This window comes from Phoenix dactylifera, chromosome 12 (genome assembly GCF_051530095.1).
Source record: "Phoenix dactylifera cultivar Ajwa chromosome 12, Ajwa_hap1_PhDact_Kaust_v1.1, whole genome shotgun sequence".
NCBI classification, from domain to species: domain Eukaryota; kingdom Viridiplantae; phylum Streptophyta; class Magnoliopsida; order Arecales; family Arecaceae; genus Phoenix; species Phoenix dactylifera.
In genome coordinates this window covers 19,440,891-19,511,268 of record NC_143201.1, presented here as the reverse complement: position 1 = coordinate 19,511,268, position 70,378 = coordinate 19,440,891, and the positions used below count along the sequence as shown (strand labels likewise).

General features: G+C 39.8%; 7 protein-coding genes across 10 annotated transcripts; 2 read left to right on the top strand and 5 right to left on the bottom strand.

Annotated features, from left to right (window-relative positions):
* Positions 1–115: 115 nt before the first annotated feature.
* On the bottom strand, positions 116–5,800 carry LOC103700703 (Tetratricopeptide repeat (TPR)-like superfamily protein). The gene is made up of 4 exons (XM_017841277.5): positions 3,544–5,800; positions 1,923–1,984; positions 1,026–1,653; positions 116–898 (listed from the first exon to the last, which is right to left on the bottom strand). The coding sequence occupies exon 1, from the start codon at positions 5,692–5,694 to the stop codon at positions 3,739–3,741; it is 1,956 nt and encodes a 651-aa protein (XP_017696766.2). The 5' UTR covers positions 5,695–5,800; the 3' UTR covers positions 116–898; positions 1,026–1,653; positions 1,923–1,984; positions 3,544–3,738.
* A 6,337-nt stretch (positions 5,801–12,137) lies between these two features.
* Positions 12,138–17,494, top strand: LOC103700691 (putative oxidoreductase At4g09670). 2 transcript variants are annotated; one of them, XM_008782586.4, is made up of 3 exons: positions 12,138–12,687; positions 16,186–16,827; positions 17,005–17,494. In XM_008782586.4, exons 1-2 carry the CDS (start codon positions 12,220–12,222, stop codon positions 16,804–16,806), a joined length of 1,089 nt encoding a protein of 362 aa, XP_008780808.3. In that variant the 5' UTR covers positions 12,138–12,219; the 3' UTR covers positions 16,807–16,827; positions 17,005–17,494. The 2 variants fall into 2 exon arrangements, with proteins under 2 accessions (XP_008780808.3, XP_088564954.1); XM_088708828.2 differs by lacking the exon at positions 17,005–17,494 and having other exon boundaries at positions 12,167–12,687; positions 16,186–16,913.
* A 1,048-nt stretch (positions 17,495–18,542) lies between these two features.
* Positions 18,543–26,311, bottom strand: LOC103700899 (F-box/kelch-repeat protein SKIP6-like). 2 transcript variants are annotated; one of them, XR_015972116.2, is made up of 3 exons: positions 25,130–26,311; positions 22,999–23,108; positions 18,543–18,879 (listed from the first exon to the last, which is right to left on the bottom strand). XR_015972116.2 is itself a non-coding variant. In XM_008782799.6 (2 exons), exon 1 carries the CDS (start codon positions 26,219–26,221, stop codon positions 25,151–25,153), a length of 1,071 nt encoding a protein of 356 aa, XP_008781021.3. In that variant the 5' UTR covers positions 26,222–26,308; the 3' UTR covers positions 18,543–18,879; positions 25,130–25,150. The 2 variants fall into 2 exon arrangements, 1 of the variants encoding a protein (XP_008781021.3); XM_008782799.6 differs by lacking the exon at positions 22,999–23,108 and having other exon boundaries at positions 25,130–26,308.
* A 1,845-nt stretch (positions 26,312–28,156) lies between these two features.
* LOC120103699 (uncharacterized) lies at positions 28,157–29,995 on the bottom strand. 2 transcript variants are annotated; one of them, XM_039130012.2, is made up of 3 exons: positions 29,835–29,995; positions 28,967–29,236; positions 28,157–28,425 (listed from the first exon to the last, which is right to left on the bottom strand). In XM_039130012.2, the coding sequence occupies exons 1-3, from the start codon at positions 29,850–29,852 to the stop codon at positions 28,378–28,380; spliced, it is 336 nt and encodes a 111-aa protein (XP_038985940.1). In that variant the 5' UTR covers positions 29,853–29,995; the 3' UTR covers positions 28,157–28,377. The 2 variants fall into 2 exon arrangements, with proteins under 2 accessions (XP_038985940.1, XP_038985939.1); XM_039130011.2 differs by having other exon boundaries at positions 28,967–29,239; positions 29,835–29,987.
* A 5,387-nt stretch (positions 29,996–35,382) lies between these two features.
* On the top strand, positions 35,383–38,960 carry LOC120110474 (co-chaperone protein p23-1-like). The gene is made up of 6 exons (XM_039125537.2): positions 35,383–35,525; positions 37,028–37,214; positions 37,304–37,466; positions 37,588–37,622; positions 37,699–37,768; positions 38,641–38,960. Exons 1-6 carry the CDS (start codon positions 35,521–35,523, stop codon positions 38,727–38,729), a joined length of 549 nt encoding a protein of 182 aa, XP_038981465.2. The 5' UTR covers positions 35,383–35,520; the 3' UTR covers positions 38,730–38,960.
* Positions 38,961–40,209: 1,249 nt separating this feature from the next.
* On the bottom strand, positions 40,210–44,231 carry LOC103700636 (F-actin-capping protein subunit beta-like). Its single transcript, XM_008782545.4, has 8 exons — positions 43,843–44,231; positions 42,992–43,062; positions 42,686–42,799; positions 42,399–42,481; positions 42,229–42,302; positions 41,999–42,118; positions 40,815–40,910; positions 40,210–40,605 (listed from the first exon to the last, which is right to left on the bottom strand). The coding sequence occupies exons 1-8, from the start codon at positions 44,188–44,190 to the stop codon at positions 40,522–40,524; spliced, it is 990 nt and encodes a 329-aa protein (XP_008780767.3). The 5' UTR covers positions 44,191–44,231; the 3' UTR covers positions 40,210–40,521.
* Positions 44,232–48,573: 4,342 nt separating this feature from the next.
* Positions 48,574–57,774, bottom strand: LOC103700624 (putative serine/threonine-protein kinase PBL3). Its single transcript, XM_008782537.4, has 6 exons — positions 57,253–57,774; positions 51,377–51,744; positions 51,140–51,275; positions 50,453–50,589; positions 50,173–50,296; positions 48,574–49,297 (listed from the first exon to the last, which is right to left on the bottom strand). Exons 1-6 carry the CDS (start codon positions 57,317–57,319, stop codon positions 48,840–48,842), a joined length of 1,290 nt encoding a protein of 429 aa, XP_008780759.2. The 5' UTR covers positions 57,320–57,774; the 3' UTR covers positions 48,574–48,839.
* Positions 57,775–70,378: the final 12,604 nt, after the last annotated feature.

The following is a 70,378-nucleotide window of genomic DNA, read 5'->3' as shown; positions in this document are numbered from 1 at the left end:
GACTGTTTGTTGATGCAAATCAACTTGTACCTTCCCCACCAACAGAATGACCTATTGCTGTGCGAGTGACTTCCCATGTTCTGTCTCTCAAAAACGAAAGTTAGGGCAGCTAGTAAGTGGATATGATGAAATTCTTAATAACGTTTGGATGTTCAGCCTTTATCAGTAAGCTGTTCGCTGAAAAGTAATTTTGCTCATCTAACCAATCTCACAGTACTTCCTGGTGCCTGTCAGTTATAAGCATACAATCTAAAATGGAATTTAAATGAAAAATTGTGGTTAAGACCACAAAAATGATTGCATAGTTCAGTAGGATGTTTGGTTAAGAGGGTTTTAATGACATGTACTTTAATTGGCTGCACCAATTAACAGTATAGATTATTTTTCCTTTTGATTTAGATTTTGGCCTAACTTCACTAGAATCAATGGTATAGTGACTTTCTGGATATACCTTTCTCTGCCTTTGGGCTAAGATCAAGTGTAGCGACTTTCTGGATTGATCATGATTGCTATTCCAATATCGTGCTTCACGCCTGCATCCCATGTACTTGACATATATTCCTTGGTGCTGAATATTTTGGTTATTTTATTGACACCTTAGCATTAACATGCTCGCCATGAACTGGTACTTGCAAATTGATGCTTTTGTGGCCATCTGCCTGACCTTATCTTTTTCCTACTAACAATATGTTCCTAGTGAAATATAAGATTCTACTTTTGCTCCACATATGCTGTGCAGAGTCTGAGTCAATACAAGAAGATGCTTGCGCTTATTAGTCAGCCAAAGGCTAAAGGGTCGCCATAGATGAGGCTCGGTACTTGTCCTACCTTCATCATGAAAAAGGATCTGCCTCATGGTAATCTAAAGCCAACAAATATACTCTTCCCTGGTCAAGCCCTGAGTCATGCAAGAGAGTGGATAGTTTTAATGGTCGAACTAGTTCTTTTGCTGATGAAGAATCATAAGAAATTGATGAGACGAAACTTTCCAACTTCTGGAACATTAAAGGAATCAGAACCTGTACCTGGATCGGGTTCTTCATGAAAAACTTCCCCATGGGTGGAAGATTTCTTTTCCTCATGTTTCTCCTTGGGATAGGGCAATATCAGACAAACCAAAGAATAAGGTGGCCCATTCCGATGATTAATAGAGACAATCTCCCATTCTGTTGAAGAGAATAGGTATCCTGATAATAGTACATAATGACAACAACTTACCATTAAATCTCTGGTTGTGGCTTGAGGAACTTTTTCACAGACAAGTGGATCAAAATCTAACTAATGTTCTTCAGCATTTTCCTTAAGCAACTTCAGTTTGGTTTCCACCGAAGGAGCCCGAATCGGTTTTCTGGCATGAACAATTTGAAGACAAACTCAAATGGAAATGTGTGGATCACAATTTGATAACCGCTGCTTGACAGTTCATAGAACCTAGCTTTTTTTTCCACTCAATCTGGCATGAGTTTGATTGCAGCTCTGACAAATTCCTCCCCATATTTGGCTGTAAAAAGCATCTGAACCAGCTGCAGTTCTTGAAGCACCGAACGATGCTCCCGGAGCATTTATAGCAGTATAATATATCGCCCCATGGAAACCAGAAGTATAAATATCTCGGAAGGTCTGATCTTGAGCATCTCTAGTATAAATCCATCTCTGTATAAGAAAACAAGGTAACATTAACTGATGAGAACTATTTCCACATAACTCGATCGATTTACAAATTTATGATTATTGACATATGAATAGTTTGACTTTTAGCACGTTGGTTAGTTCAGTACATTGTTCATAGTCATATTCACTACTACCCAAAACTGACTATAAACTATGTGGACTGTTTTTGCCATCCATGCATTGCAGGTTGACAAAACAAGCATGCATCTGAATCACTCCTAAGTACCAACTGCAGATCTTTCTTTTGTTACCTATAATGATGGAGAACTGCATTGATACTTGAATAGCAAGCCTCTCACAACCATTGTCTTCCCTGTGCCCACACCAAAAATACATGCAAATCAAGGTAAAAAAAGTGAGAATGTATTAAGGCTCAAGCAATGCATGAAGTAACTAAATAAAGATTCCAGGAGAAAATGGTCAAAATTAGGTGACATATGCCTTTTACATATATATTGAGTCATTGACCAAGAAGTAAAGTGAGCGAGCAAGAAAGAGTTCGTGCCAAATCACCCTCCATTTAATGAGCTTATACAATGTCAAAGAAAACCATGCAAATTATGATCCGTAATAGGTGGTCAGCAGACTTGTTTGATGCGTTAGCCATGCTGCCTACTACTTTGGCTCTTCTCGATCTATTATCTACAAGAAGTTATAAAAATTTAAAACATCGAGAATTTGATTCAGTTCTACTAGCATGCTTCAATTAAATATGCTATTAATGTGCATCTCTTTTTCCATCCACCTTGTTACATCCTATTCTGCTAGACTAGAATAATATAATACTATAAAGATTATATGATTGTATTCCTTGCAAAAGATTTTAACCAGAGAACTATCTTAACAAGGTCATACATGAAAACTGCATTGTTACCCTCAATATGTTGAAGTAGAACGTATAACTGTTAATCAAATTACTTAGCTCAGATGCAAAATCCTCTAGATCTAAAGTAAAAACAATGAACATTAAACATGAGAGCCAAATGAACAACAAACATGTTGTGACAATTGAAAAGGAGGCTTTTCAGTAGAAGAATAACATGTACACTAGTATAGATTTTATTCTATGTTAGTATTATTAATATGTAAATATTGATTCATGTAATAAAATTTAGAACTAGCTTAAACAAGAAATGTCAAAAACATTTTCAGATTGATTCGAATTAGATGAGCCTATCCAAAAGGAAGAAATTACTTGAACTAGGTGTGGATGCTCAGAATTGTTTCTCTTAAGAAGATTAGATAGCAATCCAATCAAGAATAAGCCTATATGCAGTACTATTTTTAAGAAATAAAAATAAAAATCCATTTATGGAAGTAGTTTTTTCTTCTTTACCAGCGTATTTGGTCGCTGGTTTTTGGATATATACAAAATGCATGGAGGACAAGTGTAATAAATGCTATATTTGTAGTTGATTTTGTATACAACACTCAACTATTTTTTTTTCTTTTTATAGCAAGAGAATGAGAGGAAGGACCTGCCTGAAGTAAATTACCTAGATCCAAGTATTGGCAGAAGCTCTGCCTAAGATTCAAACCCAGAACCTCCTCCAAGAAGTGGAGGGGTGAGAATACTGGGGCATCACCCACATCAGTAAAACACTCCAGATGCATCAATATTTTGGTGCTGGAGGATTAGTGAGATTCCATCATGGGTGATACTCCATAAGTAGGAACAATCCATAGCTCAAGTATATTCATTCATTGAAAGTTATATGTCATGACTGCGTGATAATGCTTCATTTAATCTTTACAATGACCATGTTCTTAGATGTGAATGTGGTATCTGTATTTACTAGGCTTTACTTTGTGGTTGCTTTAAGTTCTCCAAGCATAAACAGTATCTTCACATATAAGAAACAGGGCACTTACAGCATTATTTTTCCCCACAAAAGCATGCTGGCACTTACAGCATTTTTGTCCCCCACAAAGCATGCTGCTGGGCAAACCAATTCTGAATGCAAGTTATTAAGCTTAGATTTCCCACCATTGTAAGTACTTTGGAGTTCGGAGCAAAATAGAAAGAAAATGCCTCTTTCCAGCAAAATGGATGACTCGGCTCCACTTCTATTCCAGTTCATATGTCAATAAATATTCAAAATCTGTCTGATAACCTGCTTCTTTTAAGTGCAGAGCCAAATTATCCAAGACTTCATAAATCTGTAAGCCTTCAGGATGACTCCTATCTTCAACAGTGAATATATGAAACTTCCTGTTCACCTGAACGATACTTCGTCCAGGTAATTTCCTGATCCCCTTCTGTTTCATCATCATACGTAGCTTTGCTGCACCTTCCCACCTCTGTTTTGCAGCAAAAATGTTGGCCATACCAACATATGATGCAGCTGCTTGAGGTTCTAATTCAAAAAGACGGCTCGCCACATACATCCCGATCTCTGTCTCGTGGTGAGTTATGCAAGCACCAAGGAGAGCACCCCATACACCAGCATCCGGTTCGATAGGCATTCTCTGGATGAATCTGAATGCCTCTTTTAGTTCCCCTCGACGGCCAAGGAGATCGGCCATGCAAGCATAATGTTCTAATCTGGGCTTTATGTGATATATTTTACTCATCATATCGAAATAGACCCACCCCTTTTCCAACAAGCCACCATGGGCACATGCTTGCAGTACAGCCAAAAATGTTACATGATTCGGCTTCAATCCTGATTTCACCATCTGAGAAAATAGATCTAAAGCTTCTGTAAAATGTCCATTCATGGCATAACCCATGATCATGGCGGTCCAAGAGACTATAGTTCTTTCGTGCATGATATCGAAAAGTCTTCGAGCCTCACCGAGGCTACCACATTTGGCATACATGTCGATTAATGCATTACAAACCAGGACGCTACCTTCAAACCCATTTGCAATTGCATACCTATTCATTGACCTGCCGAGCTCAAGAGCTCCCATTTGGCTACAAGCAGAGAGAACAGCAACCACAGTGACTGCATCAGGTCTCTCCCCAGCAGCTTCCATGGCATGAAACAGATCCATAGCCTCATCCGTATATCCATTTTCAGCATAGCCACTAATAAGGGCGGTCCAAGAAACAGGAGTCCTCTCAGACATGTTCCTGAAACAATATCGTGCAGCATCGACATCTCCACACTTTGAGTAAAATGCAATCAGAGTATTCATAAAAGAAACATCTGAATCAAATCCTGCTTTAATAGAAACTGAATGAATCAGCTTACCCTCTGATGTTGCTTCCGAATGCGCTAACACCGAAAGTAAGCTGACAGTGGTGCTCAAATCTGGTCGAACACCTTCTCGACTCATCCAACAAAAGAAACCAATAGCTTCCTTGGATCTTCCAACATATGCATAACCTGCGATCATGGAATTCCATGACACAACTGACCTCGTTTCGATGGAGATATTGGTAAAGACAGATTCAGCTGAGTCCAGATCCTCGCACTTGGCATAGGCAGCAATCCAGGTGTTGGCCACTGCAACATCAGCTCCGATTCCCATCCGAATCCCCAAACAATGAACAGCTTTCAGCATGCTCAGATTGCTCTCGCACCCGCACGACCGAGTCAAGCTTATGAAGGTGATTGAGTCAGGGCTGATCTCGGCCGACCTCATGCGGCGAAAGAGAACTAAAACCCTGTCAAGAGAATCAAGGTCAGAAAATCCCATGATCATGACATTCCAAGCGGCGGCGTCTCTCTCGGGCATACTTTCAAACAGAACATTCGCAGACCCCAGTTGCCGGCACTTGACGTACATGTCGACCACCGCCGTCCCCACGAAGACATCAGAGGAGAAGGGGGATTTGAGGACGTGGGCGTGGATGATTTGGGGGATGGGGGTACCGGGAAGGCGCGCGCAGGCTTTGAGAAGGAAGGGGAAGGTGAGGTGGTCGGGGTGGAGCCCGGATCGCTTCATCCGGCGGTATAGAAGGAGGGCTTCCCGGTGGAGGCCTTCGTTGGCGGATGCTCGGATGGCGGAGTTCCAGGCGGCCACGGTCGATGGACTTAAAAAACGGTCGAGAAACCGAGCATGGGAGGCCATGCCCACAGAATTAGCTCATTTTTGGCGTGATGGTAATAATATTGGCCTTCCTAAGTATATACCTCCTTGTAGAGATACTTTCATTTCATCTGTGTCACTCTATATCATGAGCTATGTTCCATATGATCTTCTAATAAACGACATCGATGTAAAAGTTCGTTCAGGGATGGAACGCAGGCGCATGAAGAAGTAAAAATAGCATGGTTGTCTTGCTCCAATGCCACATGGCATGGTCTTGTAAGTTATGGAGAGGATGTCTATATGGGCTCGTTTGGTTCGTGGGAAAAGGAAGAGGAAAGTGTGGTCAACGGGAAAGTAATGAGATGCCTCTTGTTTGGTTGGAGTTTTCAAAGGAGAGAGATGAAAAAGTTGGATTCCCATGGGAATATGATTCCCACATTTCGGGCTCGTTTGGTTCGCGGGAAGTATTTTCCCTCCTAGGAATATGATTCCTGGGAATCAGATTCCTAGGAAGAGGATACCTAGGAAAGTACTTTTGGCATGTTTGGTTAACCATGGGAAAGTGACAAATTTCCAAAGTGCTTATGTTTGGTTGACCATCCACTTTCCTAGGAAAGTTATGTATAATTCCTATTATGCCCTTAATAAAAATTAGGTCTTTAATGCCTCTTTAATGCTTCTTTAATGCTGAAGGGTCTTTTTGGGAAAAAATAAAAAAGGAGTGATTCCCACCTCATGGGAAAGTAACTTTCCCATGTTTCTCATGGGAAAGACTTTCCCATAAAGGGCTCGTTTGGTTCGCGGGAAGCATTTTCCTTCCTAGGAATATGATTCCTGGGAAACAAATTCCTAGGAAGAGGATGCCTAGGAAAGTATTTTTGGCATGTTTGGTTGACCATGGGAAAGTGACAAATTTCCAAGGTGCTTATGTTTGGTTGGCCATCCACTTTCCTAGGAAAGTTATATATAATTCCTATTATGCCCTTAATAAAAATTAGGTTTTTAATGCCTCTTTAATGCTTCTTTAATACTGAAGGGACTTTTTGGGAAAAAGTAAAAATGAAGTGATTCCCGCCTCATGGGAAAGTAACTTTCCCATGTTTCTCATGGGAAAGACTTTCCCATGAAATGTGGGAATCACATTCCCATGGGAATACAACTTTCCCTTCTCTCTCCTTTGAAAACTCCAACCAAACAAGAGGCATCTCATTACTTTTCCGTTGACCACACTTTCCCCCCTTCTTTTTCCGCGAACCAAACGAGCCCAAAATGTGGGAATCATATTCCCATGGGAATACAACTTTCCCATCTCTCTCCTTTGAAAACTCCAACCAAACAAGAGGCATTTCATTACTTTCCCGTTGACCACACTTTCCCCCCTCTTTTTCCTGCGAACCAAACGAGCCCTTCATGGAAAAGTCTTTTCCATAGGAAATATAGAAAAGTTACTTTCTCATGAGGCGGAAATCACTTCATTTTTATTTTTTTTTCAAAAAGGCCCTTCAACATTAAAGAGGCATTAAAGACCTAATTTTTATAAATGTTATAATAGAAATTACACATAACTTTTTCAGAAAAATGGATAATCAACCAAACATAAGCACTTTAGAAATCTGTCACTTTTCCATGTTTAACCAAACATGCCAAAAGTACATTCACAGGCATTCTCTTCTTCACAGAAATTATATTCATACGAGGAAAAATGCTTCCCGTGAACCAAACAAGCCCTATAAGATAAAAATAGTCTGTGCCCAGAGCAAATGTATCTTTATTGCTTCAACCATACAAGACCCTACATAGTTTTAAAGTTTAGTTAAGAACCCACATGACCATCAAGCACGATGCCACTTTGCCGGTCTAGAGGTGATGTTATTATGCAATCTGAATTAGAATCGAAATGGATTGGAATAGAATTGGAATGGTGTTTATGACCAAAATTGGAATCAAAATGAGATTTGAACATTAAAGATGATGGTAGGGATTTTGTTTTAGAAGATTGGAACATTTTCCTTCATAAAAATGGAATAGAAATACGACGCTCCCCAACTAAATGGTTGAATAGGAATTATTTTTTTTTTTTTTAATTCAGAGTCCAACTTTCTCCAACCAAATATATCTTTATGTGCTACTTTTGTCATTATTACTACCATAAATATGTACCAGCTAATTGATAAAAATTTAGTATGCGATGATTGTATGAAGTGGCTACACTACTTTAACCAAGATAAAAAAAATTCAGATTTCAAAGAGTACTTGCATTCCTAGCTATTGAATGTGACAGCTCTCCAATTTCCTCCCCCTCGGATGAATGTAGATCCTGTAAATGCTCCTGGGTGCCCTTATTAGGGGTTTGTTGAGGCTGGAAGCACTGTACTTTTATTAAAGAACAAATCAACCAGTCAATCGGTACGATCTTGGCAAGAACACGTGACAAGCATCCAGATCAAAGCAATAAGTCGAATGAAACCTGAAGAAAGAGAGCATGCCAAACATCCAACCGTCGTTAAAACCATGATAATTATAACAAACAGAAGACTACAGTACTCAAATTTCTGCTGCACATAGCAATGGACTTTAATGATGGTCAAATAGATACTTCTGCCATTAAAACCAAAACTTTAATGATGTAATATAACAATTTAACAAATTAAATAACTAGAAGCTTTAATAGCTTTTTTTTTTGATTATATGTTAAATAATAAACTTTAATGGTTGTTGAGCATATTAATACCGGTGTCATTATTATCCATTACATATTAAATATCAAATTTTAATGATCGTCGAGTATAGTAACACCAACATCATCAGTATTAGCATCCACATAGTATATAAAGAACTCTAGGCAAGCTAAATCTCCATTTTAGATATATACAAGTTTATAACAAGCGCGATCCATAGGGTACAGCTTTCTCTCCTTTATTCAACTATTCTTGAATTTTAATAATGGCCGAGCAGAAGCTCTCACCATGAGTACTGACATCATTGATACTGGCTTCCACATGATGACTAGAAAATTTTGCACAAGCTAAGCCTCCATGTAAAAACTTCTACCATTAATATCGGCATTATTGGTACCAGCCCTACATGATGCACAGGATATGATTTGTTTCTCCCTTTTCCAATAATTTTTAAAATGCAATGTAGCAATATAATAATTTATAATAAATATAAATAAAGGTTTCAAAAGTCAAATTATTGCTGCATATCAAGCAATCAACTTTAATGATGATCAAGCAAAACTTTCTGTGATTAATACCAATCCCCACATGGTGAACAAAGAACTCTACACAAGATTAACCTCTGCAGAGAAAAATTTTAATTTTTTAAAATAAAAGAAAAAATCTAACTCCTTCCTAATGGATTTCTTTTAAGTCCGAAGAATCCAAATAAAATTCTAACTTCTTGAACATATTTTTAAATTTTTTTTTATTTTTTTTTCTGATTTTTCTCTTACAATTTTTTTTCAATTTTTTCTAAATTTTAGAGAGGGCTCTAATTTTCTCTATCCTTTATATTTAATAGTTATAGAGATAGACATCGATCATAGAGCTTTTACTAGAAAGTACTTAAAATGGAAGTGTTCGCATTTCGTCCAGCTGCCGTGTTATTCAACTATAGCGGCTTTTGTTTGCTTCCACTTTTTGTTTGGAGTCACGCTCTTGTGAGGCATGCATGGATGGAAATGTTAACTTATATATGTTGAAATCTAGAAGATTCATAACTTTTAAAGAAAAGCTTAATTTCCATGATTAATGCTACCAGGTTATTTTATGTAAATGAAAAAGCCCTCGTAACCAACATTGGCATTCTAGCATTAATACATTTCCCATTTCATAACATCATGGCAATCAATTGACGATTTCAAAAACAATCAACCATACAGTTGGAGTCATTTCTTGCCCCCTCAAATTGCTTGATCGTGGGTAAAAATTTACTCCTTCCCATCAGATATGCAATCTCATCCAATAGGATGGGTTTTATCCAATCCATAGCAGATCCGAAACAAATGCAGGATAATGGTAACTCTTTATAAATTTTCTCTCTATCCTTTATCCTAGTTGCTTTACTTATAAGAAAGATTGTACGTGTGAAATATTATATATCATGATGCTTAGTTGTTTATTTTTTAGTTGATTGTTGTGAGGATCCGTGCGAGCGTGTGTTTAGTTCCACATCGGTTATTCGCTGGGTAGATATTGGGTACTTATACAGAATCAAGGAACCCAAATAATAACTTCCGGCTAGCCATTTTGGACGAGGTCTTGGGTTGTTACAAATGATATCAGAGCGGACCCGACCTATAACTTATGTGGACTAGGGGACACTACAGCATGGATCCATTGGGGCTGACCACAGGCCAATCGTGGTGTTTGTGATTAGATTTGAATAGATTTGAACCCTTAGCCTGACGAGGACGTCAGGGCTTGAACAGGGGAAGTATGTGAGGACCCGTGTGGGCGTGTGTTTAGTCCCACATCGGTTATTCGCTGGGTAGATCTTGGGTACTTATACAGGATTAAGGAACCTAAATAATAACTTCCAGCTAGCCATTTTGGATGAGGTCTTGGGTTGTTATAATTATTTTTCTTAAACAATTTTTGATTTTTAAAGAATAATATTTTTGTTTGTTATATTTTTATTAGTGCTTAAAATTTTAATTTATTATATTGTATATTTTTTATTCTTATTTATTTAATATTATAAAATATTAAAAATTATTTTAAATTTTTTATTTAATTTTTATAAAAAAAAATGCTCTTTTATCTAACATTTTAACTCAATCTATCTTACCCATCTCGGATTGCTTTTGATATTTGTACAGGACGAGTACTGATAATGACCTATCGAGCCATTATCCGACTCTTGCCATTTCTGTCCTTGTTGGCTTGTTGGGATGCAAGGCTTCGCACTCCGTTTGGGAGACTTGCGGCGGCTAAGGCTGCACATGGATCGAGTTGACCCATGACTCGATCTATTTTAAAGAACCGTAGGGCCGGGTTAGATTCTTCCATTTTTGGAGACAGATCTGGGTTTTCTAAATTCAGATCTGATCCAACCTGACCGAATCTGTTTGAAATTTGGATAATTTTGGATTTCCAAACCTATGAGTTGACCCGATGCGACCTGAACCCGCCAAACCATTTCGGCCTGCGGGCTGCAGAGGTGCAGCCCAACCGGCCAGCTAGTTACTTGTAACATGGAATGCAACGATACATGCTACTACACTTTTAAAATCATTATCAACGAGGCATGTGATGATTTCTATTGCTATGAGTTAAAATTTAGAAGAAGAAAATAGCTGACAACCTATAATTGAGAAGACGTTTTAACAATTGGAGCCCTTTTTTTTCAAAAGGAGTGCAATCTTTAGGAGGTAGCAGCATCACGATGCTACCCCGCTTATTTAAATTGAACTAGATTGGAATTTGCTTACTTTGATAAGGAAATGCATGGAAATCGACTACTAAAATTGTTAGAATCGTAAACCTAGCTAGTTGATATCTCCGCACTACCTTTGAATGGCATGGATCATAGCATTTCGTCTCTATTTCTCTATTTTTAAAAAATGATCTTAAAATTACAGTAAACTCCCTAGTTTTCTGTAGCCTCTATGGGGTTTCCTATCTCATATTATGGAAGCAATTTTTTTTTATTTTAATACAACCACTACCCCTATGACATCAATGATGCCTCCATCTTCTTGTGTCAATACTAATAATTCTAAATACTAACTAGGATAGATTTTTTTTCATGTACCATTTTTCGATGCGTATTTCTCAAAGGTGAAACTATAGTCTCCTGGTCATGGGTTTGGAAACTATTCAAGATCATCACACAAGTAGAAACACTAAACATATGAGGTCATATCACAAAAGAATGATAATTCACTCGTAGAAGGGATGGAGAGACCTAGCCGTGGATGATCATCACATCTAATGCTGAAATAATGGAGAAGAGAAAGGTTGCTAAAGTGTCGAGAAGAGTTAAGATGATGAGCAAGCCTAAGTTAAGATGGATGGGGGAAGAACACTCGATAAAATAAAGCATATTAAAGACGGCTTTGATTCCATCTTAGAAGAGAAAGGAGGCGCCTAAAGCTGGAAACAATGTAGGAAGGGAATGAGAGGACTACGCTACTGATTTCAGCAAACAAATATTTGCGGTGTAAGCAAAGTCATTAGAATATTGGCTCATGTCTTCATTCGGATCTGAACTGGACCTGACTCGAATCTGTTTTTTTTAGATTGGAACTGAGTTATATATGAATGCGACCCAATTCAAATGATTAAAAATTATAACTGTAGATCTGACCTAATCTGATGTTCTATGAGATAGAATGTGAATCCAATATTCAAACCTAAATAGGGAACTAAGTTGGGTCGCGATCGGTCATAACCCGGGCCGCTGCAGTGGAAAAGCTGAGAATCAGAATCTTCGAGATTAATCTATTGGCCCCGTGATTCTGTTCAAACAACGAGGTCAACGTTCCACCTCAGCTCCAACTTCAGAGCGAGAGTACTCAATACTCATCACTGCAGCACCAACGAAACAGCGCAGAGAGAGATGGCCGACAAAGCGAACCCTATCCGGTTCGGCATCTTGGGGTGCGCCGAGATCGCCCGCAAGGTGTCCCGGGCCATCGCCCTCTCCCCCAACGCCACCATCGTCGCCGTCGGCAGCCGCTCCCTCGACAAGGCCGTCCGGTTCATCGCCGCAAACGGCCTCCCGCCGGCCACCCGCGCCCACGGATCCTATGATGCGGTCCTCGACGACCGAGACGTCGACGCCGTCCACGTGCCGCTCCCCACCAGCCTCCACGTGCGCTGGGCGGTGGCCGCGGCGGAGCGCGGGAAGCACGTGCTCCTCGAGAAGCCGACGGCGCTCTGCGCCGCGGATCTGGACCGGATCCTGGACGCCTGCAAGTCCTGCGGGGTGCAGTTCATGGACACCACCATGTGGATGCACCACCCACGGACGGCCAGGATGAGGGAGCTCCTGTCGGATCCCGACCGCTTCGGCCAGCTTAGAACGGTGATTCGTGTTGTTCCTTTCTCTTCTTTTTTTTCCCCACTAAAAAGTGTTCTTTTTTAGATTTTTGAGTTTGAATTTGGAAGCTGATTGAGTGGATCATCCTCATTGACTTGTCTGTGGCGAATGTTTGATGTTTTTTCTTCAAAAATTAACTTCTTTTCCTTCTAGTCTCTGGCTTTGCAAATTAGGAGTTTAAGAAAAGGTATCTGGTTGAGCGATTGTGCATATGTGGATGCTAATTCGACCGAGTTTTGGTTCTTCTTTTCTTGAAGGATTTTGTCTGCATCTCTCTTTTTAGTTTGGAAATTAGGAATTTTATAGGGATTTATGAGGGGTAATGATCGCACGGATCATGCCCGGTTTCGGTTCCGGTTCCATCAAACCTGGAACCTTAACCGAACCGTATTCCTCAAGGTTCCGGTTCGGTTAAGAACCGTGAAACATGGTTCCAATTCCAGTCCGGTTCGGATCCGGTCCGGTTCTCCGGTTAGAACCGAACCATGGTCAAATCTAGTCAGGTCTAATCATACTAATTTGTTAATCCATGGCCTATGTTTTCTCGGGTTGCGTTTCCAAAAAAATGTTTTTTTTTCCTTGTCTTGGATTTGATTTTTGATAAAAAGCTTGTATTTTGGTGGACCTTTTATGGATGCTTCAGTGATTGAGAACATCCCTCCTTTCAGTGTTCTACCCTCTTTCATCCTAACTTCCCCTGTTCAGCGCATTTCATGGGTGTGTATTATCTCACCTACTTGGCTACTTGTCTTTTGTCTTATCAATTGAATATCTTACCTACTTGGCTTCAAATAAATGATTTTGACTTTTTTTTTTTATGAAAAGGTGGCAAATCTTTCATATGATGAGTTTGTTGCTTATGTATTGCTCAATATTGTTGTCTGAGTTTGTGCTTGAAATTTTCTGGTTTAACGTTCAAGAACACCTAAATAATATAAAGAGGTTAGATCGATGTTTTCAGTTAATACCGTGGGATAACATACAGATCCCAGTAAGCTCAATCTAAGTGTATGCTTGGTAATGTTGTTATTTTTGTGTTTTTATTTATTTACAAATTTAGCGAAATAGCACATGGGGATTGATGTTGAAGATAATATTTGCACAAACTTGTGCCATACCTTTCTTTTACTTTCACTCTTTTTAAAAGCAAAATATCTTTGCTGTTAACAGCTCTGAAGATTTTATAAGCAATCTGAAAAAACAAAAAGGTTTCATTCATGGTTCCCCATATTGGACATACCATACTGTATTGGTATATAACCAAGTCTTGGTACACTAAACTGTCCCCGTAGAGGACCAACACTATACTAGCATGGTGCTGGTATGGAATCTAGTATCGAGATGGTGAATCTTGGTTTCATTATATAAGACATTCATTCTAAATCATCGGGCGTAAGTTTTTTGAGCAGCTAAGTACAATCAGTGGTGTCCTAAAAGATGCTAAACTGTAGTTTCTTAGGTCTCAGTTCTTCGAGATGATAGGCTTAAGTTGACCTCCTAAATTGAACACTAGATTAGCAAATGGCTACATAAGCGATCTAGAGCAGATGTAGTGTCTGGACTAGATTCTTAGTTGGATCAAATCCTTATTGAAGTCTTTGGATGCTTGAATATCCACATTCTGCTTTTCAATAAACTCTCACTTAAATTATCTTTTCCATTTTCACTACCTCTTCTTTTGTTTCATGCTCTATGTATCCAAAGTGGTCTTTCAGCAAGTGCTCTTATAGTTCATCTTGGTCTCCTAGTCTTTCAAGATTTTTTCTATTTCAAAGACCTTTTCAAGATGAAAACTAAAAGCTTTTCCTTCTGTTCCCATATAATTGTATTTGTCAAAGGTTTTTCCCAATGACTTTGAACTCTATTTGAGAAGATTATGCGAGTTAATATTTCAGATCTGAGGGCAACTTTGCATGTATGTTTGAAGATCATGGACTGAAAAAGTGTTTTAATGGTGATATTTTAATAACCATTATCTACTTGTAAAGTATGCTGTACATTTTTTTGAGTTGACATATCTCCAACTTTTGATTGAATTCTTCTTTAAGTTAGTTGTAGTTTTCACTTTGTTCTTGTGAGTCTAGTTTTGGTGCAACACCTTCATAAAGAAGCAATGACTGGGTTGAGAATGGTTCAGCAATTAATTTCCTTTTGTGTTATTTCCATGTCATAGAGGGAAGCGGGAAGCCTTTACCGTGGACTCTGTGGGGTTGCTTTGAAATGAGATCTAAGCTTTGTGAATCATGCCAATGCACCTTGTGAAATTTTTTTGGGTTCTTTGGGGGTTCGGGTTGTGGGGGTCCTGTAGGAATATTGAAAAACTCAGACTTGGAAATAAGGAGTCATTATTTAGATTACTAGTCCACATAGAGGTCTTCTTCAGACTGTTCATGGGCTGGGCGGCCTAACTCGCTTGAGCCCGAAACCTTCTGGGCAGGCTTAGACCAAAAAATTAGGCCCACCAGACCAAGCCAAATCTAGAAAGTAAACAAGCCGGCTCAGGTTTGGGGATTAGAGCTTGACTCGGCCCGATGTTTTTCTCTTTTTTTTTGTGTTATTTATTTATATTTAATGTGTTTTTTTGACTTAGATGACAATTTTTGTTGATACACAAACTTAATAGGATAATAAACATATTGTAGGTTGTTGGCAATATTTAATTATTCTAATTTAATTTTTTAAAAAATATTTTAAAGTATTTTTGGTATTTTTTTGGAAAAATTAAAAATGGTCATGAAGCTAGAGATTCGGGCCAAAGCCGAAAGCCCAAGTAAGAGTTGGGCTTGGTCCTAGATGGTATGCTTGAAGGCTGGGCCAGGTCGGGCCGAGCCTGGGTCTAAGAATATTGTGTTGATCTTTTGGGCAAAGCCCGGCCCAGACCTGGCTTGGCCTGACCTATGAACATGTCTAGTCTTCATAAAGAAAGAGACAAATGTGTGCTCTTCCTCATGTCTATCTTTTTTGAGGAAATATGGAGGAAGTAAGACGCTTTCTACTACTTACTGAATCCTTCTGTCTATCATCCCTCCTTCACAAGGGCCTAAATTATAGCTCATTGTGCTCTCAATTTTCTTGTAAGTTAGGTCCCTTTTTAAGTTGCATTTGTCTCTTCAGCGGGTCTAAATGAGGTACCTACAGACGAATCATAACAGGATCAAGATATTGAGTGATACTTCTTCCTCTATTTGCAAATAAAGTTTAGGAGATTTTTTTGTCATCATATACTGCACTGTTGCACATGGTCTTTTGGCTATTCAGAGTGCATACCCTAATCAGCACACTGTATCTCGAGTTTTGCATTTTCCATTTCGATCCCATCCATTGCTATGCTGCCATAAACATTATCTTGGGATTTTATTGGCACCTTAATGATATAGGTTATGGTGTGTCACTTATTTGTTGCCCGTTCGTTCCCACATTAGAAATAATGAATGAGACCTCAGGTACATGTGAATATATTTAATTATTTTATGGTGCTGGCAGATTCACAGCATCTTCACCTTTCATGGAGACTCTGATTTCCTTCAGAATGACATCCGAGTGAAGCCTGACCTTGATGGCCTCGGGGTTCTTGGTGACACTGGGTGGTACTGCATCCGCTCAATCCTATGGGCTGCCGACTACGAACTTCCCAAGACTGCAATTGCGCACCATGGCCTGGCGAAGAATGAAGCTGGTGTAAACTTGTCATGTGGGTCTACTCTTCTATGGGATGATGGCAAAGTAGCAACCTTCTACTGCTCTTTCCTTGCTCATCTGACAATGGAACTCTCTGTTGCGGGAACAAGAGGAACCCTTCATTTAAGCGATTTTGTAATACCTTTTGAGGAGACTCATGCTAAATTCAGGTTTGCTACAGATTCAGGCTTTGCCGAGCTCCAGACTGGATGGAAACCGCTGCCTAGCGAGCATGATGTCTCAACTGAACTGCCACAGGAAGCCCTAATGATCCAGGAGTTCTCAAGCTTGGCAGGAAGCATAAGAGATTCCAGCTGCAAGCCAGATCAAAAATGGCCTGCTATCGCTAGAAAGACACAGCTGGTGCTTGATGCTGTAAAAGCATCGATAGAGAAGGGGTTTGAACCTGTTAACATTACCAGTTAATGGATGTTCTATGATCTCATGGTATTGCTAAATAAGTACTCAACCTCATTTGGAACGTCAAAACTTTCTTTTTGGTTTTAGCTGAATAAATGAGGATTTACTGTTTATGGCGATAGGCTGATTTTGCTTTAACTGAACATGTTTCATTTCTAAGACCTGTTCAATGGAGTTTACACAATTTTATCTGATTGGATGCAGTACTTTGGAAGACGGTATATGATTCAGCATGCTAGAAGGATAATATGATCAAATGAAAAGATTGTTTAGCCTGCATTAAGCTTTTCTATGGTTAAAAGCTGGTTATATGGCTTCATCAAAAGAGGGGGCGATGGAGGAACCTGCTGCTGGGTGTCTGTTTAGGTTGCAGGCCTTTTGGGGCAGTTTCTCCACTGGAAGGTCTATATTTTGTGTGTAAAAATAGAGGACGTCAGTGGTGTTCAGCAAACCAGAAGGGGCAAGGTCATGTTCTAGAGAACTGCATATTTACATGAGGGTTAAGGCCAACTCAAATACTGTTAAATCCTGTTTGACAGAAGTAGCTTGAACAGATATGAGCAGCTAATTAGCTATTGTTAAGCTCAAACCATTTTATTCACATTTCAGTAACATGTTGCTCGATATAAAAATTCCCATGAATTTAATACATGGTCGAAGGGAGGTTAAATGGATCGGTATTGGGTGTTATCAAGTTCAGGCTGCAATCGTGCCCGTTTGTCTTGGATATTAAGTAGCAAAACAAAAACTTAACCCATTTAATGAAAACACCCTGTAAAAATGCGAATCGTGCAATCATGTGATGTAGGCCCCTACATACATGGACGTGATCCAGTGATTACACCATAGTCTAATGTGAGAGTGCCTCTATGCCTTCCTTCCCTAACCCCACCCAGCCTGGTCTTTTTGAGTTGGGATTCCCGACCCAATCCACTCCCATCTTAAGCTAAACGTGGATTGGTCGAGTTAGTCAAGTTAGGTCGAGCAAGGCCATGCTAATTAAGTTAGATTGGGATGAATAAAATAATTTAAGACAGAAAATATTTGCGATGTTTTTATTAGATTATTAGTTGTTGGATTGGGTCTCAATCATTCATCAATTTCAATAACACGCATAGATGTCACTTAATAACATCTTAGATATAATCATATAAAACATATAAATAGTCTATCTAAACCATAAAGATAAATTCGAAACATATACGCTTATGAAATTTATATATTGAATGCCCTGTAAACATCCAAAATCTCATCTTCAAACCTACCTAGCTATATTTTTCAGTGCTTTGAGGCCTTCCATGTATGCCTTGTCCGCAAGGCCAAAGATGGTGGTGCTGCTGACATAGGTTAATTTAATTTAAACTTTGGCTGCTGATGAAGTGAATTTTTTAGAACATTGACCTAGCATGTTTTTATCATCTGTCTGCTTCTTTTCTTTGATTAAAAGAACGCTCTTATTTAACACAAATTATAGCCAGTGTTCTCTCATGCTTAATATTATCAACTTTCTTTTAAATGAATTCTTACCCCCTAAAACAGAAGTAATCACCAATAACAAAATTGTGCTCACGTGTGAACAAAAGAATTATTTAGCAGTGCAGCTCAATATCTCCAGAACAACACTTAGCAACATGGTTTGAGACACTACGGAGTCGATAAATTGTCAACCCCGCCAAAAGAAATTTTTACTAGGGGGTGTTCGGCAAATGGAAAACAGCAGGTTAGGGATAAAGCTGTGTCCATGAAGAAACCATTAATTCACAGCTTAAATTGATAATTGATTGGTCTAATAATTCATGCTACACATGCATAATCTTTTTTTAATTTTACACAAAAAGCTAAGCATTGAAAATACATGAGAATTTTACCTGCACCAGGTTTGTTTACATGATAATCAAATCACATGGTTCGATCCTTTCAATTTTCAATCTTTTTGCATCATCCAATTTGTCTTTCAATCTTTTTCCATCATCCGATTTGTCCCCTATCACTTCACGGTCTTGCTAGCAGAACCATAAGGGTATATCCTGGTATATTAATCTCTGGGAGCTGCATACTGTAACAGAATTACACATGAACCTGCAAAATTAATTTAGTCAGTATAAATTAGTCAAACACCTGCTTCGAAGTAAAATTTTGAGCTGAATATAGCACTGTTATTAAGCTAACATATCATAGATGTAGGACACAGAGCAAACGACATAAACCTTGGAATGCAGCAGCTAATCTATTTTTTTTATTTTTTAAAAAAAAGAAATCCAAAAAAATGAAAAAAAAACAAGAAACAGGACTGCTGCCACTAACTGTTGAACTAGTGAGATGGACATCACAGTTTTTTGAAAGCATAACCTATCAGAAAATCTATCGCTGTCAATTAAAATGAACATAACGAGCATATATAAATCAACTTGCTTTTGGTTCTTTTTTACCCTGGTTAGGATTGGGCAAGATTAAATTAATTGGTCACAGATTCTACTGTACAAAAATTCTGACATGCAGAGACTGTTTGACAAATGTATAATGTGTCCAGATTAAGAATAACTATTGATCCCATGAGGCAACTTGCTTGTCATGGGCATGACGTGTCACACTGATTTTGTAAAAGTTACGGTAGCGCCTTTCCAGGAGAGAGCTACTTAAGTGCATGGTTTAGGTCCCATGTGAAGGTGAACAAAATATTTTCAGTAGAGCATATTGCAATGCATGACATGCTTGGTACTTCCATATTTGCATCCAGTGTGTGATCACTTGAGCATGGACCAATGACCTCCACTGCATCATGCACCAACATGAATCAAAGTCTTGCCATGCTTCGCAGTTCGTACGAGTCGGAACACATTGTTGCATGCTTTAGGCCCTGTTTGGAGGAGCTGTTGGCAGTAGAGCTGTTAGAAGTAGAGCTGTTGGAAGTAGAGCTGTCTGAAGTAGAGCTGTTATAAAAAGTTGTTTGCTGTTTGGTAACTACATTCGTAAAGTGCTGTGGTACTTTGTTTTGTGTTTGGTAAACAAACTGACAAAGTACTTTATATGACAAAATTACCATAAAGGACATTGCATAGTATTATACAACAGAACATAATAAAACATAACATAAATAATACATAAATATACGATATAGTATAATATTATTGTAATATAAAATAATATTATGTTAATATAGCATACTAGTAATATAATTATTAGAGTAAATTAATATTTGGTAATATAACATAATATTAAATTATTTAACATAATATATTAAGGTATTATGATATAATGTAATATATATTATATTTATAGTATAATACAATAATAAAAGTATAAAATAGTATAATTATTAGTATAAATTAATTTCTCATAATATAACATAATATTAAATTATTTAAAATAACATATTAATGTATTATAATGTAATGTAATATAATAAAAAATTTATAGTATAATACAATAATAAAGGTATAAAATATTATAATTATTATTATAAATTAATTTTTCATAATATAACATAATATTTAATTATTTAAAATAACATATTAATGTATTATAATGTAATGTAATATAATATAATATTTATAGTATAATACAATAATAAAGGTATAAAATATTATAATTATTAGTATAAATTAATTTTCCATAATATAACATAATATTAAATTATTTAACATAACATATTAATGTATTATGATATAATATAATATGATATTTTATTTATAGTATAATACAAAAATAAAGGTATAAAATATTATAATTATTAGTATAAATTAATTTTCCATAATATAACATAATATTAAATTATTTAACATAACATATTAATGTATTATGATATAATATAATATGATATTATATTTATAGTATAATACAAAAATAAAGATATAAATTATTATAATTATTAGTATAAAATAATTTTTCATAATAATTTTTCATAATTTTTCATAAAATAATTTCTCGCGGTCTAGGGGCTCTTCTTCGTGGTCCATGCTCGAGGAGGACCTCAGCGTGGGCCGCGAGGTTGATGATTAAAAAAAACAATAGATTGATTTTGGAAGGTATGAAAAAGGATTAAAATTTTTTTTTCCTAAAATGTGGTTCAAGAGATGCATACAAAAATTGAAAAGAAAAATACTTTTTCTTACGGAAGGGAGTCTGATGGCTAGGGTTCTTGGCTCCAGCAGATTTTTAGGTTTATAAAAAGACAAACTATGTAATTATGTTATTTTAATATGAGCATTTTTGTCAAAAATACAGCTTTCCGAAAAAGCTGAAACAGCTTCCTCCCAAAAGCTCCAAATTGGAGCTTCCTCCCAAAAGCTATTTTTAGCTTCCCGCAAAAGCTGAAACAGCTTTTTGAAAAATTTACCAAACACAGTTTTTCATTTAAAAGTACTTTTGGAGGGCCAGAAAGTGCTTTCTGGCCCTCCAAAAGCTCCTCCAAACAGGACCTTAGATGTGCAGCAGAGCTAAACCATGCCCTCAACTTAGACAAGGAATGAGGTAACAGATAATTTGCAGCCAGCAGTGTCTGGCACCTACATTTGACTTCTCCATTGGGGATAACAAACAGGTCAGACGTGAACTATGCTGATCTAAGGCTGATCTAAGGCTAGTGAGTTAACTGCAAAACCCCTTTAATCATAGGTTTGAGATTTAGGCTACCTTTTCACTAACTTTATATACCCTATGGATCATCAATTCACCTCTGGCTGGTGGACTACAAGTAGAGACAGTCTTCTTACATGTTATAGAAGAGTTACGTCTGGATCCTTAGGAGCAGAGTTGTAATCTAAGCTTTGACTATCACATAGAATATTAAGTCTTCCCATTAATAAGCAATAATGCTTTTATACTCCTAGCTCTCCTTTTCTTTCTTCCCTTTATTTCCTTATAAAAGCATAGGCTGAAAATTTTGGTTCAATGTTTTGCGCAGCCTTAGACCAGCATAGTTCTGACATCTAGTTTCACTTGGTACAATTTTAGCCAAGAGGTCTTTCAGAGGAAAATGTATTTCTTTTGTACATCAGAACTAGAAGTATGGTATCAATATGATACATAGGTATTATGTAGTAAACAAAAAAGTATAGATGCAGTCAGCATACATCTAACAATATAAAGATGATTTCTGACTATAGATGTCTATGAATGACATCCGTAAGTGGTTTGGTCCAAAATCATGTATTTTGAATGAAACTAAATTGGTTTCATCACATACAAGTGGAAACATGTGCCTACCTGTTTCGACATCTGAGTTCAATTCAGTAAAGGCCAAAAAATTAAAATATTTGGACCAAAACATGTCCTCTCCCACTTAATTGAAGAAAGTTTGAATGGAGCCTTCAGCTAATTTTAGGAGGATAAAGGAGCATAACAGTTTCAAATAACGGGATAGGAATGTATTACTAAGAAGGAAGATGAGTGGAAAGAACTGAGAGAAGGGAGAAGATAGATAAAGGAGAATAGGTGAAAATGAAGAAAATAAGAGGCAGACAAAAGAGGAAAAAAATGGAAAAAGGAGAGAAAAGAATAGGAAGCAATAAAAAGTAGAATATAGGATGAAGGGGTTCAATTAACGGTTCTATGACAAAGATGATGCCTTGGGAAACTAGTAACAACTACAATAAGAAATATTTTAACTATTTTCTTCTATTTCCTAGTGATGCGCCCTTGCGTGCTGTGTATTGGTTTCTATTTAAGATCTTGATTGATTAAGAGTTTAAGCGATAGGTAAAGGACTGAGATAGAACTCCAAGGATGCAAGTGAGTGCTGAAAGCTTTAAGCCTAGTTTTAAAGGAATCAAACTTTATTATTTTAAGAGGGAAACCAGTAAAGCACTTGGAATCCATGCTGCCACTCAAGTAAAAACAGAAAAACGGGAGGGAAAAATGAAATTGAATCAGAAAGGCTTCGGAATACAGCATGCTGCTTGCTGGATCTTGGGTCACCTTTCCCCTTGTATATGGAAAAGAGATTAGTTTTATTTCTATTACCTACCTCCTACAAAGCCTTGTGGAAGTTAAGCTAGTTTCAAGCAAGGACCAAACCAACCCCACAATCATTATTCCATCTTCGTAGTGATCTAAAATCCCATAAAATACTAGAGACTCCATCATCACAAATAATCATTAAGCTTAGAAACTCCATCATCACAAAATTGTTTTTACTAGAGCAACCAAGTCTTTCTGGTTGAGGCTCCATCATATATATGCAAGGAAAGAAACACATACCAAACATGGAGGCTCACATTGAAACCATTAAGAAAGCTATGAGAGCATGACCAAGCCCGTAGTTGCTCATTTGGAGAAAAAGATGAAGGGCTTTATGAAGAGCATTGTTTCTGCAGTGGAAATGATCATGATCAAGGTGACAGTGAGACAAAGTAAGAATATTTCTGAAGCTACAATGGAGATCTAGTACTACCAAACTCCTCTACTCATTCCGCCGCTGTCGAAGATAAAGTGGAAACTACTTTTAAGCTTAATAGGTCAGCAAAATTAGTATGTTACATGGATCTGGCAGCAAAGAACCCATTTGGGCTTGCTAGCAAGCGAAGGTATTGAAACTGACTACATGGGAGAACATTCACTTACACGAGGAAACCTAATAATAGGTCATCCTTTACATCCTAAAGGCTAGGATAGTTCATCAAAGGATGAATTCCAAATTTGTTCTTGGTGGCTTACCCAGCTGATATAAGTTATTGCTTGATATAACTAGAGTACGAAGTAGAGAAGAGTTTTCTTTTTGACACTTGTAGAGCAACCTCTATCAAACTTAAACCAAGAATCAGAAGGTGCAAGAGCATGCAAAGAATTTCCAACTATCCCCAGAAAATAATTCGGCTCTTAGTTACTAGAAATAGGTTCAGGTGCAGAAGCACATTTTGGCGTGGGCGAAAGGCAAGTCTACTAAAAATGTTATTGAACAAGGAAATTGATATCAGGATGAGTTTCCAAATCAATTCTTAAATGGGTTCGGTACCCTAAGTAGAAGATTCTTGCTTCTAAGATTTGGCTAAGATCCAACCTCCAATCGTCAACTGATTCATTTCTAGACGAACATATTCAGAATCAAGTCTTGCTTTTTCTCCACATGAATTGTGTCGCAATTGTAGAAAAGTTGGTGCATATTTTCAAGAAAATGAGCAAAGCAAGAAGTTCCTATAAAGCACTCTTATAGGTAGAACAAAGACAGTAGTATCACTTAGGTGATTCAGCAAATGAATAATTGTATTGGTAACGGTGATCTAAAGAAAGTCTAAAGAGATTACTAGGAGAGGCTGATTAAAATCGCTTGATGTCAATGGAAATTAAGTTCAATGTCATAGGTGTCTTGTCATGTTTATCCAGCATTTCAACATTCTTTTCATGCTTTCAGGATTTCTCAATTGGTCAAACAATAAGAGATACTCGAAAAGCAAATGACAATGTACATAACAAGGGCAAAGTAAGAGGAAAAAAACTATGTTTAGAACATAGGTATGTTTTAGGTTTTCAAAGAAATAATCAATGGCATTAATAACTTAATGACTAAAGAAAGCTTAATGAGATGAAAACGACAGGCTAATCAGAACCTCTATGAAACCATGTTCTTTGTTAGTTTGCTGTTTCATGTTTGTTCAGTTCTCTTATAACCTTTCCTTGACAGCTTATTGCCTCATTATGTTTCATTTATTTGTTTTGTTCAGCCTCATCATCCTCATATTCTTCTAATTCTTGTATCAATTTATACATTCCTAGTATATAAATGTTCAGGGTGGAGCTAGTATGCAGTTTTCTATATGATTATGAGTCATGGTCTAATTTACAAAACAATCCTTCTAATAAGTGCCTCCTTAAATGCCACGCACACAATCATGAAGTTGCACATGTCATGGAACTTGTACTCACGACCCATCTAATAGTGAGTCTTTCAACTATCAAGTCCAATTGAGCCCTAATTTATCAACAATGCTGTCTATTGCTCTTCAAATAGACAATCACTTACCCAAATGCAAATTTGTTTTCTTTTTCAAATAGCAGTACATGTAACTGTGATCATTGCAACCCACACTAGCACCTTAGTCTTATCTAGAATTTTTAAAGGGATCAAGATAAAGTTGCAATTTTTAAGCAGACTAATAAGCTAGCCTAAACTTAAATTGCCTTCATGAAGCCACAACATATATACTATATAACTTTTCATCCTGTCAACCTCAATACCCTCAATAAGATATAACGTTGCAGACAACTATGTACCGGCCATGAAGCACACAATTCGATCCAAGTTGGATATCACATAAACTAAGACAGAAAACTAAAATATTTAATCTATAGTTGATGCATTACTCAGGAAGTGAAATGCATCACAATCACATACCAGAATTCAATTTTTGGAGGGTCACAACTCCACTGCCACGCAGTGAGCAACCGAGGACCTCTTTGGGACTGCCAGAATGATAGATTCTGACCACACAATCGAACCTTGCAGCCCTCCACCGTCAGTCTTCAAGACCTCGATCCCTGCCCATTCAATCTCCATTTCCTTGCTACCACTCCTTCCTCTCCTCTTCCCTTCCCACACAACGCACAGCAATCCCCCCAAGTTCGCCAGAGTGGCGCCGCACAAGAATTTGGGCAACTCCCTCTCCAACCCCTCCACCTGCTTCCATTCATCGGTCTCCAGATCGTATCCTCTTATCTTCCCTAGGTAATCGTAAGAGTACAGAATCCCTCCCACCACCGCCGCCCTCCCCCTCCACCCGAGGTCGAGCGCCGCCGGCACGGGGCGCCAGGGCACTTCCGCCGCCGGATCGTACACCACGCCTCCTCGGTCTGCCACCGCGAGGAGCCTCCCAGCAAGGACGGCGCTGCCATGCATCCACTTCTCCCGGAGGTGGGGCGGGCTGGGGACGGTGGACCAAGCCGCGCAGGCGGGGTCGAGGGCCTCGGCCCAGGCATCGGCCGGCGGGAGGCACCCGCCGATGACGTAGATCCGGCCTCCGAGGGCGCCCGCGGCGGCGAACTCGCGGGCGGCGGACATGCGGGGGCCGAGGGACCAGCGGCGACGGCACGCGTCGAAGAGCTGGACGGCGGCGGAGGGGACGCCGTGGAGGGAGCCGCCGAGGACGAAGAGGGTGGAGCCGAGGGCGGCGCAGGCGGAGCCGACGGTGGGGAGCTGCGGGGCGGGGAGGAGGATAGGGTTCCAGCGGTCGGCGGGGTCGAGGAGGTACCAGCAAGACTGGTCTGTCGGGGTGCGGACGTTGAGGCAGAGGAAGGGCTGCAGGGCGCCGAGGTCGGACCGGAGGGCGAAGAAGAGCGGGGAGCGGAGCAGGGAGCGCCAGGATCGCGATACGAGGGCCAGGGCCGAGTGGGAGGATCGGGGCACCCGCGCGATGCACCGGATCGAGAGGTCGTCCGGGAGCTGGGGGATCAGGGGGCCGGCCGGGGACCCGTCGAGGGAATCGGTCATCGTTAACTTACCGGCGGAGGAGTGGAGCACGGAGGAGAACACAAAGTGAGAAGACCAGTTATGGTTACCGCCGGGGATATGAGCTGAGCTGCCGAGGGAATGTTAAATGGGCCACCAGGCAAGAAGCTTCATCTACAGAAGGCCTAATCAAAATATTTTTCTAATAAAAAGGTTCTAAAACTGAAAAATCCATTATTCCAATTGGATGATTCTTGGTCTTTTAAAGAGATTTCTAAACATTTTTATTAGCTATGAATTAAATAGATGATGATTAAAAAAAATAAAAACTTAAATTTCCAATATATGTATGTGTCTATATATATATATATGTGTGTGTGTGTGTGTGTGTGTGTGTGTATTAACTACTGTCTCCAAAATTGCGATTCTCCAGTAATAGAATTAGCTAGCCATGCAAATCAATATATCCAATAGTTATACTTTCAAGTGAATTAGCGAGAAGAAATGAAAATAGCTTAAAATTTTAAAAAAGACTTGCTTCATCAATGAGAGGTAGGATTTGCATTCGAAGGGGAAATAATAAAATCATATCCTTCATAAAATTCATCAATATTAAGTTTTGGTATCTCAATAACTATTAAATTCATAATTAAATTACACGAGAGAGCATAGTAAAGTATGATATTTCCACCTACGCATGATTAAATCAACCTAGGATTAGAAAATAGGGAGGGGGGGGGGAGAGAGAGAGAGAGAGAGAGAGCAAGGTCGCATAGAACCAAACTCAATCAATTTAATGAAGCAATGGTTTAAGATTCCATTTTTGAGACGATAACAGCCCAATGCCAATCAATTTAACCTCCCTGTCCATGTATTACATCCATGGGAATTTTCATATAGAGCAACATGTTACTGAAATGTGAAAGCAATAGTTTAAGAAGAATTAATTGGCTGGTCACATCAGTTCAGGTTAATTCTGTCAAACAGTGTACAACAGTAGTTGAGTTGGTCTTAACCCTCTATAATATGCAGCTCTCTAGAGCATGACTTTGCAACCCTTCTTGTTTGCTAAACACCACCGGATAGACTCCATTTTTCACTAAGAGAAATATAGACTTTCTAGTGGAGAAACTACCCCTGAAGGGGTTACAACCTCAACGGACACCCAGCACCATATTAGCAGCAAGTCCCCCCCCCCCCCCCCCCTCCTTTGATGAAAACCATATAAGCAGCTTTTAACTATAGTAAAAGTTCCATGCAGGCTAAGCAATTTTTTAGTTTGATCACATTAATCCCGCCAGCATGATGAATTGCATACCATCTCTCAAAGTAAATACTTTGGAGGTCTCCTCCTAAAGCTCAACTCTATATTCTCAAAACACTAAGATCAAGATCATGATATAAGGCTGAGATACCTTCAACCTACTCGTCGCCTCGTGCATCTACGTTGCGAACAAGATGGACCAAATGAAGCTCGGAGAGCTGAAAATACTAGACAAGCTTCCCCACTACTGTCCTATCAGGTATTCATTTCTTTGTATTTCCTTTTGGATTCCATCAAGACTTAATAATTCTGGTATTGGCATGATGATAAGAACAATTGCTGAAAACACCTAGGAATATTTTTGCTTTATCAATATGAAATGATCTAAGGGCCATGACATGATCTAAGGTCTTCATTAGGGAATGGAAGTCTAGATCTCATTAGATGGCAATCCTAACCTTTCCTATCTCCAGATATATATCAGGATATTCCCAAAACCCAAAGATTTTGTCACCCGCTAAGCTAAGATAACATGACCCCATGCAAGCTTCTCCAGTTTCATGCATCTCAGGGCAAAACTTTTTCTGCTGGCATTCAGCGATCTCAATGAAGAAGAGCATCTCATGCAGGCGAACCGAGAGAAAGCTGCTTTGATTGCGGGCGGTCAAACCTCCCAAACATAAACAACTACTTGCTCGTCAAAGGTTGTTGCGTATACGAACATTCCAAGCATGAAATTAAATACTTAAGCATGAACTGGAAAGGTAAATACTTCGTTCTTTTCCGGAAAGACAATTCAAGCATGTATAGCGAACAAGTACTCGCCCACAAACATACATCGCCACACCAAAAAAAAAAAAAAAAGAACTTGGAGGTTGTGGGTGTCATGATCCCGAGTTCCCACAGGCATGCAGCCATCGCGGAAGCCAGCATCTCATGCTCGTATACAGCATTGGAAGTAGCTCATGAACTTCTTCCTCCCCTGCAAGCACATGACCAATAAGTAGTTAAAGCCTACACTAACAAGTATACAAGATCCTATTTTTCCGTACATTTCTCGATAAAAACCAAGTCAAATTACAGCCGTTTATTATATAGCAAAATGATGCGCACTAGTCTACAGTATCGCGTCAGTCATTCGTATGGCTTTAAACTAATCTTCCACGTGTAACTTTTATTGACTACAACACGCGTCTATTTCTGAAATGACAGCTTGCAACAGCTGGCTGCATCTAATTCGTCTGGGTACCGCTAAGATCCCAGCTGCTTCTTCCACTCGCATTCGTCTCGGCCTGGGGATGCGCCCTTCTTTTGCTTCCGTGGCCCGCCGCCCTATCTGACACGTCATCCCACGCCCGTAAGACGATTCCCGTTTCCCCACCCCCCCCTCCCAACCCGATTCCGTTTGCCGGCGGGGCCATCAACGGCCAGAAGTGGACGATTTTGGTAGGCAGTGCTTGATTTTTTTTTTAATAATATTAATTAGAAGAGGGAGGAAAGAAGGAATGAGATGGTGCGCTTACGGTGGGGGAGTTGTCGCGGCGATGGAGGTGGTGCGGACGGTGGAGATCGACGGGGGGAGTACGGGGACGGTGGTGATGGTCCCGCGACTGGGATTGGTGGCGGTGGTCCTGCGGGTTGAGGTCGTCCTCGTTGCCGAGGCTGGTGCGGGAGATGTCCCTCTTGTTTTGCTTGCGCGTCTCGCGGATCTTGGAGAAGTCCAAGGAGTAGTCCGGCATCCCGTTCTTCAGGTCCCAGTCCCCGAACGCCGGCACGGACATCCACGCGTTGCTCTGCTGCAACCAATCCCCACAACAAAATCAAACAACAACAACAAAAAAATTCGAACAACTGGAGCTATTTATTTCCTCCAAGAAAAATTATTATTAGATTAAATAAGCATGAGGAGGAGATATCAATTTTATTGATACAGGAAGTTATGAAATGTCTCAAAAAATAAACACAGCAAAGAAATAACAAGAAAAAAAAACGCATCTATCATGAAAGGGGGGGAGTACATGTATTAAATTATCTTGGAGTATCACTAAATTAAAACGTTTAAGGTTTAAATTCAAGAGAACGATGCAGAGAGAGCGTGTTAGCATGCCCAGAGAAATCAAAAAATTGAAGATGGAATAAATCAACCAGCAGAAATCTCGGAATTAGTTACCAGAACGAGCCTATAAAAAGGAAAATTCCTCAAGCTAAAAGATAGGAAGAAAAGAAGCTAAAACTCATCAAAGATCTACCAAATTTTGATTGATCCTTACTCCAAACAAGTAAAAAAAAACGTTACTCGCAACGAATAACAGAACAATAGAGGTTACTAACACCATCAAAACCAAAAAAGAGAGAAAGAAATTTACAGAGAAAAACGAACTTTGCTCTCACCTCCTTCTTGTCCTCCATCTTCCCCTTCAAAAAATCTTGGTAGTTTATGTTCTTCCCCTCTTATTCGAAGAGAAAAGAACTGGAGCCACAAGGAGCAAGTAATCCAATCTTTATATGGAGGCAGTGACTACCAAAAGGCCACCTTCTTTGATGTATATTATGGTATTGCCACTCCCTCTCTCTCTTCCTGGAAACCAGCTATGGAAAGACAAGTAATTGCGATGATTGGGTGGGCGCATGGGATAAGCCTCGTAACTTCGTGACCATGCGAGCGCACAGCTGTACGTGAGAGTGAATCGGAGCAGCAGTGGACCCCAAAACAGCGGTTTGGGGCCTCTATTGGGGCCTTCCACCGTCCTCAGTACCCCGGCTTTCAGGTGCAGAGCAAACTGAGCCTTGCTGCTTTTACTGGGTGGACGGTGGGTTGGTCCGGCAGTACAAGCAAGGGGTCATCTGGGAGTTAAAGGTGTTGAGAAGAATGTCGAGGGAGCCTCTATTTTTAACCAAAATTAGTGAATGCCACAATGGTGTAAGGCTCGTTATCAAATGATTAATGTCATGCCTTTTTGAGTCTTCAGCTTAGGCCACAAAAGCTTGAATCCCGACCTTATAGAATTTCAAATTAATATGGGATTTTGGCAATGTAATGGCTATCTATTCTACCATATAATTTAGAGCATGGAAAGATCTATGTTAATTTCGTGGAATTTTTAACGCTTATAGTTGTTAGGGGTACAAATGGGTCAGGTCATGAGTGACTCCGACCTAATCTGATTTTTTGTTCGGATCCTAATTTTACATCCAAATCCAATCCAGTAGAAATTGGGTCGGATCGGATTGGATCGGGTCTATCGCTTCAATTTTTGACCTAACGGATCATTCGGATCGGATTGGATCCATGTATAACCCATATCCAACCCAAAAAATTTGGATTCGATTTAGGTCTGATTCGGATCAACCCATTATTTGCTTCAGAACTTATGTTTGCACTCCCACATGCCCAGATAAAATTATAGATTTGGGTCAGGTCGGGTCGTAGGATTGAAAATTCAAAATTATCCAAATTTCAAATGGATCGGGTCGGGTTTGAATTCAATAAACCCAGATCTGATCCGAAAAAATGGAACGAGTCCAATTTTAGGACTTGACCTGAACCCACGAGTCCTCCAAATAGGTCGGATCGGATCAGATCGGGTCACGGGTTCAACCTGACCTATTTGCAGTCTTAATAGTTGTTAATGTTCATCGCATGTGTTAAATTCTGGTCCAATGTGATGAATTATTTGCAAATGCTTTTAGTGAGTGGCTAGGAGTGCAAAGTCAACAAAAATGTATACTTTTTTCCAAAATTTATATAATTAAAAAACAAAGGTTAAGGAGCGTAAAATATTAACGTACAGGGTATGTTGTATTGACATTAAATAATTGTATCCATTGGTGTTACTTTAATAGTTTTTGATTTCATGCATAAATGACGAGAGTGAGAGAGTTTTGACCATTAGCTATGGTATGATCGATATTTTTACAAGGAAGCAGTGTTATGAAAGAGTTCTTATTTTTTTGGCTTTAGAATATCTCATGGGAATAACCTTTTGTGCTGACCAATTCTTTTCCTCATTCCACCTTATCTTAGACTTTAACATCTAAAACAAAAGTGTTATCTAAAGTCCCTAGCAATCTCCCTCAGTTTCGTAGAAAATTTAGCTGCTGAGTGCTGACTAGTATTTTTCACTTTCCTATTCGTTTCCCGTTAGTTCTGCTTTTGTGATGAATTTTCTCAAGAAAAAACTCTACAAGTAACTGAATGGTTCGCCTTAAGATCTGTATTACCGAAGACCAAGTATAAAAGAAAATGTCTTCCTTATCCTATTGCATTGCCTACCTGGTATTCACCAGCCTCATAAAGGTTCATATACTTATATTTAAATAATTCAACCAAAATTCTTCAGTCCAGATGTTCCAAAAGTATATAGCATTTTAATATGGTACCAAATATGCTTCCCTGTTTACATATTTTTTTTGGGTGGTGGGTTGCATTGAATCGTACACTAAATGAGAGCTGAAGAATATTTCCTCTTTGCCTTCTCTCCATCTCTCATCGACTGCAGATATTCTGTTCTGGTGGTTGGCGTCATTAAATAAGCTTAGTTGCTGCGTTACAAAAAAAAAAACCGGATAACGGCTCGTAGAGTAACATGGATTTTGGAATGTCGCACATCGGATGAAGGTGGGGCTTGTTACGAACTCTTTTGTCTCACTGTAGCTTTCCAATGGTTATGCCCACAGTGTAATTCAAAAACAGCAAACCGCTCGCTCTGGATATCTTAAATTTATGACTTTTTTCTTTTTTTTAATCCTCAATGATGTCAAATGGGTTAGGCTGCAACCTCTTTCATTTTCTTTAATTCATTCGCTGTCATAGCTTCTCTGGTCTGCTATCAAGCCTACCGAGTTAGCAAACCACTAAGTGAGAAAAGATTACAAATTCATTTGGTTCATGAAAAGTTTTTTTTTTTTTCTTAGCTAAAATATTTTTTAAAAAGATGATGCTTATAATGCCTAAAAAAGTATTATTTATATATTTGATTGAACATGAAAAAAATGGTACACTATAAAATAGCTTCTATTTAATTAAGCACCTATCTTTTAAAAAAAAAAGTTGTGCAAAATATTTTAAGGATATATTTAAAAAAATAATTATTAGCCAATGGAAATTAGTCTTTTTTTTATTCCACATATTTTTTTTAAATATGAAAAATATATTATTATAAATAATTTTATTTGAAAACTTTAATTAAATATAAGATATTTTCCTATTTTTTCTTCACCGCATGTTGTCCTTTTCTCTTCTTGCGAGCCCAACGAGTCCAGGAGTCAAGAGACCAAGTTCTTTGTATCACGTAGGTGGTCTACCGAGGGAAGCTCCAGCTCCTCGCCGCGGGCGCCACCATCAGCGTCGCACTTCGTGACTGTCATGACTGTCACCGCCCATTGCCAAGGAACCAGATAGGGGACGGCTGGAATGATGAGGCAGGTGCAGAGGAAAGAATTAAATATGGGGCAGGCCTAAATGTTCAGTAGTGAGGTCAAGTGTTTTGATGCCACGGCACGAGTTTTGATTTGGGTGGGCACTCGAGATCAAAGAAGAAGGAGAGAAGGTGGTGGTTGCCGGCCGGTTCCATGGAGTGGCGGTGATGGTGGAGAGAAGAGGAAGAGCAAGCGCCAGACCATTCATGAGAGTGATGGAGGTCCTATGAGTCCTTGGTAGAGAAGAGTCCACCATATTCTTCTTGGCCTCAACATTAAAGAACTGATATTGCTCTTGGTCTATACTGAACCATCCAGCTATTGCCCTTGATTGTCTTCTTCTTCTCCTCTTTTTTTTTTCTTCTTCTAAAATAGGTAGTTCATACAGTTCTAGTATGGATATACATCTAATAAGATCTGAAACTAACAAATTCCAAAGTGCTCTAGGCAACTCTCTCCAATCCATAGGGTGTCCTCAGAGTGACCGGCCACAAATGAAGCCACTCAATCTATGACCTCGTTTGCCTCTCTAAAAATATGCTTGGCCTGAAAGATCACACCATCACTCATCATAGCATGAACAGTACTCCTATTGCCCTTAATTGTCGGGTTGCAGCAATTTCATATTTTCTTTAAGAACGCATTGCCTACCGCGGCATTCACCATCAGGCTCAAAGTATAATTGCTCTCAGTCATTCTTTCCTATATGGGGCAAGATGTTAAGGACCTACATGCCATACAGCTTAGTCGCCCGTCAAGAAGCGGGGGTTGGAGGCAAGACCATTGAAAGACCAAGTTTTAGGCTCTCATCAATATGTAGGTTTTTATCCCTAAAGTTAGTTGCGACACTACTCTCAAGATCAAAGAAGCAGGACAATTATCATTAGAACCAAAGCTAATGAATATCTAGGAGAAGATGGAGATGTTTCCAACGCAGTGTATTGCTTGTTTCTCTGGCTACGTCAGCTTTACTTCTTTACAGCTGCTCTTTGGAGAAAGTGCGTCTCTTATTGGAGCAATTTATCAAATCATTCTTCATGTTTTCTTTTTTTTTAAAAAAATGGCTATGGAGAGTTTGAGTTTTGTTAATTTCTGGCAGATCATGTGTTGAACAAGGATGTTGCCCCTGATATGTTTGATAGATTAAGGAACAGATACGCTAATGTTTTTTTTTTGTTGTTGTTGAACAAACCATAACCATCATTGGAATGTCTGAATGTACAATCCCATTATCTCAAATGTAGTGTCTGAACATCAATGCGCCTTCTGGCCAGTTCAACTGATCTGCCATATTAACTTGCAGAAATGAAAGGATACCCAGGACCAAGGAGTTGCTGAAAACTTGGAGGTGAACTTTAGCAAGTTTACTTTCGTTTTAATGAGCTTCAACCATGTTGATATCGTGACTGACTTTGAAGCAGGAAAGAGTTTGCTAGTGTCAAAAAAAAAGTTCTTTCTGCGGGGAGAAAGATGCAGCACCAATGCGAGTAGAAGTATTATGTATTCTTTCGTCGAGTATGGAGAAATAAGAGGAGAAAAAAGGTGCAATCAACTGTGGTTATCAGCAGTGGAGGGAGAGCCTCTTATTCACTTAATAAAAAAGAAAAAATTATGGTGAGATTTATAGATAATTGGCTCAAGAGAACTCATGCAAATTTCTTCAAAATAGGCTCCAGAGTCAAAGAAACTTGTATTGTAATAATAGAAATGACATTTTACACATCCATATTATACTGTCATAACATAGACTATTCAATATTTTTTATATATAAAATCATATAATATTTTTTTTTATTTTTATTGTGCAAGTGAAATGTTGGTGATTATGTTAAGATTAATGGGTTTCATTTTTTTTTTAAAAAATGGAAGGCATTACAAAAACTCAATTTTGGTAAAAAGAGTATTTACATGATTATATATTAGAAAAATCTAATTGTTATCCGTTGTTACATATTATTAATATAAAGAAATCATTTTTTTTGAATCTCAACTCAAATCAAAATTAGCTAAATTTGCCTCTTACCCATCCATATTAGACTGTCATAACTTGGTCAATTCAATTTTTTATACATAATATCATGTAATATTGTTTATTTTTATTATACAAGTCCAATGTTTGTGATTATGTTGATTTGATGGGCTTCATTTACTACAAAAATATGTAAGGCTTTACCTACGAAGTAATACATAATCTAAATTTAGTAAAAAATAATAATTACATGATGGGAGGAAGCTGTATCCCCCATATCCCAAGAATCAGATATGACGCTAATGGAGCGAGCCTGGGCTTAGCAAATGAAACAGTTCAATGAGGCCCATCCACGGCTCCGACCTAGCAATTTGGGTTCCCTGTTTGGAAACCAGGTGGGCCAGACGGATGGGCCAAATTCCGGGATGCAATGATGGTTTGATGATGGGCTCATCGTCTGGACGGTCCTGATCATCCGATAGTACGATGATTGTCCAAGAGCGGCGCTGGAGGAATGGAATCCTCCAGACTCGTACGGAGGGCTTTTCCACTCCCTCCCCTCCTCCTCTCGTATATTCGCGAGGTCTCTCACCGTGCTCTCCACTCCATAGCAGAGTTTAATCCCAAAAGCCCCATAACTGCCCTTCTCCTTCCCTCTCTGCTCTCTTGTAATCCAAAACCATTGCAAAAATGAGGTAATCTTCTTGTTTCTTGTTCCCTCTAGTTCCGGATCATCAAAACCCTAGTTTTCCTTCTTTTTTTTCAAACTTTTTTTTTTGGTTTTATTCTGCTACTTGTACTATGTTTGGTTTTATGGAAGCAGTCATAATATATTTTGATTCAATTTTGTTTCTTGAATGCATTTATTCAAATTTATATATTTCTGTTAGCATTTTTTTTTAATGCTCTTCTCTTGATCGAAATGGTTTTGGTTTTTAGGGTTTGTTGGTTTAATTTTTCTTCCGCCTTTTCTGCTGCTTACGTGGTAGCTGATAATAAGCATAAGCAGATCGGTTGTTTGATGACAACGAGTTTAATAATTCTTCTATGGGGGTAGTTGGGCTCTGGAATGAGCGACTCCCATTCCAGCTGTTTGGTTGGGGGGGGGGGGGGGGGGGAGTCTCATTCCCATTCCAATTCCAGGGGGAATGGGAATGCCTCAATCCCCCAAAATCCAATCCCGACTCTCCCTTAGTATTTAAATCCCTTTCCCATTCCGAATCTGATTCAAATCACGAACCAAACGTGTTCGGGCATATGGCCATTTCGATTCCCATTCCAATCCGTTCGGATTCCGGTATTGAGCTAAATGCACCAGAAGGAATTAGGTGGGACATCCAAGAAGACTATGTAATTGATAGATAGGAATTAGAGACTTATGAGTGCTTTGAAGTTGTTGAGGTTGAAGACAACGGCCACTTTTAAGTGATTTCTTCATTTAATCCAAATCTTGTGGATAAAAGTTTTGAGATTTAGTCTTCCGGTTGGTATCCCTTCCTGTTTAATAGTGGTGGAATTAAGTTTGGGAAGGATCTCCATTGTGGCCTGTGGAAACTGCGCTGATAGAGGATATAATTGGCTTTCTTCTCTTTGTTTCTTTAATTAGTTTTGGGTCATATGCTGTGCAAGCGCACATAGGAAATGGTGGTTTTTAAGAAATGTAACTATTAACTCATTTGGGATCCATTGATTCTGTAGAGTTTGTTCATGTGTTGATTTGTTGTTTTTAAATTATTTTTTAACTTATTTTTTGGCTGGTTATAAGAGATGGAACTTGAAAAGAAATCACTGCTAACGATCAAAAATTTTTATTGGTAAGGAACTCGGCATTATAGGCACTTTGGGTATTATAAACTGTTGCAATGCTGTGAGCATATATATATATATATATATCATCCAATTATTATTTTTTTTGTATGTTCTGCTAATTGTCTGCTATGAACTCTAGAGCTTCAAAAAAGAAAGATACTTTGCTCCTTTGTGTTCAATTTTTTTGATTCGAAAACTGTCAACTTTTTTTGTGGAAGGTTGCCATCATTCCACATGCATGTTTTTGTTGTTTCTTGATGTCTGTAAGCAGACGCTGTGATTCTTTTCTCCTCATAAGAACAGAAATCTTTCTGGCGGGAAAGAATTTTATATTTCTAATAGCCTATAGTTTCAGAGTTAACACATGCTTGTTCTCTTTTGTTTGCAGCCGACATCCAACTACAAAGTGGGCCCAAAGATCCGACAAGGTGTATATCACCATTGAACTACCAGATGCAAAGGATGTGAAACTGAATTTGCAACCAGATGGACACTTTTATTTCTCTGCAGCTAGCGGAGCAGATAATGTACCATATGAGATTGACTTTGAATTATTTGACAAGGTTAATGTGGAGGTAGGTGCTCAAATAGGATGGGGGAATTCTTCTAATGGTCCCTTACTAATGATGAATATGTTTAACTGGTGTTGATGAGAATGTTGCAGGAGAGCAAAGCTTCTGTTGGATTGAGGACCATATGCTACCTTGTGAAGAAAGCCGAGAAGAAATGGTGGAGCAGGCTACTGAAGAAGGAGGGGAAGCCTCCAGTGTTTTTGAAGGTTGATTGGGACAAATGGATTGATGAAGATGATGATACGGAAAATAGATGTGAGTCTGATGCCTCAAGCATCTTGATGCGCGTGTCCAAATTGTTGATTATATCTTCTTTCTTTTATTTTCTTTTTGCTCACTATAACTTGCTTTTAATTTTATTATGCTGTTTATGCAGTCGGAGATATGGACTTTGGTGATATGGACTTCTCGGTATGTATTTTAAGCCAAATCCGAAAATTATCTGTCTTTTCTTTTGCAGTTTCTCATCCCCTTTTTAATTGTGCAGAATTTGGACATGGGTGGTGCTGATGATGAGCTTGATGATGCTGCTGCTGATGCCATTGACAAGGAGGGAGGTTAGTCTTGTTTTCTTGAACCAAAATCCGTTACAAATACCAATTTATTTGTTCATGTCAAGAATAATAGCTTGATAAGCACATTTGTTTGCGGGGGAAGAAAAAAGATACACGAGTTTGCTTGAGTAGTAGCTCGTGTAATCTAGTACAGTTAGTCCTATGTTGGCAAGTAGAAAATAGACTGATTATATTTATTTCTAGGAAGTTGAGGCCTTTGCTCATGCAGATAAATATTATACCATTTTTGTTTTGCAAATACTTCCAAGACATTCATGTTCTCTTTTGAGCCTCTAAGTTGTGATTTTAGACTTCCGTGAGGGATGTCTTTTAAGTTAAAGATACGCTTAAAATTGTTTCCAGAGTACATTACAAAAAAACCTCCTAAGATTTACATTTATTACATTTACATTGAATAGTTTGTAAAACCTACATTTACTCCATTAAATTAATGGGTTGGTGAAACCGTTGGCTTCATATAAAAAATTAAAATTGTTCTTTAAGTCGGGAGGAGGATACATATCTTTTTATATCCTTGGGTAGCTATTATGTTACCTAAGGTTATTTATGGTTATTTTTGAATTTTTTTCGGAAATGGCATTTGGGTTCTATTTAAGGTTAATGGTTTGCTTAATGTTTTGTTAAGTTATGGGTTAAAAGTCTTAGATAAAATAAACCTTAGGGGGTGGGTGTAAACATAATTTACCCCTTTAATCTTAGGTGCGGTTTTTGTAATTTATTCTTGTTTTTATATTCTACTTTCTTTAGAGATCAATATTGTTCATTGTCTATTTCATGTGGTTATTAGTAGTTGGCTATTTGGTCATCAATAGATTACTGTTATTGATGGGCGAACTCTGTTGTCGCTGAAGCAGATGATGAAATGGAAGAGTCCAAGGCAGAAGGAAGCAAGGTGGAGGAAGCCTTGGCTGCAGCTACTAGCGAATCTGAGGCAAAAGCATGAGGCTTTCCAGCAGCTTGAGATTCCGTTTAAAGTCCTGTGGGAAACTTTGACATATATGCTAACATTGTGTTTTTGTTGATTCGGGTGTATGTGGGAGGCCGAACCCTCCCTATGGAGATACCAGATTTCCTGTTTCTTTTTTTAGCTTTCTTTCGAGATATTAGCAATGGTTCTGTTTGGAGCGATATCAGACTTAACAAAGTTTTAGTATACGGATACACTCTTCTTATATGTTTTTATGGGGTATAATTTTTTTTGATAACTTAGTTTTCCGATTTGTGTGGTTAACGGAAGCACGTCCAAGCTTGTGTCGAATTTTCAAAGCTTCTTGGATATATCCCTGCATGCATGGATACCAAGGCATGGAATCATCGTCTACTTTTTTTTTTTTGCTGAAAGAATCCTCGTCTCCTTGGCTTGCAGAAATCTCCCATTCTCTTCAAACTTCAAGAAGACCACACCTCGTTGGAAGCATATTTTAGGAGCAATTCAATATCTCTGATTCGGGTGTCGTTTTGATCTTGTCTGCCTCAGGCTTTTGTGATTGAGTAAATGGATTAATTGGTCTAAACTAGGCTAACGGGATAATGGGAGAAACAGCAAAATTGGTGGACATCCATAAACAAGGAGAAATATAAATAGTAATTGAATTCAATTTCTCTAATTCAGGTGTCGTTTTGATCTTGTCTGCCTCAGGCTTTTGTTATTGAATAAATGGATTAATTAGTCTAAAATAGGCTAACGGGATAATGGGAGAAACAGCAAAATTGGCGGACATCCATAAGCAAGGAGGAAAATAAATAATAATTGAATGGATCACTAGTTTAGCTGAGATATATTATACGGTATATATGAAGATAAAGACAAATGGAAATATAGATATGGACTATATATGCTACCGTCTCAGCCATTGAAATATCAATAAAAATAGTGAAAAAGGAGATTAACTGCTCTTCAAGGAATCGTTCAAATATTTGGTAATCAAAAGATTTATCAATAAAGATCAAAAAGTATTTCTCTCCTTAAGCCAGACAATGAAAAAGCCTTGGCCTACAAAAATCTCACGTGTCGATATAACTGTTAAAGTACCAGTTGAGGGCCTGGCCTATCCTTCTTTTTTCTTTGCGGAAAGGAAAGGGGTGACTTCAGGAACCCCTCACAAGGTTAGGTCTGAGCTAGAAATCCCAATTTTTTGTCCCTTATTATGTCGAAAGTCCTTCACATAACTGCGATGATCCATCTCAAGTCAGGATGAGAAAGGAGGAAGGTGAACATGGTGTTAATAGCCAGCTGTAAAAGCACATCAAAATATAGAATGTAAATTTAATATTTGTGAATATTAGATATAATCTATTTTAATAATATTAAATATGGTTTTTTTTAATAGGGTTGCTTTGTTACACCTGCAAAACTTGCATTTCTGAGGTGATGAAAATTCCTCACTGGACTTGATGAGAAATAGTATACCACGTCCAAGAAGTAAATTCAGAAAAAGTTTGCAATGGTAAATGTTGTTACTTCTAATCAAGTACATTGTAGTGTTCTATAGACTTCCAGCACCAAAATTTCCAAAAACTCACCTTTTAACTGTCTAATATAAACTCACTATACTGAAGTACTGATATTTTCGCAAGACAAGCTAGAAGTGTAGTTTTAAAATCATCAAGGCTGCAACATAAAATTTCCCAAGGCAATGACTGTGTCACTGTCCCTCCAAGTATCCAAATTTTCTTCAGCACCAAAATACTGATTAGTTGGATGCAAATGATTGCTGCACCTTTCACTTTATGGGTCAACTTTCAGGCAATCTCAGTTGGATGCCCTCAGGTGGTGGCCTCAGTGTGCAGACCATCTCCCTTGTCTTCCCAAAATAGACCTGAAAAGCACAAGGTTATGAACTAGGAAAAGGATTCAAACAAAGGTCCAAGGTAAAATAGTAATCCTACAGACTGATTTAATATCATTGTTGCAGGGCATACTACTTCACAGACTTATGTCAAGTAGGCAGAACACAGTCCATCAAATAGCAGCAAGTGGCTCATATGCTGATGGAAAACCATTAAACGGTTGGATGAGACAAATTACCTGATCCAGTGAGTTCCTGAGCTTCCCCTCCATTTCTTCTATCATCTTTCCCATGTTACACAAGTGGCCCTCTGCCACTGAAAGGTCTAAACTCATCTGTAAAATCAAAACCATGTTAATGCTGATAAAGGAAAGGTTCGAGTGAAGATATGATTCAAAACTGTATAAGCCAAACAGTATTTTCCAAACTAAAACTAAGTAAATCTGAAAGAATAAAATTTTTACGACCTAGCTGACTGTAACTTTACCTACTTCTAGAGCTCATAAACCTATCTAATTCCCAACAAACTTGGTATCTTTTGGCTAAAAAGTAGGTCAGCAGGACCCAATATCTTACCTCTAAGCTTTTACGACTCAAGTATTAACAGGCTTAATTTAGGTATAGCAAAGTTGGATCTGACCTAACTAAAGTGAAGGGGTTCAAAAAATCTTGATTAATGTCATGCCCCGCCTCCGTGGGGCACGTGCGGCACCCAATGCCCACGTGGGGGCCACATGAGGGGGGAACACGGGGCTACCCTGCCAAATATTGTCCGGTTTCGAGGCCCGTACGCGTGTGCGCACATGCGGACCCCAGAATCGGACAATATCTAGCAGGGGAGCTCCATGTTTCTCCCTCATGTGGCCCCCATGTGGGCACTGGGTGCCTCACGTGCCCCGTGCAGGCGGTGGCGTGACACAATCTACATGACGTGTCCAACAAGAAAGTTTATTTGGCTTGGTCTGGATCTTAAACATTGATGTAAGATGGTGCAGACAAGTTCTAACCCTCTATGTTTGCACTTGTAGCAACTACCTTTTTCTAAACACTGTAGCACCATGTGGCTTTAATCAATAAACATGCCACCTGATGGATGAGCAGCTCATCATGTACATATATTACGAGTATTGGGATATAGGAAACCACCATGATGACAAACCAAGGGATACCAACTTGTCAAATAAAAAACTTAAAGCAATTCAGCCTTAGGCCCAACTTATCAAATTCTAGGTAATTAATAGCATGAACAATGCCCTAAAATGTTTAATGTACCAAAAACAACAAATATATAGTTCTATTTGGGCAAAAAATATATGCGTTGAGACGGTCCCCTACCTCCAAAGCATTATTGGACAGCCAAAATATTAGAAGTTAGAAACCAAAAACAGCAGGATTATCGTTAAGATATTATCAAACCAATTACCTGTCTTCTGATTGATCCTGACAGATTGAAAGTTCCCAATGGCTTGTGTTCTGTGGTCAATGATAGCATGACGGTACTGGTTAAGCAGTAATGAGCATTCCCCTCTTCAACTGGCCCAACCTATACAGGGAAATGAAGAATTAATCATTATAAGTACTCAAACCATATGAAATACACTAAGCAGCTTAAATCAATCCACAGAAGTTGGGTCCAACAAAATCACGCTTCACCTCAATAACATGAATAGCATCCCATGAACCCTCCTGCAAATGTCCCCTTCTCCCATGCCCTTTTTTTGATCCATCTTCATTTCCAAAAACCGTTACATGTTGTTAGAGCCAATGCTAATATTGTACAAACAGGGAAAAAAATAAAAAGCCGTTCACAATAGAAGCTTTGCCTTTCTTTATTAAGAAACATGCCACAAGTCCCTGATTGTCATCTTCCCACATGTACACCGATGAGACACCCCCTTCATAATACCTAATGATGCAGTTTGATCAAAAGAATGGCTATTATTTCCTCAGAAACAGAGCATCACTAATAATTTTTCAGGTTAAATAGAGATATAAGTTAAACAGATGATCAAGAAATATCTCCTCTTATCCCTAAAGGATAGAAATCAGCTCATAAACATTACGTTAAATCATAATGACAATAAAAGATGAGGAAAGTAAAGGACCTCACTGATCACGATAAACAGCAAAAATCTCATTTGCTTCAATTTCAAGTTTCCTCAGTTCATCTGATGGTAGTGGCCCATCTTCCAAAGGTGGGCGATATTTGTTTGACCAAGGCGATCTGCATGAGAAAATAATAATCAACAAAACGGGAACATGGAAAATCCACCATAGAAAACACAGCTTCTTACACACAACAAGAACAAAAGGGCTGAAAGTACAACCAAGATCAAATTTTCAAGATTTCCCTAAAAGAATTCAGTGAATCATAAACCACAATCAGAAGTTATGAAATGATTCTTCAACTATTTACCTATACGAATCAGCGTCCCTGTTGTATTCACACAGTATGAACTCCTTCATCGACTCAGTATCCATACAAACCTGCTCTCTTGATCAAAAACAAAATTTAGATCAATCTTGCCTTTAATACCATCAAACAACTGCAGTGCTGGCTTGATTGCAGCATTTTATATATAGCTCAAGTGCAATGGAAACAAGCATCAAATTTCCATGATTGAGCTGGTGGGATCAAGAAGAACACATAAGAATAGCTCGCAGGCATCTTCCTGTTGTCTGAGCTATGCTTGCAATGGTGTTGGCGTATAAAATTAAATGAATGCATCAGAAATTTAGAGCTGACAGAATATCTGGGAAGCACGGCACGATCAAAAAAAAAATCTAAAATTTTTACGACCCAGTTTTCAAAAAACAGCAAAACAATGCACAATCCTATGCCAGAAAAGATAGATAAATTCTCCTCCATGTATTGCATTCAGAACACATAAGAGAGAGGAAAAGAGCCCCAGAAACTTCCTCGAAAGACACGAGAGATCTCCAAACTACCGACAGGGCCCCCTAATGAACCCATAATAGAAAACATACTTCTATACAGAACTTACGAAAATTATTCGGAAAAGAAAAAGAAAAAAAGAACCACCTTTCTACTTGAAACGAAGAGAGCGCGACAAAATCGAACTCTGTCGATAGCTTACGAGAACTTTCGCAAAACAATAAAGAAACAAGATCAAACTTTGTAGAGATCAAAAGGTAGAGCACGAGATCAGCTACGAAACACGGATAATTAACACGACTCAGACCCAAAAAAAGGCAAAAGAAATTGGAATAGGAATGAAGGAGAGCAGCAAGAGAAGAGAATAGGACCTGGAGGGGCTGGTCGACTTGGGAGAGGAGGTCGGCGGAGTGGTGGGGGAGGAGGGACAGCAGGGCCGACAACGCCGTCTCGCTCTGGTTCGGCGAGATCCTCCGCATCAGATCCATCGCCGCCTCCATCTCGATCTCTCTTTGGCTCTCCTTTTCTCTCCCTGGTGGAGGATTTGGGGAAGAGAGGAGGGGTTGGTTGTGTTCTCTTCTCCTCCTCTTTTGGGGACCGCGCGATGAGGAAAGGGTGGGCCGTTGTTTGACCCGAGTTTCCCTCGCGTGAGACGCCCCTCTAAGCGCTCCTTTCTCTTCCCCTGCCCTCCCTCTCTCTCCCCCTTTATTTTGTTTCATTCATGGAAAATGGCCTTGGAGTGTAAATAAATTGATCAAAGCACCATTCTATTATATTAATTAAGCAAAAGAAAAAGAAAAAAAAAAGGGATGCATGGCTATATCCTTCGGATGATGATGCAGAGCAGAGACATGGATGGTATGGATGGTGCATGTTTGCCTAATCTATAAAATAAAAAAAATAAATTTTAATCTGTCTTCAACAATTTGCTGGTGGATAGATTTAAGTAATTTAAGAATAAAAATTCAGAAATTTTAGCTAACTTTATCCACATTGCATGGCCTCTTTTTCTCTCCTTTATGACAGCCTAATTTGTGCCTTCCATATTCAAACTATTTTATTTTATTGGTTATAAATTTTGCTAGCCACCTATTGCTTTGCTACCATATACAATGGTCAAGCATACTTTCTGTACTAATATTGTTCTTCGTCGATAAATATATATTTTAGGTCTGTTATTAAATTGTTCACAATCATAAGAATAAGATATGTTGTGGTGGCATGGATCAAATAGAGACCACTGGATGTTGCTCCATCCAACTCATTTTTTTGTACTTAAATTTTAATTACATGTTTAGGATTATGATACTAGTTCAGCTCCAATTTTTATAGAATTAGATATGTGCTCAATAATGGATCTAACCATAATTAAATTTTTGATGTTCACTAGATATATTATTAGATATTTCTATCGAAGCTTTTATTTAAGTGTAGAAACGCATTGGCTGTTACCATTCTGGTTATCACTAAAACCAAATTATGAGTTTAATATCATGTTAGACAAGCTATCATTTTTGAGATCATTCTAGATGCAATTGTAATATGTTTAAAGATTGGTTGGGTCCAATTTTGGTCCCAAGAGTTAATCAGACCCATTTCTCAGTGCAACAAGAGACTTCAGGTGTCAAAGCAGGGCATTAGCTTCCAGTGCCAACCTTGGCCTGTGTAGAATTAGGCTGTTCGCAAGCATGACATCGTTTCTCATTTCCCATCTATTTGTATTTTTATTTTTATTCGGCAATAGGGTGAAGCCGTAGAGGGCGGTGAGGTCATTCCACGCTGCTCTCACTAGAAACCGCCGCATTCCGCTGCTTAAAAAGCGCCAAAAGATTCATTTCAAACCATGCTTCCTTTTCCCTTCTTCTTCTTCTTCTTCTTCTTCTTTTTTTTTTTTTTTTTTCTCTTTCTCTCTAAAACGGACATATCAATCGAACACATCCAATAAAATCAGAAAATAAAACATCATGAAATGTTCTAGGCAAATCCACATCCTGAATCCACAACGTACCATCTGGTTGGCCGTATAAGTGACCATCCAGTCCGCAACACCATTAGCCTCCTTAAATACGTGCTTAGTCTCAAAAGTTATTTCGTCTCCGCCCATCAACCAAATACCACGCAGCAGGGGATGGTCCCCTCCTCGGCCACTCGGGCCCCCAAACCAGGCTTCCTTCAACTGCCAAAAGATTTATTTTCTCGCTTAACAAACGGCTCTGGGAAAGAAAAAGGACCAAGCTGCCAAAGAGGCCTAAAGAGGCATCTGGACTTTACTTATAGAAAGAAGGATAGAAGTAGAAAAGGTCTTGGGAGTGGAAGGCTCGTCATCTAGTGGTCTTTCCCAGAACCTCCCAAACCCTGGTGAATGCAGGATTTGAACCCAAGTCCTTGGTACATCCATCGACACTTTACCAAGAAGGTAAGCAAATGACTGAAACCGATAGTGAATGTATGTAGCTTATACTTGCTCTGAAAATAAACTTGCAAAACTACAAGTAGATAGCTTCTGTGATATCAGCAGGCACTTAGGAAACATGACAATCATGCACTGAACTCAAGCAAGCCATATAAAATGCCAAAAACACAAACAAGTAAACAACAGCATATAAATAATTTAAAAAGAAAACATTAACATCTAGCTTTGCACTGTCTGAAAATTCATTATTTTTTTCTCAAAAATAGGCTTTTACTCTTCTTCTTTTTTCTCCAGATCTATAACATATTTATATAATTATATTCATTTGGAGGTCTACTTTCCTGATGAGAACTTTCATCTTCAGATCGGACCCGATTCGAAGAACTCGCAAATGAGTGGTCATGTAAGCTACTAAGGAAGTTAGGAAAGACTTGGTTTTTGTCTCTGCTTTAATTTTTCACCGTTCAACTTAATTTTCTGGGTGCATGATTCGTTTGTTGATGGCTCGATGGCTAAATAGTGGCGTTGTATAAATTTTCAGTTTAAGCATAGTTGCAGTGCTTTCATTTTTCTAATTTGATTCCTTGATCTATTTAGAAATGAATGGTCATGTAAACTCAAAAGAAACCAGAGTCTTTATATTTTATTTTATTCCTTTCAGTTTTAGTTTCTAAATTTCGTTGTAGATATAGTTTCTAAATTTTGCTGTGTCAGTTTAGCTGTGATGAAGCAATAGTTATGTGTTCTTGCACTGTAGATGACACCCAATAATTCTACTTGACTGTGAAGTGAGTGAACATGATGTCTGATAACTATTCAGTTTGACAGCTTGACGATCCAAAATCATCCTTCTTTAGTGTGATCTTACTAACGATTGCTTGAAGAGTATGTGGTAGCTCCGTGCTTAAAAATACAGTACTTAGTCCCGATGCTACGTAGAGTTAAATAAGGTATAGCAACGTAGTAAAATTAATTTTAGCTTAACCAGATCTCATGGATCTGATTGGACTTGGTACACTGTTTTGGAGACTTGTCTTGCCAAGTTGAGCATACAATTTCACTTGATTGTAATGCTTAGGTTTTGGTGGTTTGTGCAGCTATTGCGCTGATACATCCTCTAATTGTTAAAGGCTCAGGGCTTTTTGATGAGCAAAGTAGAACAATTGCCACACTACATGATGTTTCTTCTTCACAAGTAACTAGATGACAAGAAGGCTGGTAATGTGGTTATAAATTTCCTCAGAGAATGACAGGCTTCAGTTTGCTCACTGTGTTTCTAGTTATCCCACAATATAAAAGGTCATCATCAGACAAATTGGCATTCACCTTTATTCTTGGCAAAATCCATTTCAATTGCAAATGATTGAATCATGTAAGGTTTGTCCGGCAATACAGGGAATTAAACTGATCCTAGGCATAGGACCACCTCAACTGAAAATTTTACCTGCTGGTACACCTTTCACCCTTGTAGTCATCACATTATCTTTTGTAATACCTATGCTTAACTCAGGTGAACCCAAAAAACCAAGTCTATTATTATTCTCCCCCCTCGTTCTTCTCTTTATTATTGCCGAATGTAGGAATTAGACACACTGGCTGAATAACCTAGATTGTCAGAAATCATTATTGATTATTACCACCTTCATTCCATTTCTTTTGTGGATAATGCTTAATTTCCTTCAAGTATCTAAACAGAACCGTGTTCTGCTCGTTGCTCTCTTCTCACCATCATCAATGAAAGCTTATGAATCAAAAGCAGCTGTTTTAAATGGTATCTCTTCAAGAAATGTGCAAGCATGGGAAAGGATCCCATGATAAGAAAAGCAGCTACGCTTTGAAAAAAAGTCGAAATTACAAATAACAAAAGCTAACCGTATTATTTTTCAACTTTTCTTTCTGAATTTACTATATTAATCTCTTAGGTTTTGTTTTCATTGGAACAGTATAATAGGGGAAAAAATGAATTAATTAACAAACCTCCTATAATTATCTCAAATGTGAACTAAAACCCAAGTACAAAAGTGAAGAGGTTACCCAAGAGCAGCCAGGCCAAGAAAGACGCGAAGAGAAGTGGAAGAAGAAGAGCCAAAAGATGCATTCATTTTTCTTGCTTCATAGAAAAGCATCCCATTCATTCTCATGAAAGAAAAAGAAAGGATATTTAAATTTGTTACCTCAATAACTATCCCTTGAAGAAGACTTTTGAAATATAACTATAACCAGAGATTCTCAGGCCCTAATTTTCAGCTCAACTAGTTGATAGAATGATACACTGTCAGCTGTCACATTGTAATTTGATACTGTTTCCTCTTTGTCAATCAAGTTAATTCATCCTGTATATCTTGAAGCATGCTGAGGACATGTACAGATTGTTACAACATCTGAAAACAAGTCCGTCCAAACACTTTGCTTAAAGACCTAACAACATGAACCAGCTGAACCTCACTAATGAGAGCAAATGCATGGCCTCCCACCAGTGGTAGGTCACAAATTCTTCCACGAGCATGTGTCATGAAAATACCTTGGGATATCACTGTCTAAAATAATAGATTCAAACTTCTACAAGGTCTAAAAGCTCATCTCCAGATCAAGCAATGCATGAACAAGAACTATCCTTGAAGAAGATAAGGTAAACTTGCATAGCAGAGAAACGAATGAGAAATATGAAACTTGAGCTATCTCTGATATGTGAATCTAGAAACACAACCATTGTAGGTCGGAAAATATATTACTATTGTCAAAGAGAGCTCCATAAATATGTCAGTGCACTGAAAAATACAGGTTCCCCCATGAATGCAATTAACAAGGTGTTTTAAACGTGTAATGCCTTCTCTGTAGGAACTTGTCTCTCTTAAAAATATAAGCTGCAAAATGTGAATCACCAGACATGAAGCAAACAAAAAAATAAAGTATCCGATACACATTGAAAATACCACTTGGATGTGTCTCTCCTGTTCAATGTACCCATGGTGATCGCTGATAAGATGGCAATGAGGACCTACCAGTGGTCAGGCGTCGTGGTGAATTGTGATGCTTTATAGGTGACCTTGGAATGGTACTAGAGGCCTTCCATCGATCTGTTTGGGGTTGCACCACTGCTGTATTTTTAGGGTCATGCAGTTGCTCCAGCATAGCCAATACCGCAGACATACGGGGCCGGAGTTTGGCCTCCCTACAAATGCATTGCAAAGCAAGGGTGGCAACTCCCTGAGCTCCTTTCTTTGGATATCGGCCCTCTAGTCTTGAGTCCATGATCCGGTAAATTTTGCGCTTATCACCCAAATAGGGCTTCGCCCAGTCTGCTAAGCTCTGCTCTATGCCTACTCTTGTTTTGTCAAGAGCCCGGCGTCCAGACAACAACTCCAACAACACAACCCCGAAACTGTATACATCAGCCTTTGCAGAGAGCCGACCTGTAAATTATTGAAATGTTAGATCTATTTGCTGAAGAGGCAGCGGTCACAATAAGATGAGTTCATATTTTATTTTCTGCTATGAAGCCATTTGATGGGAAAACCCAAAGAGGGGAAGTTTTTTTTTTTTAAAGAACATGCCTTCTATAATTCAGACAAAGCAATAGGTAATAGTACTAGTGATAACTTGGCTGGTTTTGTGGAAAAGTACCAAATGTGAAACACAGATGAAGCCAAAAGTGTAGAACCATTTATGGAGGAACTACAGATTTCTCAATCACTAGCCCATACCATGCCATACATGAGTTAGCTTTCTTGTTACCTTTTTGAATTTGTTATAGAAGAATTAATTGCTTATATTAAAGAGAAGGCTCCTTGACGTCCTTACATGTCATGAGACTACAAAACTGTAAGATTAGAGTGACAAGCAGTAATTTTTTGGGTCGATGAAGCAATTGTTAGTTAACCATCCTTCTGCCAAACCTCTTTCGATGAAACTTTGTCTTAGGCATGGAAATTGACACATTCTCATGTAATTTGCTAGAAATGCCTGCCATCTCTGGAATCAGAACTTTTCAGTTGAAGAGGTGAGTGGAAAGAGTATGACAAATAGAAATGTATTTAACCAGGCAACCATCAGAAAGTTTGGATCTTCATTGGCTTTACATTTTCTTCATTTCCTTTTCTTTGTTTCTTCCTGCTGCACATGGTCTTGCAGGTGAGAAACATAAAAGGTCCTAATATGAATTGCGTCAATGAATGCTATACGATTCTAGTTATCATTGAAAAATCTACAGCAGTCACAAACAGAAAAAATAATGATCATGGAAATGAACAACCAAAAATCAGTATTAGAAAATTGGCATATTACAAACCTGTTGCAATGTATTCAGGAGCTGCATATCCATGAGTGCCCATGACTTGCGTAGATACATGAGTTCTGTCCCCAGTTGGTCCAGCTTTTGCCAAGCCAAAGTCTGAAAGCTTGGCATTGAATTCCTGCATTTGAACAAAACAGGCTGTAAGATTTTTTAACATGATTTATATAATTTATCTTGCCAGCAGCTTCTCCCCACAGACCAACCCCCCATCCCCCACCCGGCATCCCTCCCTCCCTCCCTCCCTCCCTCTGCCCCATCCCTCCCCACAGCATACCGAGTCAAGGAGGATGTTTGATGCCTTAACATCTCGATATATGACTTGGGATTCAGCATCATGCAAAAAAGAGAGTCCCCTAGCAGCTCCAATCGCAACTTTGATCCTTGTTGCCCAAGGCAGTGGTTGTGCACCTCCTAAAAAGAGCAACAAAGAAAACTTATATCAAACAAGATACATGCAAACAGAATAAATGCAGGAAGTTCTATCAAAGAGTGTCCAAACCATGTCCAAAAGCTACACCCTTGGTTGTCAAATTTTTTTGAATGAATAACAGCAAATGGCATGACATGGAAATGGATGGAAGATCCAGTACATGCATACTGTTAGCCCATTAGTGCCTTCAAGGATAATTACTAGAAGAAAGGTGAATAGTAGAGGTTGGGGTGTAAACCAATGAAAGGACCTGAGATATGCGCTTCTGATACTGGAAATGTAAATGATGGCACCACCAGCCACAGATACTTCTTATCTCTATCATGTTTTTCAAGTTACTGTTCAAGAATTTAGAATCAGAGGGGAGAGTGGTGGGGATAGGTAAGATGGAGCCATGTAGGTAATTATGATAGCTTCTTTTGTGAACCTGACAATTGGGATTTTCTAACACAGAGACTACAGTTCCCTGCGCTGACCCAAAAAAATTAATATGTAATAAAATAGTATTTCTTAACACATTTCTTTACTTACTCCTAAAAAGATGATTCTCCAAACTGCCTTTTGACATGAATTCATAAGCCAGAAGGCGGTTGTCACCCTCTGAACAGTAACCAATGAGTTTAACTAAATTTGGATGGTGAAGCTGACCAAGATAGTTGACCTCTGTCTGCATCCATTAGCAAACAAAAGTTAAGCATCAGGAAAAGTAACTAATTAAGGACATAAAGGAAAAGGGAACCGAGAAACAAAATTTTTGGAAATACCCACCAGCCACTCCTTGTGGCCCTGGAAACCCTCCTGTTTAAGCTTCTTGACAGCAACAACCATGCCAGCACCAGGCCTCGAAGCAGTTAAACTTTGTTCGTCAATCCAACCTTTATAGACATAACCAAATCCTCCTTCCCCAAGAAGACTATCCAGACGGAAGTTTCTAGTCGCATTTTTCAGATCATTGAATGTGAAGGCCTTCAAATTTGAGGAGGACAAAATCTCACCTTCAGTTCGTGGTGTAGGAAGACTCTCATTAGAAGTCCTCTCAGTATAAGAAGGCATGGTCAGAGTTGAAGGAGTTGAATATGTTCGCAGAGTTGAAGGAACAGAAGATAGATTTGTTTTGCTGGTGCCTTTTGAGGGATCTGTGTTTTCAAAAAAAAAAACAGAAAAAAGGAATGTGTAAGAAAATATCATGAACCATTCTCTAATCCGAGTAAGTATTCAAGCAATCATTTTAGGTATATTCACAAGAAAAACATATCCTGCCATCTCATAACAAGAACGAGAATCATCACAACATGGTTAATGTGACAACATGTGTGAGCGTTACTTAAACTCATATTAGTTGTGCACTGGAGAGATCTTGGATACTTATAAATGACTAAAAAAACCAAAATAATACCTTTTAACTAACATTTCTTAGGTGAGGTTTTGAGTCGTTGCAAATAGTATCAGAACATACCCGACCCATGATTCATGTAAAAGACACTATAGCATAGGCACTGCTGGATCTGACCACAAACCAAGTATAGTGTTTGTTATTGGATTTGATTGGATTAGGATGCTTAGTATCACGAGGATGCTAGGGCATAAATAGGGAGAGTGTGTGATGACCCATACAGGCATGTATTTAGTCCCACATTGGTTATGCAATAAGGAGGCAGGGCCAAAGAACCCAAATAATACCTTCTAGTAGCCCTTTTTGGGTGAGTTCCTGGATCCTTATAGTTAATGTTGGATCCTTATAGTTAATGTATGCTAACTGGGAACAAATTCTCCTTAAAGCAAAATAAAGTCAACAAACTACTTTCGTGGACACCCACAAAACATGTTAACACTGTAATTATCCAATTCATTTGAAGCATTAGCTTATCATGAAAGTAATAATGTGCTAAAATTTTAAATTATTTGTTAGCAGCTAAGGGTGGAGTGCACAAATTTGTGTCTAAAGTATTTTGCTTCAGAGAGTTGTGCAAAAACCTTATATGTTTAACTCCTGAAGGGAACTTTGTGCTGTCAGCACTTAGCTTCCCGCATATAAACTTCAGTGCTTGACTTCCAACAGGATATGGAACTGGCCTTTAGTTACCCCTTTCTAGAAGATCCTAAGTTAAAAGATTTCAAGAAGAACTTGTAGCAAATAACAGAACTTGATGCAGATAAAAGACAGAACATGTATGCTCACTTCAGTATGATAATCAAATCCTAGCTACATAATTGATTCAACCTTTGATTAAACAGCATTTTACTTCAGAAATATATGCTAAAAGAACGAACACTACTTTTGTCTGGTCCAGAGTTTCATCATAGAAATTAAATGGTCAAATCTCCAGAATATTCTTTGAGTTTGCATGACTGGTGTTCATGCAACAATTTCAGGAGAAGTGTTGGCAGGTATAAAAAAATCGGTGGAGGTTTCTTTTTATGGTGACTCATATATTAAGACCTTAGAAACATCAACTGCTTGTCCGTAAGTAATTGATAAAGTGGCCACCAGATTACCATCAGCATCATGATGAAATGGTCCGAAAGATCTTATCAATACCCAATTAGAAACTATTTTTAAAAATAAATCCAACAGATAGTTACTAATTTTAGCAGGAATTTAGATCCACAGCATGTGAAAATCTATATGCCGCTAATAACACTTCTTCCAAAATAAATTTCACAGGAGAAATATGCCAAATTTTATGTCATATCCTGACAAAGTTCTGTGCTACATGACCAGATTCTAAACAAAATACATCCAGAATTCATGAAAATTTCATAGCCTAACCCTAATCAAAATCAAAATGAAATTCAAAAACAGACAATTCATGAGAATTTTAATCTAATTCACATCATGAAGAAAACACATGATCAACTTGTTTTCTTCATATAAACATTACAAGAGGCTGATTCACATGCTATAGAAAGGTTAGGCATTATGACCAAATTTAATCTCAAGCTCATACATGTAAGCAATACCAGAGACTATATTGAACATCATACGGACAAAGATATATGTGTTGTTTGGCTTTAAAGAGGCTTGCTTATATTCGTCGAATCTAGGTTCCCTAAAAGCTGGATTTGAGCACAACAGCTAGTAAAATAGATTATACATTGAGTGTTCAACTCTGAAGATCTCTATGTAGGCTGACCAAATAAATTGAACCTAGATTATATAAAATCCTGCATCTAGAGATCTGATCAGCATGTGACTAGACTCACTTTACCCTTGAAAACTTAATATTGTCTGGTAACTTAAGCAGCACTTGTCTAGGTTTACTTAGCCCCAAGAAATGTGATAGTCACCAGAAGTCTCTTGGAATCCTACATGATGACTAGATTAATAGGTAGGTATGGCAATCGTGTTAAGTTGGGTCGAATATGGTCTGGATAGGATGTGGGTTAGGTCAAATATCCATCAACCTAAACCTGACCTATTTATTAAATGGGTCAAAAATATCAACCCAAACTTGACATTTTTATTAACCTGACCCATCCCACGTAACTAGTTTAATAAATGGGTCAAATCAAATTAAATGAGTGTCAAACAAGTCCAAAACATGTTAAACAAGTATTAAACGGGTTAAACTTGTTAAATAAAATTTAACAAGTCGGGCCATGACTCAACCCAACTATTAAATGGGTCAAAATGGATCAGAATTCTAAAACTAAACCCGACCAATTTAGTAAATGAGTTAGGTCGGGCCAATCCATTTATCACCCCAACCCATTTATGCCAAACCTGAACCTGCTTAAAGCAGATCAGTTGTTGGTTGGGACATAAAATTGCCACCCCTACTAACTGTTTACTCTCTCCATTTAGTACTCAACAAAAGAGAAGGATCAATACTCAGCTTTTGGTACCTTCCAAAGTGTTCTCTAGCCCATCACTTTTTCTGCTGTGTTTACCAGTTCTTAAATTGAATGCCTGCACAAGCTATTGCTTCTTAGCCTTGATGTTCCTGATTTTAGGATCTCTGCCGTGTGCACAAGGGAGTAGTTCTGTCTGAAACCATGCGCTTGAAGAGGGCAACATAATGACTTTCTTTAAAAAGAAAATAAGGTCCTTCTAATATTTGACAAACTTTGTCAATCCTTTTCTTTTTTTCCTATAGCACTATTCATATCTTCTAACTATATCGCTTGATCGTGGGCCAGGACTCACTTGTCAGAAACAAATATATTTTCTCGCTCTTATGCTCTAATAGTTAGGGCATATAAACCTAGTCACTTTATCAAGAACCAAAATTACAGTTCAGAATCCCAGTCTCACATTCCAGCAATGAAAAAAACCTTAAAAAAATGTCCTCTTCGATCTTCTTCTTACATATAAGAATTATATCTTTAATTGGAAACCTGTTGCAGCACTAAAATATACCAAAACACATCAAAAAATAAACTGCTACTTTGCCAACATACAAATTGAATTTTAACCATCATGTTGTGCAAACTAAAACCCCTAAATAAACACCATAATAAACATCACGATAAGCATTAGAGATTCATCTGAGCAATGTGGAATTGACATAATAAGTTAAATATGCCAAAATATGCAATAAATAAATTTTCTACACTGATACTTGCCTACAAAAAGACAACAAGAGACCTTGTATATTAATACTCAAAAAACTATCAAACCCCACAAGGAGTCCGATTTAATGATGAAATATAATACGTCAAAAGTAAATAGTAATCATTTGAGGTTATAAGCTTAATACGTGCAGATAGCAATCATTAAAAATATAGCAAACTAGGGCTCGGCAGATTGTGCCGAACTGGCCGGTTCGGGGCATACCGGACCAGACCAATCGATTATTAGCCCGGTTCAACTGGTCGAATCAAGACAATTAAAACCTTAGCTCTCTTGATGCCCTCGAATTCTCGCCTCCCCTCTCTCCCCCTACTGCCTCCTCCAGCCTTTGTCACCATCAGACAATATCTCATCCACCTTCAATGACAACGATGCCATAGCCAGGTGAGTCCTCTCTTTGTTTTTCTCTTGGTCCCCATCATCAAATCCAGGGCTGTCAGATGACTCGAAGCCCTCGAGAAGCCCTCACCTCTCCTCTCTCTCTCCCTTCTCGCCTCTTCTAGTCTCTCTCCCTCGAAGCCCTCCTCCTTCGGATCCTGATGTGTCCTGCAGCATCCCTTCCATGTCCGATGACGATGATGATGGTGACCTCTCTCTCTCTCTCTCCATATCCGATCTCTCTCCTAGGTGAGTCCGAAGGCCTCGGCCTCTCTCTCGCCCCCTCCCTTTCTCTCTCCCTCTACCTCCCCCTAGCTTTGTTATACCATGGTTTGGTTCAGTATGTATCGATACCATACGAACCGGTTGCTAGTTGGTACGACTCTCGAAGCAGTTCGGCGAACCCTAGAACAAACCATTCAAACAAAGAGCATGTAAAACCTAAAATTCCAAATCAAATGACATAAGGAGGAAAAAAGATATTTCGACCCAAGGACAAATCATTATAGACAGCATTCCATGACCACCTCCAGAAAGCAGATGGACAGAGCCCATTCCTCTTGAAAGCATAAATGACTCATCACAAGTAACAACAAACAATTGGCATTTATCGCAAGCTTAAGCTACGAAAAGTTTCTACGCAAGAAAAGCTAAGGTTGAGAATTGAAGGTAGTTGTCAGTACATAAAGCCAACAAAGATCATAGTTATGATCTTAAATGGAGGGCTAGACAGGACATCAACAGTAGTTAAAAAGACAAGAAATCAAGAAAACCAGAGTTTCTAACAGGCAAAGATCCATGTTCAGCTCTTTTTTTAATTATTATTTTTGAGGGAAGAGGGAAGAATGGCCATCCCCACTTAAATTTATTGATAATTAGAAGAGAATATACAAGGAGAATTGCCTACAAAGTAGGCTAAGAAGTCTTGTGGCTGTCTCTTGTTTTTTTCAGAGCAAACAATTTTCTGGCTTAGGAACTGCTGAACGGCTTCTGCCATGATTGCTTTAATGGAGGATTTCTTCTGAACGAAGGCTCGCTCATTTTTTTCTTTCAAGGGCTGCTACCAACACACCGCTAAAACTACCTGATCCCATACCTTCCTGAAACCTTTATGGATCCTTCTTCTCCTCCATACTGTCTAGCAGGAGATCAAAGAAGCAGGTCTGCCATTAAAATTCAAGCATGACTACAGAGAGCTCCAAATAGTCCTAGCGAAACGGCAGTGTAACAAGATGCGGCTAATAGATTCCAAATTCCCACCACAAATGACACATCCCCTAATACTGGCCAACCCTTACAGCTCTTAAAAGAGAATTCAAGTCCCTTTCTATTTATACTCAACACAAAACTTTGTTTTATTACTATGATATTACATCCAAGATCTAGTATAGATTAAACGCGGCACCAGAACCAAAAGAATCCAAGACCAAATGGCACAAACTTTGAGCTGCGCCTCAGTTTCTATAGTGGGCTAGCTGCAATCAAAACTAGTAAGCAATCATATAGAAACCATAGCTTTTCACTTAACCAAAGCTTTAAACTTACTACCACCACCAAACACCCAGAACTAAAGAAACCCCGAAAGGAACAAAAGGAAAAAAACCCGAACCCAATCCGAAACCCAAACAGGAACCGCAGCAAGATGAAACCTTTAAGCAACAAAACCTATCAAAAGCTCAGAAGAAACACTCACAGGAAGCGTGCTGAGTGATGTGAGCGTTCTCCACTCGCGACGACGGCGAGACCAAGCAATTGCCCATGGCCGCCTCCGCCGAAAAAATCAGAGACCCATACGAGAACTCTCCAATCTCCAAAGAGGAACACTGAGAAGAAGAAACGGGTGGCGAAAAAAAAAAATCCGATTTTGCCGCTTCTATAGTTTCTCTTCACTGATCAGAAAGCGACCCAGGGGAAGAAAGATGCGGATGGAGAGAGAGAGAGAGAGAGAGAGAGAGAGACTGCGTAGTGGGAAAGCAGGGAATTGGAGAAGAAGAGACGGCAGGTCTTCGGGCCCCTCGACAAAGACAAGCGTGTGGGGCTTCGCATCCTCGAAACAAGACGCATGATTCCAGTCGGGGTAATGCAGATCTACAAATGCCCTCTTTCCTCCTCCGAAATCTCGATGCTGCCAGAGATTTTCCACCGCAGTAGATGCCGCTTTTGATCCGCCGCGACCATCACAGCGCGGAAAGCCGAAAACAGGCATCTCCGCCTTGCGGAGCTACTGAGATTATTTAATTTATATATATTCATTTGTTTATTTACTTTATCGATTTGTTTGTGCAGACAGTTTGGATCGGCACTCGCACGTCCCAACTCCCAATTTACGCCTGTGTGAAAAAGTTTATCGGTATTTATGTCAAGTATATAACTAACTTTATTTAAAAAGAGGATAGAATACTCTTTTAGCAGAATTATTACAAGTTTACAAGGAAAAAAAAAAAGACACAGTGCTGACTCAATCTCTATAGCATCTGGGAACTCGAATCTTATGTCGGTCATATAGAACACCAACACACAAAAAAAAAAAAAAAAAAAAAAAATTTGGAGGAACCGGTCCAACGTCCAAGACTTTGACATCAGCCAACTAATTTTTGACTAATGTCTCTTGATTTGGAAGAGACCCGGAACAATAAATATATGTAAAAATTTCTTTGATTTGGAAAGGTTACTACTGAGGGAGAGGCAAGTAATCACTGGTATAATTATTGTTAGATGATCCTCGGGTTAGGGTAACATTAAAAGAGAAAATGAAAGGTCTGTTGTGTGAAAAGAGGATAGAGAGATTCAGTGGAGTAGATTATAATCTAAAAAGTATTTTTATGACTATATAAAATAGAAAGTTTACACTTTCTAGAGATCAAAATTTCCACCCTCATGAGAGGGATCCAAAATGCCCTTTGGGTCCTTGGTAGGTCAATAATGTCAATCAAGAAATCATCAGTATGTAGAAGTTGATGTATGGGAGGAATGGGACAATAATGGTCAACAAGTGCGTGAGAAAGGGATCAGGAAAACCTCAGCACTTTGGAGGGACGCTTTGCACCTTTTATTTATTATTATTATTATTATTATTATTTATTTTTTTTGGTGCAACGGGGGCTTACATACTACGGATGTGAATACGGGCAATAAAATTAGAAAATAGAACCCTACGTAATAACTCTGGCATAGACCCACTGCCCACCCAGACAAAACCACCGGAGTGGTAGGCCGCATAGGAGGCCACCCAGTCAGCCATCCTATTGGCCTCCCTGAACACATGTGAAACCTGGTGGGAGATGCACTCCTTCATCAACCTGCGAATCTTATGGATCAACGGCCGGTCCTCATCTATGCGTCCCCGTTTTTTGATCCACTCAACCACTATGGCTAAATCGCTCTCAAGAATAACACAATCCACACCCAGAGTCCGCCTTGCATAGTAGATGCTCTCCCACACTGCTCTAAGCTTGGCACATGCCACTGACGTGTTAAAAGTCCGCCGGCCCCCCGCTGCAACTAATCTGGCGTCGTGATCTCGGATGGAAAACCCTACACCGCTACATCTTCCCTCATCATCCACACTGTCGTCGAAGTTCACCTTGAGGAAACTAGGAGATGGAGGCACCCAGAAAACGAGTATTGTCCTGGATGCTGCGTGAGCAGAATAGGAGCCCCAGATATCCCTAGCCAACTTAGCTGATGTCTCTGTAACGCTGGTTATCTCAGCCGCCTGCATAAGGGCTCTAGCTGCTGTCACCCTCGGGTGAGGGCTAACGCCCTCGAATACTCGGGCATTCCTATCCAGCCAACACTGGTAGGCCAGATAGGCAGCACGAGTCTTCCTCTCTTCCAACATAAATCCCCATGCCAAGACCTTTAAGAATCACAGAAACTCCTTGATAAACGACCACCTCTGCCACTGATCCGGCTGGCCCGAAGCATAACACCATATATGTCTGGCTCGCAGACAGTCGATAAGGGTGTGGAAAATGGTCTCCTCTACCTCCGGGCACGTCACACAAGCTGCAGGGACCCTCACACCCCGCCTCCCCAACACAACTTTGGTGTGCAAGCATCTCAGGCCACCTTCCAGATGAATAGGGCAACTCGAGGATGAATGGGCAATCTCCAGATCCATCTGCTCTCCAACTGTCGAGTCTCGGGCCTTGAAACCAGCCTCGAAAGGTCTCGGGCCCTCACCATCGGTGACCTAGTCATATTCCATGCTCTCTTGTCAGCTGTCGCCCCCTTTAGGATGGGCACTACAAAAACCCGGTCGGCCAGCTGCTCCTCGAACACGCGTCCAACGAGATCCTCATCCCACCTCCGTTCCCCTCTGACGAAGAGCTCACATACCTTCCAGCTCTCCAGCCAACTATGGTCAGCTATGGTGGGCCAACCCTATAGTGTGCCTTCAGCTAACCACTTATCCTCCAGAATCATGACTATCCGACTTTCGATCTCCTATCTGATCGCTGGTAAGACCCTCGAGGCATGCACCCAAATCTCCTGCCATACGAAAGATGCTCTTCATCCAATTCACATGGCGTCCTGAAATGTTGGGTCACCGTACTTCGCCTTCATTGGATGACTTCTAATTTCACTATAAGTGGAGTCCACATTGGATGACTTCTAATTTCTAACGGTTTAAATGTTGCAGCCTTGCATGCTTCCGCGCATGATAGCATAAAAAGCACCTTTTACTGCTTTATAAGTCAAAAATCGATCGTACAATCCTGTTTGACTTTGCGAATTTGCACTTCTCAATTGATTTTTTTTCCGTCGAAACACTTTGCTATTGACGAAATTGCAGGTATTATTACATATATAAATGTGGCATATTTTTCCATTTTTAACAAATTCAATGGGTGACTCAAGATTATCCAATCAGTGGTTGATAATGATGCCACATCAACAGTTCCAAAATAAAAATGCCACGTTTGTTCTTTTTGTAAAGCTGCCTTTTTTTGCAGTTCCATGATCTCTGCTTAGCAATCAAGTTAAGTATAATTTTTTGGCCGTTCATTAGCCAAAATAAATAAATAAAATTTTTTGTCAGCAAATATTTTTTTAATTTTTTTTATTAAAAACAATATCAAATTTTAGTTATGTTCCTATATTTATAAAATAATAATACTAGATTTTTTAAAAAAATTATATTTTGAGCATAGTTTTATATCGAGTTTGATACTCAGATTAGTATTAGGGTCATATTCTATATATTTGCATCTAATTTATTATATGCATGCTTTTAATATATTAATAAAATATTTTAGTGAGGACTTTCTTCCCTAAATAAAAAGTTTTTCGATTTATTTTTTTATTTATGCGTTAATCCTGACAATCAAATCAGTCTTCAATCTTCTTGTCATATCATATATCTACTCTTTTATTTATTAAAAAAGCACTCGTAGTTTTTATTTTAAATCATTTAGAGCGAAAGGGAGGGAAGTGCTCTCGTAGTTTGGAATTTTTTTTTACTATAGGGGCAACACCGGGCACTAGCTTATAAGTGGAAGTACATTTATCATGCACGAATCATAACCAACAATATTTTCTTTTATGTGATCATAGCTAGGGGTGCAAATGGGTCGGGTTGGGTCGGGTCCTAGGTGACCCCGATCCGACCCGGTTTTTTGTTCGGGTCCCAATTTTGGACCCGGACCCGACCCGGTTGAAGATCGGGTTGGGTCGGATCGGGTCCGAGTCGGGTTCGGGTCGGGTCCGGGTCTGATTCGGGTCGGGTCCGGGTCCGATCGGGTCCAATTTTTTTATGCTTTTGAGAAAAAATTTGGACAAATCTAATTTGGTCATATCATAATTATGAGGTGCTGGGTGACCCATGACTCGAAAGACTTTGCAATTGAGCTCCAGTCAGAATAGATGACCCATGACTTGCTAACTAAGTCGGTCTACAAGCCAAATTTCATATCACACTATTTTTTATCTATATGACTGATTGGACGGAACTCGGTGTCTCCCAGCTCCCCTCTCACGAGGACAAAAAAAATCCCAGACCTTCTTCCAAAATCCAATTCCATTACAGAAAACTGGCACATGACCCATATTCAGTTGCAGTGTTCCCTCACTTTCTCCCTTCAAAAGTTAAAAGAAACAAAAACCAAAAAACAGAAGGAAAAAAAAAAAAAAAAAGGCAGCTACCGAGACACCAGAGGTCTCAACAGTGTAATAGATCGAGAGAGAATTCTGACGGGCCGACGTTCCTTTGGATTCTGTGAACCTATGCTTGTTGCTGACTTGCTATCCTCCCACACTGACCAACAGTACCACAACCCACGCCAAAAAAAAAAAAAAGAAAAAGAAAAAAAAAAGACTTTCTTTTGCTTTTCCTCTCTCCCTCTTCGGGTCCATTCGGGTCGGGTCGGGTCCGTTTGGTAAACCCAGACCCGACCCAGAAAATGATTCGGGTCCAATTTTAGGACCCGACCCGGACCCGCGGGTCCTAAAATTCGGGTCGGGTCGGGTCTACGCGGATCGGGTCGGGTCGGGTCACGGGTCGACCCGACCCATTTGCAGCCTTAATCATAGCCATTCATTATTTTTATCACATGTGTTGCCCAAGTGTCGTACACCATTAATTTAGCATTTTCTAAATTCCTACATAAATCTTTGATGTTATGATGCATATGGTTAGAAAAATTGACACGTTTGTGTAAAACCCTTTGGTTGACCCATATTTAGTTTAGCAAACATTTCCGGTCCCTACTATATTTCACTCATATATGGTTTGAAATACATTCTTTTAGAATAATTATGAGAGAGCATATAGATTAATATAAACATTAAATATTATTTATCTATTTTTTGAGAAATGCATATTATTTTAACTATACCATGAATCTATATTGAACAAAGAACAAAAATCATATGGGATAGGCAATAAAGAAAAAAATTATGTAGCGGGCTTTCAATTTTGCCATGTTTTCGATAGTGCTCATCTTAAAGAAAATCAAAAAGTCAGAAATTTGTTTTACCAACGGGGTGTCGAGTCCCGTAATTCAAAAAATCAAAAAAGAGAAAAAAATCGTGTGTCACATTCTTTTTCTTTATAGTTTCTAAAATATACATTTTATCAGTACATACTATATGGTTAAGTAATACATACCAAGCAAATTAGTCTTATAGTAAGCCAATACACATATATAGGTAAATCGATATACAATTTCTAAAATATGTATTCATCAGTACACAATATATGGACAGATGATGATACACTCAGTAAATTAGTCATCTAAAATCCAATACATTCCTCCAAGCAAATTGATATACAGTTTCCAGAACATCATATTCACTAGTATACATTATATAGACGGTGATACACACTAATTGACTTTCTGATACATACTGCAAGCTTATTTAATATACACCCAGCATTTATCCAATATACTTCTTCAAATAAATCGATATATAGTTTTCAAAACATATTTTTTACTAATACACATTACATGACCAGGTGACACACTAACAAATTAGTTATATAACAAGCCAATACACACCTTTAGGTAAATCGATACATAATTTTCAAAATTTGATGTTCATTAATACCGGTACATTATTTTCTAGCATTGTCTAACATAAGAAATTATATATATGTCATTCTTTAGATTTCATAAATTCTTAAGTACAAAGATCTTAGAAAAGAGATAGGGATTTAGGGGGAGAAGAAAGAAACTCAAGAAAAGAAAGACCTCACGAATGGGATAGATGGCTTGATAAGAAAGAGGATAAATGGAGAGGCTTAATAAAAAAGAAAAAAGATATGGATGGTCTCTTTTCATGGACGATTTCTCTTGGTGCAATTATTATTACTAAGTTACAGAATTGATAGATTTCGTTAGGAGTCTCATCCCTATTTAACTTTTAGGTTTTTCCTTTAACATGAGTGCGAGAGAATACATGGTAAAGTAGGAGTTCCGTCCCATATGATATTCTATAGTGCTCTTCCCATATGATGTTGTTCTTGAGCAAAATTCTTGTAACCCGGGAGTTTGACTGCTCTTCGCAAAAGTTACGCGCTCCATAATCTATTGCAATGACCATGTTAAGTAACTATCATAATCCATCCGTTGACGGAGGCATGAAACCTAAATGATAGGGTATTGACAGCTTGGATAATTTTGTGATGGATATGCAAATGAGTCCACCAATTAGCATTATGACTTTTGCCCAGGGAAGGAGGTCATGGCCAAGACTTTGTAGGTCTCCTTCACAGGTAAAATTATTGGTTAGACCAAATTCACAGCTCAGCGGTGGACTAGTTCAACCACAAATGGATAGATACAGGATATGCATAATTGTGGCATACATTCCAAATTACGAAAGTAATGGAATAGGCTATAAAAATAGTTACTTAAGTGTTCCTTATTCAAGAAGGCCCGTGATTAAGAAAAGTAGAAAAAGGTTCTAACAAAACTTACTAAATAGACACTTGTATGCCTTGTTAGATGATCATCTCCATCGTCTATAGCCTCATCCTATACCAAAGATTTCAAAATTCAGAAAACCTTTCTTGTATGCGATCAAAAAATAAATATATTTTGATTGCCACCTGTCCAATTAACTGAAAGCATGTTCAGTGTCCAAAAGAAAAATCCGTTTGCATTAATTTTTTTCCCCCAGGGCATAAACAAAGTGAGGGCCCATGCACGCTGTGATCCCATAATCCCCATTTGACTAGGAAAAAGATGAAGACCAGAAAAGTAACAGGTCACTAGCCATAAAATTTCCTTCTTTTCAAACTTGCCAGGGCTAACGAAAGTGGGGACCTCTCCCCAAAAAAATATTTGGCATATCTGCGATTCCAACGAAACACTCTCACAGTGCACAGAATCAACAATTTAACGCCAACCATTTCTAAAACAATTCTCTCCTGACTAGAGATGGGCATTGCGCCGTGTCGGGCCTGGCCCGACTTAGGCCCACCGGGCCACAGACCAAATAGGCCGTGCCTGGCCCGGCCTGTTACTAAACGAGCCATGCCTGGCACGGTCCACTTAACCTAAAGGCTAAGCCCGGCACGACCCTAGGCCCGTGGGGTGACGGGCCATGCCGGGCCCGGCACAGGCCGTGCCTGACACGGCCCGTCTGTCCAAAAAAAATAACCGTTATGGATGGCCCATAACGCCTATTTTTTTTGGCTCATAACGGTTATTTGTGGCTTTTTACCCATTTTGCCCTTTCCAACAGCCATAAAACGGCTAATTTGAGGGGTATTTTGAGGAAAAAATAATATAACCCTTATGGGTCGTTTCGGGCTGGCCCGCGGGCCATGCCGTGCTTGGCCCACGAATCGAGCCAGTCCAGACCTTTATGGGCCATGCCGGGCTCGGCCCGCGGGCCAGAAATTCTTAACCCAGCCCGGCCTCCTTTTATGAGCCGTGTCTAGCACGGCCCGTTACTGTAGCAAGCAGGCCGTGCCTGGCACGGCCCGCTTCGTGCCGGGCCATGGGCGGTCCGGCCCAATGCCCACCTCTACTCCTGACCATATTATAAAATTGTGATGGTACTATGTGTTAGATAATAAACACTAAGTTTGAACGATTGTTGGGGCAACCCATCTTTACATTAAAAAAGAATAGGGTTAATGGACACTATGCTTAACAATCATGTATTTCTCTAAGTATATCCAGTAGAATAGGTGCGATGACTTGGACAAAACTTCATCATTGAAATTATGAGAAGGTTTTGTAGAGGGAGAGTAATCTGCACAAGAAGGTTTTGATCAGGATACTCTGCACCCTAGCTCGTAGACCGTGGAGCGCATCAGTGATCATTGTGTTAGTCAGTCTTCAATAGAGGTAAGAATTTCTGTACTTAAATTACCATATATGTATATATATATTTATTTGTTTATAGCACTGGAATTGCATTAGGAGATTTGTATCATTTTGCCATGTGACAATATGCTTTTATATGATTTTCGGTATAAATATATATTTATGTGGTTATTATACGTATCAGATATTAAGAACAGGATTATATGAACAAAGATACCTTGAATTTGAGAGAAATTTATTGTATATATGATAATTGATTTAACAAGAATAAATCAGACCGATAAAATATGGTTTGGACTAATCTTGTAATAACGTGTTATTTGGTTGAATGATCAAATAGAGCATCATTAATACTGGTTGAATGATCAAATTTTGTAATTAGACCAACTTTGTTATTTGGTATGAATTGATATCATTGTTGATAACGTATATTGTGGTTGTATTAAATTTTTAGATCTTGCATATTTTTTAGGGTTTTGTCGTAAGGAGCATGCGGTTGTGCCGGGTTTCGAACTCAAGTGCTGGGTTCGAAGCATGACACAAGTTGTCATGCCATTAGGCCTAGCACGCGCGGGGCGCGCGCATCGACGCTCAGCCACGCACTGGCCGTGCGCAGGAGGCGTGAGGCAGGGTCAGGCGCAGGAAAGTCTCTGTGCAAGTGCGCCAACAGCAGGCGCGGGCGCTGGCCTTGGCCACAGGCCAGGCGCCTGCCGAGGTCTGGCCATGCCGAGGCCAGACACTTGGCCCATGCACAGGAGGCGCGCGGCCGGGCCGAACTTAGTGACATCAGTGCATGATCAGGCGCACAGCGGTCTGGCCAAGCCCAGGCCAGGCGCGTGTGGGGTGCGCGCACACTGGAGCGACCGAGCGCGGGCGCACACGGCGCGGTGGTATGGCCAAGCGCGCGCAGGGCGAGCCGGGCGCAGACGCGCGCTCGGCAAGCATGCAGGCAGATGCGACATCGGCCACGTACAGGCCGAGCGCTGCTCGGGCGCGCGTGGGAAATGCGTGTGCTGGTAGAGCCACGCGTAGGCACGCGTACGGCGGGCCGACCTGGGCGCAGGCCGCGCGTAGGTGTGCACGCGGTTAAGCCAAGCTCTGCCCGGAACACAATGAGATTGGCCCTCAGTCAGACCGTGTGCAGGCGGGCGCGCGGCCGGGCCAGACACGGCGAGGTTAGGCGCACATAACCTCGCTCGAGACAAGCAGCAGGCTGTGTGCAGGCGCGCGCGCGGCCGATCCGTTCGCCGTGGCTACAGCAGGTGCGCGTGGGGCGCGCCGGCCAGGCGCAGGCGCGCGCAGGTTGGGCGCGCGCGGTGTGGCGTTTGGGCACGTCAGCCGGGCTGGCTAGGCGACAGCGGGCTGGACTGCAGCCAGACCGCATGACACATAGCCAGACCGCGGGACAAGGTGCTGCTGGCTGGTCTGGACAAGTGGCGGACAAGATCTCCATGTGCTGGGCTGATGTGGGAAACCTGTTTGGGTGACTTGGCGGGCAGCACATGGGTTGAATCAAGAAGACCAAGAAGTGATTAAGTAGTTTGTTAAGTTAGTTTGGGGGTTGCAACCAACTAACCGAAGTAGTTGAGGTTGTTATGGTGGTTAGGCGGTTGAACCCAACTACCTTGTATCTACTTGTAACCGATTCAAGTCCAAGCCTATAAAGGGGGCTTAGGTTGAGGCTGGCGGACACAAGGGAGTGAATGGGGGAGTGAGCTAAGTTGGGAGCCTAGAGTTAGCCGGGTGAGGCTTGTGAGTTTCCAAGGGAAGTCTACTTGGGCGAGAGGGGCTGAGTGCTTTCCATTGGCCAAGGGGTTAGGCCGGGCCAATTGGGGTTGGCCGAAGGGTTTTGGAGGGGCTTGGGTCTTGTGGAGAAGGACTAAGCTAGGCTCTCGGCTTGTGAGAGCTACACTTGTGTTTGAGTGGAATACAAGCCTTCTTTCCCTTTATCCTCATGCACTTCATAGAAAAGAGTGAGTGTGTGATTTGGCCTAGTGTCTAAGGGGCTGAAAGGAGTTAGCGAGCGGGCTGATGTGCACCGAATGCATGCTAAGAGGCTGAACTAAGGTTTTGAGAGGAGAGGGAACCTTAGTTTCTGCACACTGTGAGAGAGGAAACTCAAAAAAGTTTGGTATCCCTATTCCGACCTCACAAGGGTGTAACTAGTGGTATCAGAGCGGCGTTCTTGCTGTTCTTGGAGCTTTGTTGGTGCATCTTAGAGCTATGACCTTGACGGAGAGGTGCAGCTAGAGGAGCTAGTAGGCAACCCAGGTGAAGAGGAGATTCCAGATCTGATCTCCATCTACACCGAGCATCAAGAAAGGCTGGTTTCATTGGAAACCTCCCTTGGAGATTTGGTCCAAGATGTGGGCGCGCGGGCTGAGCACCAATGGGCGGAGCAAACCGATCTGGTGACTTCTTTGACGGATCGGATGCGTGCCTTGGAGAAGGTCTTGCTGTTGAAGCGGGCTGTGATCAATGCTCCTTCGACATCCTCCAACCCGGACCAAGGAGGGAGAGTGAAGGTCCCGGAGCCTATGGCCTTTGGCGGTTCAAGAAACGCCAAGGAGCTTGAGAACTTCATATGGGATCTTGAAAACTACTTCAAGGCTATGAAGGTGCCTGAGAGAGATCAAGTGGATATGGCCACAATGTACCTCAATTCGGATGCCAAACTTTAGTGGCGAACGAGGGTGGCCGATGACTTGGGTGCGGGGCGTCCGCACGTGGGTTCTTGGGAGGCCTTGAAGAAGGAGTTGAGGGTTCAATTCTTGCCTTGCAACACTTCTTGGATTGCAAGGGAGAACCTCAAGAAACTTCGGATGATAGGCACGACGAGAGAATACGTCAAAGACTTCAACTCCCTTATGCTTGACATCACCAATATGTCCGAGGAAGACAAGTTGTTCAACTTCTTGAGTGGCATGCAACCGTGAGCTCAAACCGAGCTTCGACGCCAAGGGGTGCGCGACATCCCCTCGGCAATGGCGGCTGCAGAGGCGCTGGTGGACTTTCAAGCACCTCATCCGAGCAATGGACAAAAGGAAAAATCCAAGGCGCCGGATGCCAAAGCAGCCAAGGTGTGGCCGAGGAAGAACAAAGGCTTTGGCGGCAAGAAGAAGGATATTGTTGCAGGTCCAAGCAAGAAACCGCAGCAAGAAAAGGGCAAGGCTCCATGGGGCTGTTTCATATGCGGTGAGCCCATCTTGCAAGGAATTGTCCAAAGAAGAAGTCAATCAATGCGCTGCCCATGCAGGATTCTGCAGAGCAAGGAAGGGAAGATGACACGCCAAGGGTGAATCCATTGCAAGTTGTGAGTGCCCTCACATATGAAAAGGTACCCCCACTATACTCCGGACTGATGTACACTATGGTGAGGATCAATGGAGTAAAGGTACAGGCAATGTTGGACACCGGTGCGACGAACAACTTCATGTCGCAGCGGCAAGTTGAATTCATACGGTTGAAGGTGGCTGACTGTCCAAGCAAAATCAAGGCCGTGAACTCGGGGGCAATGCTAGTCAAAGGAGTGGTAGAGACCACCCTTGAGTTAGGGTCTTGGAAAGGTGCGTGTTCCCTAATGGTTGTGCTTTTGGATGACTTTGATTTGATCTTAGGAATGGAGTTCTTCTTGGCGGCCAAAGCATGTTGGATGCCTCACTTGAGGGGCGTCATGTTGGGCGATGAAAGAGCTCCATGCTTTGTTCCAACTGAAGCATGGGTCCCGGCTGAGAAGGGCAAAGGTGTCTTGATTACGGCTAAGCAAGCCAAGAAGGATTTGAAGCAAGGAGAGAACATATTCCTTGCTGCCCTAAGTGAAGTGCAAACCGAGGTCTTGCAGGAAATTCCTGCGGGTGTGCAGAAAGTGTTGTCTGAATTCTCTGACATCATGCCAACGGAAATATCAAAGAAGCTTCCACCAAGGAGGCCGGTGGACCATCAGATTGAGCTGATTCCGGAGGTGGTTCCACCAGCAAAAGCTCCTTATCGTATGACACCTTTGGAGCTTGTTGAATTGAGGAAGCAATTGGACGAGTTGTTGGAGGCCGGTTTGATCCAATCATCCAAGGCACCGTTCAGGGCGCCGGTGCTTTTCCAAAGGAAGAAGGATGGATCCTTGAGGATGTGCATCGACTACCGAGCACTCCACGAAGTAACGGTAAAGAATCACTACCCTATTCCTAATGCGGCGGATCTCTTTGATAGGTTGGCGAAGACGTCCTACTTCATGAAGCTAGACCTACGATCCGGCTATTGGCAAGTGAGGATTGCCAAGGGAGATGAAGCCAAGACCACTTGTGTCACGAGGTATGGTGCATTCGAGTTCTTGGCTATGCCCTTTGGGCTAACCAATGCTCCGGTTACTTTTTGCAATCTTATGAATGCTTTACCCATTCTTGGATAAATTTGTTGTAGTGTATTTAGATGACATTGTAGTCTTTAGTAACACTTTAGATGAACATCTAGAACACTTGTATCTTATATTTAGTGCTTTGAGAGACAACAAATTGTATGTTAAAAAGGAGAAATGTCAATTCGGCGAAGAGGAGATCTCATTCTTGGGGCATCGCATAAGCTATGGCCGAATCCATATGGAGGAGGACAAGGTAAGGGCGATCCAAGAATAGCCGATTCCATCCAAGATTGGTGACTTGCGGGCTTTCCTAGGGCTTGCTAATTACTACCACAATTCATCAAGGGGTACTCAAAGATCGTAAGCCCTCTCATGGATCTTTTCAAGAAAGATGTGACATGGGAGTGGTCGGCCCGATGTGATGAAGCATTTGAGGAGTTGAAGTCCTCAATTTCACATGAACCGGTTCTTAAACTTTCGAATTTTGACAAGCCATTTGAGGTTCATATCGGTGCTTCTAATGTCTCTATTGGAGGTGTTTTGTCACAGGAGGAACATCCGGTGGCATTTGAGAGCCGAAAGCTAAATGCCATGGAGCAAAGGTACTCGGTACATGAGAAGGAGATGACGGTCGCGATCCATTGTTTGGAGAAATGGCGTCACTACTTGCTGGGGACTTGCTT

Coding starts and splice junctions, on each gene's coding strand:
- LOC103700703 (XM_017841277.5), bottom strand. CDS start 5,694: ATGGCCTCCCATGCTCGGTTTCTCGACCGTTTTTTAAGTCCATCGACC.
- LOC103700691 (XM_008782586.4), top strand. CDS start 12,220: ATGGCCGACAAAGCGAACCCTATCCGGTTCGGCATCTTGGGGTGCGCC. Junction 12,688..16,185: donor GCTTCGGCCAGCTTAGAACG/GTGATTCGTGTT, acceptor TGGTGCTGGCAG/ATTCACAGCATCTTCACCTT.
- LOC103700899 (XM_008782799.6), bottom strand. CDS start 26,221: ATGACCGATTCCCTCGACGGGTCCCCGGCCGGCCCCCTGATCCCCCAG.
- LOC120103699 (XM_039130011.2), bottom strand. Junction 28,426..28,966: donor GCCGCGACAACTCCCCCACC/GTAAGCGCACCA, acceptor ATGTGCTTGCAG/GGGAGGAAGAAGTTCATGAG.
- LOC120110474 (XM_039125537.2), top strand. Junction 37,215..37,303: donor TTGACAAGGTTAATGTGGAG/GTAGGTGCTCAA, acceptor AGAATGTTGCAG/GAGAGCAAAGCTTCTGTTGG. Junction 37,623..37,698: donor TTGGTGATATGGACTTCTCG/GTATGTATTTTA, acceptor TTAATTGTGCAG/AATTTGGACATGGGTGGTGC.
- LOC103700636 (XM_008782545.4), bottom strand. CDS start 44,190: ATGAAACAAAATAAAGGGGGAGAGAGAGGGAGGGCAGGGGAAGAGAAA. Junction 43,063..43,842: donor AAGTCGACCAGCCCCTCCAG/GTCCTATTCTCT, acceptor TCAAGAGAGCAG/GTTTGTATGGATACTGAGTC. Junction 42,119..42,228: donor ATGCTATTCATGTTATTGAG/GTGAAGCGTGAT, acceptor TTCCCTGTATAG/GTTGGGCCAGTTGAAGAGGG.
- LOC103700624 (XM_008782537.4), bottom strand. CDS start 57,319: ATGGGCAATTGCTTGGTCTCGCCGTCGTCGCGAGTGGAGAACGCTCAC. Junction 51,276..51,376: donor AGGGCCACAAGGAGTGGCTG/GTGGGTATTTCC, acceptor TAATGGATGCAG/ACAGAGGTCAACTATCTTGG. Junction 50,297..50,452: donor CAAACATCCTCCTTGACTCG/GTATGCTGTGGG, acceptor GTTCAAATGCAG/GAATTCAATGCCAAGCTTTC.